Source organism: Giraffa tippelskirchi, chromosome 14, assembly GCF_054371585.1.
Source record: "Giraffa tippelskirchi isolate mGirTip1 chromosome 14, T2T-mGirTip1v1.2.pri, whole genome shotgun sequence".
Taxonomy (NCBI): domain Eukaryota; kingdom Metazoa; phylum Chordata; class Mammalia; order Artiodactyla; family Giraffidae; genus Giraffa; species Giraffa tippelskirchi.
In genome coordinates, this window is record NC_137288.1 from 39,258,329 (window position 1) to 39,330,417 (window position 72,089).

Below are 72,089 nucleotides of genomic sequence, written 5' to 3' on the forward strand. Positions count from 1 at the left end.
TTGAAATTTTTATACAACTTTAGAGTTTACTTTTAGGAAAACCTTTAAAAAGGTAAGCAATGATAACAATGAAAGGATAAAAATAGCCAACACTGGTCATCAGTTAAGCGAAGTTCCTCTTTGCAGAAACTTCAGATTAATGTTATAATGTGTTCACTGCTCAGATCTCACAGTTTATTTATTTATTTTTTTTAATTCAAATGGTCTCTGAAGTAATGACCTCTTGAGGAATACTGTTATGAGTTTACTTTGATGTTTAAATCATCCCAGAACATGATCCCATCTGATAGATACTCAGAAAGTGTTGTTAAATAACTCTCTGGATACTGTATACAAAATCTCACTGATAGGAGACTTTGATGGAATTTGAATTTTCTCAAAGACAAAGCTTTCACCAGTTTATTCACCTAAAAAACAAAATGAAGCCAAACAAGACCCATATGGTTAAATCTCCATATCAGAAATATTGGTATGGGAATTTTGTTGGCTTTTTGTATCTGTGTGTGTGTGTGTACATGTAATTCATTCTGGCTTAGTCTTATGTACTAATTTTGAGTTAGTTCACTATAATGTTAATTCAAATCAGAAAGACCAAGTTTCATGGAATCTACCAAAGACAACTCAGAAGCTTTTGGAAAGGGCAGGATCCTAAATGCTTTGGTGAGTGTGATGGGTTTCTAAAATCTGAAGTAACTTTTGGATAGATAACGTTCATATCACTTGGCAAGATTAGAAGATCTTTTTTTAGTGATATGATATTTTTATAGATTATAATGCAATTTAAAATTATTATAAAGTATTGGCCATATACCCTGTGTTGTACGATTTAGCCTTGATGCTTATTAATTTTATACTTAGTAGTTTGTACCTCTTAATCCCTTACCCCCTCTCCCCATTGGTAACCAGTAGTTGTTTTCTATATAAGTGAGTCTATTTCTTTTTTGTTATATTCCTTGGTTTGTTTTGTTTTTTAGGTTCCACATAAAAGTGACAGCATACAGTCTTTATCTCTGTCATTCTGACTTATGCAAATGAATGGCATAAACGTTTCATGTTTTGAAAGCATTTCTCTGACTTATGTGTGGACAATGAATTGGAGGGACCTCATAATAACTCTTCTAGAGAGATTAGTGTGGAAACCATTGCAACCACTCAGGTGGGAGATAATGGTGGGGTGGCTTAGACGGGACACGTTGTGGAAGTTGAAATGAGATGGACAAATTTAAGATGTACTGTAAATAAGTGTAACAAATATATCTTTAAAATTCATGCTGTTACTGTGCTATTGGACTAGGGCACAACCCTGGTTAAATTTCAACTTTTCTTCATCTTTTGCATTTGATTATTTGCTTCACTTCACTTAATAAAACTCATTATCAACATCAAATATTTCAATACAGTAGGCAGAAAATAGCAGAAACATTTTCATTTCCCTAAGTAGCATATGCAACTCTTGCATATTTTTATTGGCTAAAGAATCTAAATGAGGCAAAACATGAACATGCAAGGCAAATGAAATTACAAAAAAAAGAGACCATTCAATTCTTCGTGATAATAATACTCACAAATATTTAGGTAGTGCTTACTCTCATTGTGTTGGGTATTGCGCTGGCCCTATGAGGTAGGACTCTTTCTTATCCTCATTTTTCAAACGTGAGAAGTTGAGATCTGGGGCTACTGTTTCTCATTAAAGACAGAAACAGTATTCATAGTTGAAACCTCCCCCGCCCCCCTCCCCCCAGTTTTTATAACTTGGATATCCAGAAAATGTTGTTTTTTCTCATCTACATTGTGATAAGATTTTCAGGAAGAGCCAGTGCACTTACATTGAGCGATACCACATTTATGATTCAATTAAAAATGCATTATGGGTTAATTTTGGAGTAACTAAGGCCTCTATGAATTTCAAAAATTATGATGAATGAATTTTGCATGGAAATATCATTTTGGGAAAACAGCATCACTAAATAAAAGCAATTTCTGCTCTAATGTGCACACAGTCCATAAACCTTTTATGTAAATCTGAGGACAAAATTTGGTCCATAAATCTCTTAGAACAAAACGTGCAAATAAAACCCCATAACCATCTCATTTTTTCTTCTCTTGTAAATCACAAATGGAGATTTCTTTAATCCATTTGGACAAAAGCTACTGTATCTATTTAATCTGAACTCTTGGCAAATAGCATTAAGCATACATCCTTGAATAAGAGCTAATTTTTCACTGTTTACCATCTCATGTGTGATCAGACATCTACCGTAAGAACAATGCACTCTAATACTGAGCCATGTCACACTGACCTTGGGAAGCAGTTTTGCTAATGAGTGACAGAAGACCAATGAACTGTCAAAAGCCTTTCTTGGTAAAGTCATAAAACGAGTTTTACAAGAAGTCAATTTCTCATGCCCCTTTTTACACAAACATTGAAGGCTACATCACCTTTATCCCACTCACATAGATCCAGGACAACAGGATTCTAAATAGTCCTTGATTGGCCCGTGAACCTGGAACGTGCTCAAAATGATGCCATCTGCCAGCTTTAGTGTTTCATACTGTCAAGACCAAACGCATTGAATAAATTGGACAAGAAGGCAACCATTCTAGTTCGTGCTGATATCCTTATTTTGTGGATCTCCTTCAAAATCATTTACTTCACATTATATTGACAGGTAGCTGTGGATCACAATAATCCTGCAGTTTCATCAGCTGTCAACTTGATGAAAAATAATCTTTTCAGTGTTAAAAGAGTCAGAACTCTAGCCTGCATAAGGAAATACATGTTCACACTACTCTATAAGTATCGTAAAAAATATTGGTCAACTGCGTATTTACTGAACACTGTCATGTCTATATCAATACAAAATAATCATCACACTCTCACTTGTACAAGAATTAGTACTTGACGTTTTAAGAAACTTATTGAACTATCCATTATTCAATTTAGAGTTTTTATAGGAATTAGAATTTAGCTTGTAAATATATAGTACTCTTTTGTGGTTTTCAGCTAGCTAAGAAAGTACTGAAGGTTAAATTTTAATAATTTAGAACTTATTATAATATGTACTACAAAGTTAAAATTATTTAAAGTGAGTGAATGATCATTTGGCCGGATCCAGCATTTTGAACATTTAAGAAATGCTAAAGTTTAAAATTTGATATTCAAAGGAAAGATAATTATATATGTTAATATTAGATAATGCATCTGTCTCTCTACAAAAATATTTTCAACTTTTTTAAAAGGTAATTTTCATGACCGCTATAAATCCTCTATGCCAAATATGTAATAATAACAACTGAGAGTCACAACGAACTAATAGATTTGTATAAGTTTTCTCACTTAATCCTTTTTATGAGGTTGATATTTTTTATTATTCCCATTTTTCAAAGGAGAGAGGAAGCAGACTCTCAAATAGCTCTAAACTGTTCAAAAGTTATCAATTGATTAATAAATAAAGTTCAGAATCATTATTAAGGACATAAAGTGGTACACAGTCAAGTTCCTACAGATGTGTCTGGCTTTGTTTCTGCCACCCTTCTCCCTGAGCTCCCTGCATCAACACTTTCTCTAACAAAATGAAAGAATATCTGAATTTAAATGAAATAACTCCTCATTCTAGAACCCCAGTGTCAAGTCTACATCATGATCTCCATGCCTGCATTCATAGTGATTCCATGGCCTGAAATATATTGGACCCAATATGTGTTGAAAACGGAATTTCCAGTATTTCAAGATGCAGTTCAAAGGTCACTGCCTCTCAGAAGTATACCTGCTTCCTCTGTGAGGTGTCCCCTTTTTCTCCCTCATTTCCTTCTTTTCCTGTGTACTGTATAACACTTTAGCAGACTTATTTGTTTAAATGTTGTTTCTCTTTTCCTAGAATGTACCTTTCTTGAGGACAGGGACAAGGTCTTTGTTGTTTTTGTATCCTTAGCACTAGGCAAAGTTTAGCCCACAGTTTACAGTGCACTAAATTCAATTACATTAAAATATCAAATTCTAGGTACAAGGTACAATATTGGCTCAAAAGGGTGCTTGACAAAGAAAGAGAGGGCACCCAGCTTAAGTTTAAGAAGGTCCTTTTTTGGTAACCTATTAAGTTGTCATGACAATATTTATTAGAATGTGTGGAAAAAAGAAATTAGCTTTAAATAAAAGCAAAAATTAAAAATATGAACAAATGAAAAACAACCACACAAAGCTAGTTTTGGCAAAATTTGCTTGTTCATGTTCCTAGATGAGGTATTGCCTTCCTGGAACTTATTTTAAAGCTCAATTTTGTATTTTTTACTAGATCTTTTTAAAGGTCCTTGCTTGGAACACATTCTTTTATTGAATACAAGATTCAATCCATCCAATGCTAGCAGGATTTTTATCCAAATGGTTCTGGACCCAAGACCCTAAGCTCATATTTTAAAGTTTCTCTTTAATCCTCTAGCATTTTCATAAATTTAAATGGGTCCATTTTGTGAGCTAGTGCTTTTTTATTGCCAAAATATCTTTTGCAATTGCCTTTTCTTTCAGAAAAAAGGGTTTTTTTTTGTGTGTGTGTTTGCAAGATTAACTCCTGATACTGTCTGTATCTTTATTCTATGTAACACAAATATTCATTAATCAGGATGTCAAAGGATGCTATTTTACTAGCAAAGTAAGTGTTTTTCCACTGTCTGACTTCCAAAGTATGGTGGCTACATTGCTGAATGATCTGAGCCTTACATAATGATATGATATTAATCACTATGAGAGGTGAAACCTGCGAAGCATAAATTGAAGATAAGCCTGTTTGGGGGGCAATTTACTATTCAGAGTTTGTATGTACCTGAGAGTCATTTTTATTGCACACTGTGACAATAATCCATTCATAATATGGAACAAAGAAAGGAACTCAGGTTCAGTCTTTAGGACAGCAATTCATGACAAGTAACAGAATTAGCACCACATGCCAGGAACAATTTTAATGCAAGGCACAAGTTAGAACTGGGTTTCTCTGGTGGCTCAGATGGTAAAGAATCTGCCTGTAATGCAGGAGATCCAGGTTCAATCCCTGGGTCAGAAAGATCCCTGGAGAAGGGAATGGCTACTAAGAGACAAGGGCAAAGGGGACTTGACAAGAGCTGTCATCATGAGTGGAGAGGAGAGATGTGATATTATATATATATATATGAAACTCCTTCAAAGGACTTTAAGTAGAGGAGTGGTGAAATCATATTCAAGTTGTAAGACATCACTGGATGCATTGAACAACAGATAGAAGAGAAGAAGCTGAGCAATCAGTGTGGAGAATAAGACAGTCATCTAGGAAAAATGACACAGTGGCCTTTTCATAAAGCTCAGGGCGAAGCTTAGGATCACTGATTGGTTTCAACACTGGATCAATGTATTAAAGCTTGTCAGAGATGTCATTTTCTAAAGAACTATTATTGGTATGGGGCCAATAATTATATATATATTTTTTGCTTTATTTATTGAAATGACTGGGGACCTGAACAAAGAAGAAAGAAATATTAAAATATCCAGAGAAAATACCTTACAAAATTTATCTGGGGAAGTTTATGCTTTCATTACCTCTGGCCTTGCTCCCAGGACTTATTTATTTATGTGATGTTAAAATATGTGGATTAAAAAATTATACTATCAACTAAAAGTTTTCTTAAGTGATGCCAAACACCTACCACTAAATAGTAAATATGCAAACAGAAATACAAGACATTTCCATTAAATATATATTGATATTCATTTAATGAAATCTGAGAGTTTAGTATGAAATAGACTGCTCATTCAATGCCTTTTTAATTTTTTTAAGGAAGATTTGTGATCATTAAGAGAGAATAGAATGATTTTATTTTAAATAATATTAAATATAGTCAAAATATATCAAATCATCAAGTTTTTACTTTTCTAGACTATCGAATTTATGGTCTTTGTTTTATAAACTCCTATATCTTATTTATAGCCTATAAAATATTTTCAAAAGAACTAAGGTGAACACCCTCCTCGGGCTTATTTTTTCCCATTAAAAAAAAATCATTTTGTGATATTTTTCATTCTTCTTCCTTGGACTGACCTTGACTCGTCATTCCTGAGAATTAATGGAACTCAGTCACCTGAACTTTTCTCAATTCACATCTCACATTTCTCTACTTTGGGTTTCTTGACAAACACAGAAGTTACATGATTTATTTGAAAGGGAAAAAATGATCTCACATGTGGCATACATAACTACATGTTGAGAAACAAGAAAAGTCTAGAAAAGAATAAAATATATAATAGGTCACAGTGATCAGTGACAGTGAAGAATGACTGCAGGGATTTCTGACCCACGCAGGTCCTTGCAGAGTCCAGTGTCAAGGCTTTGATTCCGGAAGAGGTGGCTACTTTGTTGTTACTTAGTATGCCAAAGGGCTTCCCAGATGGCTCAGCAGTAAACAATCCAGCCTGACAATGCGGGAGACTCAGATTCAATCCCTGGGTCAGGAAGATCCCCTGGAGCAGGAAGTGGCAACCCGCTCCAGCACTTTTGCCTGGGAAATTCCACGGACTGAGGAGCCTGCCGGGCTACAGTCCATGGAGTTGCAAAGAGTCGGACACAACTGAGTGACTAAACAACAAGTACACAAAAACTCTCCTGACTCTGAATCCTTCTTTCCTTAGCATCATGGAGCCAGAAATAGGCTTTAGAGAACAAAACCATCTTCCATAGTTTTCCAGGTAGAAACATAAGACCCAAGGTGGTGAGCAGAGGGGTTGCCGGTGAGTTATTCTGGGAAGTGGAAATTAGCAGTTAACCTGCAGGACATGTATTGGGGGAAGGCTCTTCAAACCAACATACTGGAAGAGAGACGGAATAGGCAGAGAGGGAAGCTGAACCAGAATAAACTCACAACGAAGGTCACAGCTCCAGGGTTCTGAGTCTGGGATGGTCTTGCAGAGTTGGGCAAGGGGACCTGTGTACACCTGTATTCACCAGTCACAGGATACAGGCCATCTTTTTGAATGGGGCATGAAGGACATGATATTAGAAGATGCACCGCTCTTCAGGCAAAAACAATCTATGGAAGGGAGTGAGTGTTTTTCTTTTAATTTGGTTGGGGTGGCATCTGAGCGCTACACTATCCATCCTTCAGATCGTATCACCTGGTTCCTGCTTCTATGCTCTCAGTCTGCTGGAACATCCTAGGAGCAGAACCTAGCCCAGATCCTGCCACATAATAAGCACTCAGTCAATGAGTGTCCTCTTACCCTGCTTGCCATCCCCACCTATTACTTTGGGTTAAGGCATATCTTGGAAATATGCTTTGCTTAAATTTTGACCATGAAAGTGGGTTTTTTGCTTAAACCTTGAATACCAAAGCCCTAAGTGACTTAGACATGATGGGAATAAGTAGAACAGTCCAAATTTGTGGGAGCTGTTCACGGATCAGAAATGACATGGGCACCTCAAACAAATGAGGTACAGCTATAAGGAAACCAACTTCTTTCTTGGAATTTTGTAAAGAACAGTTCTGGTACATATCAGAGATGTCTCAGCACCATAGGAAGATCTGGAAGCAGTTAGATCAGACTGTGCTCACATATTTAAGTGTAACCAGTGCTTGGTGCCAGGGCTTCCCTGGTGGCTCAGCTGATAAAGAACCTGCCTGCCAAAGCAGGAGACACAAGAGACGCAGGTTCGATCCTTGGGTTGGGAAGATCCCCTGGAGAAGGAAATGGCCACCCATTCCAGTATTCTTGCCTGGAAAATTCCATGGATAGAGGAGTTTGGCAGGCTACAGCCCATGGGGTCACAAAGTATCAGACATGACTGAGTGCGCACGCAAACACACACACATACACAGTGCCTGGTGCCAGGTGTGAGAATGTGGACAAGTAAGGACAAGACTACTAGAGTGGGCTTTCCAGCCAGAGGAGCCAGAGGGTGAAGTTCCTAGACTCAAACCAAGGTTTATAACTTCATCCCCAAAGAAAATTCATAGGAGAAAATACAATCAAAACTTCATAGTAATCAGTTAATAAGTCAAGGAATTAGTTTTAAAAATAAATTGAATTTAACCTTTTAAAATGCTTTAACTGCTTTGTATAGTTAGGTCAAAATATCCCCTGTATACACATAGAGAGCAGCTGGAAGAAATATGTGCTGCCATAGAGAACATTCCTCATTTTTTGTTGTTGTTCAGTCACTCAGTCGTGTCTGACTCTTTGTGACCCTGTGGACTGCAGCACACCAGGTTTCCCTGTCCTTCACCATCTCCTGGAGCTTGTTCAAACTCATGTCCATTAAGCTGGTGATGCCATCTAACCGTCTCATCCTCTGTTGTCCCTTTCTCCTCCTGCCTTCAATCTTTCCCAGCATCAGGGTCTTTTCCAATAAGTCATCTCTTTGTATTCCTTTAGGATTGATCTCCTTGCAGTCCAAGGGACTCTCAAGAGTCTTTTCCAGCACCACAGTTCGAAGGCATCAATTCTTTGGTGCTCAGTCATTCCACATTATCTGGTCAACATTATTTCCAAGATGAGTAGCAGTGACCAGTATTATATCACCAGGACTGATCAAAAAAGGTAAATCTCTCAAATTGGGTGAGCTGTTGGCACAAGTTTAAAGCCCAGCATAAGTCCCCAGATGCCTTGCTCTGACCATTCTTTTTGGAGCTCACTATGGCATTTCTTCCTTCCAGCTCCTAGAAGGGAATTTTGATCAAGTACTTTCACTGATTTACCAGTCACACGGTGAGGTGTATCTCAACCCCAAATTTGAAAGTGAAAAGAAAGTGTAAGTAGCTCAGTCATGTCTGACTTTTTGTGATCCCATGGACAGTAGCCTCTGCCCATGGAATTCTCCAGGCAAGAATATCAGATTGGTTAGCCCTTCCCTTCTTCAGGGGATCTTCTTGACCCAGGTCTCCCTAATTTTAGGCAGATTCTTTACTGTCTGAGCCCAGGACGTGACAAATCTGAAGATAATATAGCTTCTTATGATATGAAACCAAATATATTAATCTATTATGAAAACAGACCAAAAGATTTTGGCTGCCTGCAACAGTGATGCAATAGTTCATCCTTCTTATCATCTCACACAGTTAATAATCTGGAGAAGGTAAGCAGTTCCAGGGCTGGTAAAATGATTGAATAATATCAGTGCCCTAGATTGGCATCTTAGTCATTCACGTGATCTTCTTTACCTTCTGATCACAAAGTAGCTGCTAGAATTCCAGGTATTGCATCCACATATTATGATATAAAATAAAGAGGAAAATATGGGCAAAATGAGGCTTTCTTTTGCCAAAGAGAAAGAAGATTCTTCTTATATGTCATTGGCCAGAACTGGATGATATGTTCATGACTTCTTGTAGGGCTGGCTGGAAACTGTCTTTCAGAAGGGGAGTTTTCTTGAAGCTTACCACAGTAGGATGTTGCCATTTTGACACACATCAGGATTTCTTTAACAAGGAAATGGGTGGGGTGGAAGGGAGTGATTCTAGGTTAGGCAGTTTACCATATTTGCCACATAACATGAGGGAACCTTAAGATGTAGTAGGAGAGGATAGTTGGATCAGGAGAATTTAATTTTCCCTACTTTTGTGTACATCTAGAAATTTCCACATGTGGAGTCTAAATATTATTTTTCATCATTCAGTAGTAGTAAACCTTAGAAAGTCTGATTTAACATATACTTAAAATCAAAATAAAGTTTTATTTTAAATAAAATAAAATAAAATAGCGTATGAGAGCAAAGGGAGAAGGAAATAAATTCAAAAAGGGTTCCTTTCCCTTTTTCTACACTTCTCACTATTTCTCTCTTCATTCCAGGTCTTCTGGTTCATTCAGCTTCAGCTGGGACTGGCAGCTTGGTAGAAATCTTAGATGCTTTCTCACTTTGCTCCATTTAGGGAAGTGTTCATAGAGAAACAAAGGGTTAAATATTATTTTCAGAAGAGCACGCTAGTGGTTCCATTACAGATATGGAGAAGGAAAATGATCATGGCTAGAGACCTATGTGCCATTGTGGCTCCAAGCTGGCTGGTCGTACTGAGATCATATGTGAGTCAGGCAGAATATTCACGAGAAAGCCTAAGATGCCCTTGAGAGATACAGTCACAGGAAACACTGAGCATCCGCCTATCCAGGGCCATCTCCCATAAGTATTCATCACACAAGTCTCCTTAATCAGGAACTCAATTAAAGGAGAAGGGGAAAGGGAGGGGACTAAGCCAACACAAACTTGATTCAGAGACAATGACTGGCCTCCGAGAAAGGTTATCACCATGTGATAGTTAATTTTTTCTGTACCAGACCTCAAGAATATGGGCTAGCGGGATGAATGAGAAGAGCTAAGTAAAGAAACCATCCGAGGAAGCTTCTGAATCATCACAGAGATGCAGTAAATCTGGCAGCAAAAGGAGAGGATCTTCCATGTGTTAAATATCTATGTATGTGTGTGTGCTTGTATAGGGTGAGTGTAAAGGATATATTTTATATTTTGATGTCTGTATATTATATAAATGGATATTATACAATATAATACATCTATGTGACACATAAAATATTTAATTTTCCTTATAGCTGTGCTAGACAAAGATATTTTTTCTTAGTGGGCAGTTGAGGAAATAATCAGAGAATTCGCTTGTCCAAGGTTTATCACCAGGCATCATATCAAGAATTATGACATGAACTGCACTTGTCATTAGGAGTAATAAAGAGCTAATTCTCAGGGATAAATACAGGATTGAGACTCTGAGGGGAAAGGTGTGGTCAGTCATGGCTCTTCATATTTGCTCAAAGGGAGCATCTGCCCTTCGCTAGAGCCATAAGGGAGGAATTTGACACAGCATACTAGAGATTGCGGGTGGTAACTGCAGCCATGAAATCAGAAGACGATTGCTTCTTGGTAGGAAAGTGATGACAAACTTAGACAGTGTGTTGAAAAGCAGAGACATTACTCTGCTGCCAAAGTCTATATATACTCAAGGCTATGGTCTTCCCAGTGGTCACATATGGTTGTGTGAGCTGGACCATAAAGATGTAGAACACCAAAGAATAGATGCCTTCTAACTGTGGCCCTGAGGAAGACTCCTGAAAGTCCCTTGGACAGCAAGGAGATCAAACTAGTCAATCTTAAGGGAGATCAATCCTGAATATTCACTGGAAGGACTGATGCTGAAGCTGAAGCTCTAGTATTTTGGTCACTTGATGTGAACAGACGACTTATTGGAAAAGTCCTGATGCTGGGAAGGATAGAGGGCAGAAGGAAAAGAGGGCATCAGAGGATGAAATGTCTGGATGGCATCACCGATGCAATGAACATGAACTTGGGCAAACTCTGGGAAACGGAGAGGGACAGGGAGGCCTGCCGTGCTGCAGTCCATGCAGTTGCACTGAGTTGGACATGACTGAGTGACTGAACATTAACAACAGCCAGAGATTCTGCTGTGGGATGATGGTGTGTCTGAGGACTAATATTTTATTAACAGCTCAGTTCAGTCGCTCAGTCATGTCCAACTCCTTGTGACCCCATGGACTGCAGCACGCCAGGCTTCCCTGTGCATCACCAACTCCCAGGGTTTGCTCAAACTCATGTCCATTGAATTGGTGATGCCATCCAACCATCTCATCCTCTGTCATCCCCTTCTCCTCCCACTTTCAATCTTTCCCAGCATCAGGGTCTTTTCAAATGAGTCCGTTCTTCACATCAGGTGGCCAAAGTATTGGAGTTTACGCTTCAGCATCACTCCTTCCAATGAATATTCAGGACTGATTTCCTTTAAGATGGACTGGTTGGATCTCCTTGCAGTCCAAGGGACTCTCAAGAGTCTTCTCCAACACCACAGTTCAAAAGCATCAATTCTTTGGTGCGCAGCTTTCTTTATTGTCCAACTCTCACATCCACACATGATTACTGGAAAAAACCATAGCTTTGGATAAATGGACCTTTGTTGGCAAAGTAACGTCTCTGGTTTTTAATATGCTGGCTAGGTTGGTCATAGCTTTTCTTCCAAGCAGCAAGCGTCTTTTAATTTCATGGCTGCAGGCACCATATGTAGTGATTTTGGAGCCGAAGAAAATAAAATCTGTCACTGTTTCCATTGTTTCTCCATCTACTTTCCATAAAGTGATGGGACTAGATTCCATGATCTTACTTTTTTGAATGTTGAGTTTTAAGCCAGCTTTTTCACTCTCTTCTTTCACTTTCAAGAGGCTCTTTAGTTCTTCACTTTCTGTCATAAGGGTGGTGTCATCTGCATATCTGAGGTTATGATATTTCTCCCAGCAATCTTGATTCCAGCTTGTGCTTTATCCAGCCTGGCATTTCTCATGATGTACTCTGCATATAAGTTGAATAAGCAGGGTGACAATAGACAGCCCTGACGGACTCCTTTGCAAATTTGGAACCAGCCTCTTGTTCCATGTTTGGTTCTAACTGTTGCTTCTTGACCTGCACAAATATTTCCCAGGAGTCAGGTCAGGTGGTCTGGTAATCCAATCTCTTGAAGAATTTTCCACAGTTTGTTGTGATGTACACAGCCAAAAGCTTTGGCATAATCAATAAATCAGAAGTAGATGTTATCATTAACAGTTATTATGACTCAATTGAACCCCCAGCTGCTATAGTCTGAGGAGTATCACATTAGATGATTGATAATCCAGAAAAGCAGATGAAAAGTTAATTTTTTGTTGTGCCAGAAAATCAGAAAGTATTAGAAGACAACTGCAGACTAATAGGACGATGTCAAAGGGTTACAGAACCTACTGGAAAAGATCACAATAGTCAAACCTACAACTATTTGAGCAATAAAAATAAAGTAGTATTGAACCATAACTCAAAGTATAAAATAAATATCATTGAGTCCACACTGATATGAATGATATCGACTATACAAATAAATGGGGGAAGAATGGACAACCCTCCCATGAGATGTATTTCAAATAATTTATGTAAATACTCTGTTCTCACAAGTGGAGCAGTCTTTTCCATTCTTTAAGTCTAGACTATACAGACTGACTTCCTTTCAAAGAGAACAGTATCAAAAGAGGGTAAAGGCCTAACTTTACACTGGAAATCCTGACACACACTATCTTATGCAGGTGATCAAGGTCAAAGTCAACAGTGATAAGTCACATTGAAACTATCTATCCTTGATATGATGTAATAACAATGGCACTTTATCTCTGAGGTCTTCCTCACATAATCCAAGTCTAATCATAAGAAAAACATTGGACACATTTAAAGGGAGGGACATCCTACGAAATATGTGATTGTGGTCTTCAAAAACTGTCAAAGTCATGAAAAACAAGGAAAGTCTGAGAAACTGTCACTTCTAAGAGAAGCTTATGGAGATATAACCACCAAATGTAATGTGGTGTCTTTGGTAGCATCCTATAACAGAAAAAGGACATTAGGAAAAACTATGGAAATCTGAATATAGTGTTGGCTTTGATTATGATACATCAACCTTATTTCATCATTAGGGAAGCTGGTTTGGGTATATGGGAAATTTCTTTACTATTTTTATAAAAACTTTTCTAAATATCTAAAACTATGCTAAAACATAAAGTGTACTTTTTTAAGGTGCAAAGAATAAACAAGTGGTTGCCAGATGGAAGGGGAGTAGGAGAAGATGAAAGAGGTGAAGGAGATTAAGAGAAACAAACTACCAGTTATAAAATAAGTAAGTCACAAGGATGTAATGTACAGGGCAGGGAGTATATTCAGTTATAATAACTTTGCATGGTGCATAATGTATAAAAATTTCAAATCATTGTGCTGTACACCTAAAACTAATATAATAAGTCAACCATGCTTCAATTATTAAAAAACTGATCCATGAAAGCATCTGTGGTATAAACAGGATAAAAAGCAGGGCATGCAATTACATGTCCAGTATGCTAAAAGTCTGAAAATGGAAAAATATAGGAGGGGAAAAAAACATATGAGAGGAAAGAAAACAACAAAAATTCTCTAATACCTGTGCTTAGGTAATATGACTATGGTGATTTCCCTTATATTTATCAGTTTGCTAATTGTCTCTAATGATATGTATTGATTTTATAATAAGAATGGAGAAGCAGGAAGATGTTTCATGGATCAAAGAACTAAGAGGTACACTTTTTCTAGATGTAAGGATGTACAGAGCAGATACCTGGCACTGTTCCTTTGATAAAAAGTATTTAAAGGAACACACAACACTGGGAAAGTCATCAAAATAAAAATCAAAGACAAACTAAAATCAAAGCACAGTCATAGTCCCAGCTAATGCCTATATTTAATAGCTACCTCACAGCATAATTTTTAGTTTTTGTGATAGTTTCAGACTTACTTAAGATTTCTATTTGAGGGTCTTTTTTATAACATGATTTATACCTGTATGGAAAGTATCTGAACTCACCTTGTGTACTACATTAAATGACAGAGATTACGAGCTTCTGAAGCAAAAACATGATCTTTCTGTATATGGTAACATTATACTGATATACAACTATAAGTACAAAACAGTTTATTTTAAAATACATGTTCACATTCCTTATTTCCACTGCCATGCAACTGCATATATGTGCATGGAAATTGTAAATGACACTCAGTAATCATAGCTAATATATTTATAGTCTTGATTGCCACACTATCCTTGATAGTAACCTATATATAAGTTATTTCTTAAAAATGATAAATAAACAGTATGGGAAAAGAAATCTTGGAAGCATAATATTCTTTACCATGGAGGTCCATTATAAGGTAGATAGATGCTCATCACAAACTGTATAAAATCATGTGGTTTATGTAAATATAAGAATGTATTCCTGAAGTACTGTACCATGAATATCAGAAAGTTAATGTAAGTAATCAGTGAACGTGATGTTTTTAAATTGCTAACATAAATTGATGACTAAGATATGTATATAGCCAAGGCATGAATTGAATCATGTTTAGACTTAATGTTGAATGAGAACTACCTAATTCATCTTTACTGGTTTTTACACCTTTTACAAGTATCTTGAATATTCAAGATATCCATTCAAAAGTTTACCCTATGCTTTAGAAGCTCATACGTGTTTTTAAATAAACGTGTGATTATCTCCACTGAAACCACTCAACATAATTATTTTAAATGTGTTTTTTTTTTTTTCCTTGCCAAATTCGTTTTATCACTCAGTGTATTGCCTTAATAATGTAATAATGGGCTCCATCCTTGCTGCAATCAACAAGACGGTGTGGTGTGCTCTTTTTCATCAAAGATGTTGCAAATGAGAAAATTAGATATCGAGTAAGAAAATGGATTGTTTTCATTATAAAGCTAGTGTTGGCCCTAATTACATTGTGTATACACAACTGCATATCAAAGAATAGAAATACACATCATAAAACTCAAAAGTAACTGGCTGACCCTTTTGTTTCTTTTTCAGCAGTCCAACTATGGCCTTTGTAGGGGATGCTTCTGAACTTGCAGCATGCCATTGATGGCCAAATCAGTGCATGTATTGAAAGCAGGTGCTGAGATGCCATGAACTGCTTCACCAGACAGAGATGACAACCTCTTAAAGGGACTGAAAGCTTTGATGGAAACAGTTCTGTTTACTTGCAGGAAGCAAGATTTCTTGCTTGAAAAGACTAATCAATCCTTTCATCTGATAGGAAATTTAATTGAAGGCAACATCCAGAGGTGAAAATATTGTTCAGCCAGCTGCTTCTCTTGCCATTCTGTCATATTAATTGGGATTGTCCTAATATTTTCATTGTTGAATTCACTTGACAGAATCACTAAATTACATTAAAGCTGTTTAAGCATGAATTCTGTGAGAGGCAATCTTTTAAAATTTGGGCAGTATGTAGAAAGCATGAAACTGATGTATTAGGATAATTGCACAATTCTTTAACAATACAATATAGCGTCTACTTCCATTTACCAGTGAGGTGTGACACTCACCTCACACTCGTATCAGTAATGTGGGTAATTTGTTTTGAAGCAAATATTTACTCAGAAGTTGACATGGAATGTTTATTAATCATTTTCTGCTATGTTTTCTTGTTTCCCATGAGAAGAGGTGTTGGTATATTTACTTCTTTTGTACATGCCCAATTGTTACATTAATAGCAGAATGTAAAGAAAAAACAATATTGAAGAAAAAAGCCTTTATGACTTGTACACTCATCTCATCACTCAGTTAGGCACTGCTTCTGGAACTGTAAGCTGGCTGAATCTTTTCCAAACCGGGCTGCCATAATATTGTGTGTGCTGTGCTGTGCTCAGCTGTGTCTGACTCTGTGCAACCCCATGGACTGTAGCCCACCAGGCTCCTCTGTCCATGGCATTCTCCAGGCAAGAATACTGGAGCAGGTTGCCATTTCTTACTCCAGGGAATCTTCCTGAGCCAGGGATCAAACCGTTGTCCCTTGCATCTCCTGCACTGGCCGGCCCCGCCATACTCTTCAACTCCATCTAAGGACAATGGGACAATATTCTTCCATTGACTAACATCCAAGTGTGTTTTGCTCTGTTGTTTACATTCTACCTACACACTCAAAAGAGAAACTTGGAGTCAGAGGAAAGTCTTTGTGCTTTTAATATAAAGTCCTACATCATTTACTTCTGAAATATTTTTCAAACATCTCTTGCTTTATTCTGTTTTATTCCAAGCCAGGTTATGTCATGTAGAGACTATGTCACCAGCCTTCCTAGCTTCTTCACACGGCCATTGTGACCTATTTAAATTTATATCTGCATTTTAGCACCGCTTTGAAATGCCATAACTAATTCCCATAGTGTCTATAGGTATCATCCAAGTTCTGCAGCATGGCTTACAACAACCTTTATCCTCTGACTCACAGGTACCTTCTGCCTTCACCCTATAGTTCTCCCTACCAAGCACTTCACTTAGTACCTGAACAAACACCAACCTCTAGTTTAATTTCATTCTTCCTCCACATTCTCCAAACTGCTGGAAATGCCCCATATCCCTATTCCAAGTTTTAGGTATTCACCCCTACCCCCAGGTACTCTCCTTGACACAATTGAACTGACCTGCTTACTTTTTCTGTGTTATAATGCATCTGTTTTCCTCTATCATTGCCCTTATTACAGGATATCAAAACTCATTAGTGTTGTTTTTTTTTTTTTAAATGAGGACTAGATATTTTCATCTTTGTAGTCCCAGTACTTAGCATGGTACCTGACTCATACCAGGTGCTCATTAAATGCTCAGGGATGGTTGAATACATTTAAGTTGGAATAATTTTTTGATCTACACCTTCTGGTTCGAATCCATTTTTTCCCCCCAGAATGACCAAGTAAACTGCTCTTAATTAACCATAAACTTTTCCCAATTTTTCAGCAACTTTAATCATAGTCAGGAATGTCCATTCTGGATGCTACTTATTTAAGAATGATGATGTCAGAGACATCTTGGGCAGGGAGAAGACACAGACACAGACATAAGGCTGCTCTCGCTGAAGCACCAGTGTTCTTGCTGCCCCAAGGCCTGAAGTCCACTGTTGAAAAACCAGGTGCCTCTGCCACAGGTTCCCCAAAGATTTGATCTCCTCATCTCACACTGCTCACAGTTCCGCGATTGGTGGAACACAAAGCGACATGGATAATTTCAGTCTGAAAAAAGCCATTTTATCTTGTCTGCCTTTACATTACATGAGGTCAAGTTAGAAGATGGAGAGTGTTGTATGAGCTCTCTGACAGCACCTGCCACCCACTCAAGTGTACAAATAAGAAAATCAACTTTTCTATAGCCTATCAGAAATTAACGTATCAACAGCTTACACCTGTGTTCTCTGGAATCTTGGGTGCTAGAAATAACAATTCTGAGAATTGTAGTGTAATGCCTTTACAAAGTTTCTGCCAGCCTATACTGTTGGCTTCCAAGAACACCTAAAAACCTCTTCTGTACCCACTTTCCCATCCCTTATTTATGATTATTCCACCACAGAATTAGCAAATGTTGAGGTAGACAGGTGGAGTACAGGAACACAACTGCACCCCAAATGAGTATAATCCCTTTTAGGGTTCCAAAGCTTTAGGAATTCTTGCCAAATGAGTGTGATTCACTCTCAGCTCCTTCCCATGCCCAAGAGAGAGATCTCAGCCCTTCTGCAAAGTTCAGAGAGAAGTCATCTTTTGGGATACCGTGATTTAGGAGAGTCATTCATTCCTCTCTCAAATCCCGTGGTTAAATGGCACAGGGCTGCCAAGGTCATGAGTGGATTCTTGGCTCCTTAGACTTCGATAGTTGGAGTAGGTGAGGATGGTAGTAACACTTAGCAAGAAACACTCGGGACATCCCTGCTAGTCCAGTGGTTAAGAATCCCCATTGCAATGTAGGGGGCACATGTTTGATCCGTGGTAGAGGAACTAAGATCCCACATGCCGCAGAGTAACTAAGCCCATGGACCTGAATGAAAGATCCTGCATGATGCAACGAAGATTCTGGATGCTGCAGCTAAGACCTGACATGGCCAAATACATAAACAGATAAATTTTCTTTTAAATAAAGAAACACTGCTTCCTTTCCAAATTTCTGATCTTCTGGAGGTTTTCCCAGCACTCATTTCCCCCTTAATATTATAAACAGACAGAGATCTTTCAACAAAAGGGAGATTACTTAGACTTCCTGTTAGCTTAGGGAAACAGAGCTATCCATAAGGCCTCGAGTGCATGTATAAGGAAAATCCCATAACAATAAAGATTGCTATTGTCAGGATTGGTCTTCTGCATAGATTTTTCTTGTAAGAGATGATTAAAACCACTGTAGGTGGTTGGACAACGATGAGACTCTTGGTGGTCAGGATTCTGCTCCTTTGACCAAAGGGTACTATTCATTGTTATTAACAAGGTTTATATACAGGCTTTCTTAGTCCAGATGCTCTTTGCAATGCAGAAAAGTGGGGAAAGTAGGACAAACTAATCAAAACAGACTAGCTTCAATTTGTTGGTGTGAATTTGAAAGTATGCCTGCACTGGTCCTTTATACATGGAGTTCTCCTAGGAAGCTTAGGGGTTATGCTAGAGTTCCTACCTAAATGTGCCTTGCCATAAGTCACACTCAAGTGCGTGTGAACTCAGATAGTAGTTATTGTCTGTGGACTTCCTTTGCTAATTAATCATATATAATCTTCTGATACCTGTTTTGTTGTTGTCTTGAATTTTTACCTAAATATTTTGGTGCTGTTTATTTTTTCACCTGTTTCTCTATCTTATCTTTCTTACCAGATTTTGATTCTCAAAGAACAGGGACAGAATCCTTTTTATTTCTTTATTTCTTTTTTTTGCATCCCCATACTGCTTGATCCAGTTTTTTGGAATCGGGTATGAATTCAATAAACATATAGCAATGAGTCTCTTATACGGTGTATATTGCTTCCATGCTATTACATTGAATCACAATGTGGCAAAAAATCTTATATTTCCCAGGGTGCCTTTAAGATTCTAGTCCTGGTTTAATTTTTCTCTTCAGTTTCTTTAATTTCCCTGCAAGACAAGTACTCTTATTTATGGGCACTGCAACACTGGAAAATTATATGCTAAACTGTTACCACTGGCTCTTTCGGTTGGACTGTTCATGGATAGCTTCAACTGCTTTATACTTTTCTATGTTTCCTCAAATAATTACACATCATTTCTGAAATTATAAAAATATTTTATATTAATTTTTAAATAAATAAATGATGATCATAACTATTCTAGTTGTTTTACAAAGGGATGAATCAACTTAACCTCTATGCTTAATGGATATTAGATTCATTGTTCTATTTAACTTTACATTTGTCTTTTCTATAGTCTTTTTGATGATGCTCCTTTTAGAATGGATACAGAATTTGGCAACATTAGGTAGTACACCACTCAGCCTCTTTTGACACTACTAATGAAACTTGACTCATTTCTCCCTCATTGAAAATATTTACAAAATTCTTTTCACTATTTGGTAAGGATTATATATAAATGCAAAGACATTATATACAATCTCATGATTGATACAGTTGCAATCTTGTTTATATTTTATACAAATATAAATATGACTGATTTAATAGTTTTTATTCATTCCAGTCCTATAAAAAGAAAACAGTTTCTGGAATAATAAAGGGAATATAATCTTACTTTTTCACCAGCCTCCTTCCCTAAGTCTTTGTACAAGTTGTACAAGTCGTTAATTGTGAATGTTTCCTGAATAAGGAACAGTGAAAGATAAGCACAGATGGCATCTCTAGCCTTGAGGAGCTTACAGACAAGATATATCCATGAAATATTTGGAAGAAAATGTCATGCTTGTATAGCATAAGGTTATATTATCAGGATAAACTATACAATATAAGAACATTTAAGAAGAGAAATCGTGAAAATATAAAAAAACCAGGAACAGAGATTTCTTTACGGAGACATAACCAATTTATTTCTGCAGTCTCTGTAGGGCTTTAATTGGTTAGAAAGGGGGCAGGCAGACAGCAATCTAGGCAGACAAAAACATTTATTTTTTTCACCAAAATCTATTGATTCTTTTTTAGTACTCTCATTTCTCTGTTCATCTTCCTCCCCGCTTTAATAATGAGTTGCCTCTGAATTTATTAAAAACAGCCTGAATTATTTCTATCAATTGATAAATATTTTCTCTCCATAAGAATATATATATATATATATCTTTAAATTTACTTAATATTTCTGTAATCTTACTGGTCTGAGAAGAAGAGCTGTTTCTCTCTCCCAGAGTTAATATCTATGAGACACTTTAAATCCTGTTTCTTAGCTGTTTCATTTGTCAGAAATGCAACCATTTCTTCCTATACGCTAGCTGTACTCTCTCGCTAAGTTTCTCCATGTGCTCTCCATGATAACACTAGTGACATTTCTCTGTATATTTACACACGCACACACACACACAAATCTTATCTCCTAGTGTTTTGGTTTCTTCAGGATCAATATATATTTAATTTATCCTTTCAATCTCAGTAATTTTGCATATGACATCCAATATGTAAATCTTTTGTTAAGTACATGAAAAGTTGCACACTTGCTTTTCTTTTTGTCAAATGCTTTTTTTTTTGGTCAAATGCTTTTTTTTAAATCTCTTGGCAATGTACACAATTTTCCATATGCAACTTTTTCTCTTACTCATGGAGAAACTGAGATGTAAAACCACTGTGCTTAAGATAAAGCAGCTAGTAAGTGACCACACCAGGATTCAAATTCATATTTGCCCCCTAAGTCTATAGTCATTTAAAATAATTATTTGGACATCCTCCTGTCTTTGACATTTAATCTCAGTCCTGACATCTGTTGAACAACAATACACTATCCCATTGGCCACTTGCCTATCCCAACCTAGTTTAATCATGTGCCTTCATAGGGTATATAAATCGAAGTTTCTCAGTCGTGTCCGACTCTTTGCAATCCCATGGACTGTAGCTTACCAGCCTCCTTCGTCCATGGAATTTTCCAAGCAAGAGTACTAGAGTGGCTTGCCATTTCCTTCTCCAGGGGATCTCCCTGACCCGGGGATTGAACCCGGATTTCCCACGTTGCAGGCAGATGCTTAACCCTCTGAGCCACCAGGGAAGCCCTCAGGGTATATAATATAGATATTATTAATATAGAAGAAGACATTGTTCCAACTGTTCTAGGGGAGGCAGCTCTCATACCTACCATATATAAGTTTTTCTTGACATTTTATTTTTTATTTTGGGGGTAACTTGGTTGTGAGTAATGATGAAATGAACATGGGAGTACAGAATATCTCTTTGAGATTTTAATTTCAGTTTTTTTAGATATATACCAAGAAGTGAGGTTGCTGGATCCTATGGTAGTTCTAATTTTAATTTTTTGAGGAATGTCCATTATGTTTTCCATAGCAGATCTACCATTTTACATCCCCACCAACAATGTGCAAGGGTTCTAATTCCTCCACAATCTCACTAACACGTATTATATTAAAAAAAGAAACACACAACAACAACAACAACAACAACAATAACAACTACAACAGCCATTCTAACACATGAGAGTTGCCTTTGTTCAGCACAATACTAGAAGTTCTAGCCAGTGCAGTTAGGGAAGATAAAGAAATGAAAGACATCCAAAAGGAAAGAAAGAATTAAAATCATCTCTGTTTACAAATAACAAGATCTCATATTAGAAAAACCTAAAGTCAGCCCCCCAAAATGGTACTAATAAACAGATTCAGTAAAGGTGAAGGATAAAGAATCAACATACAAATGCCAGTTTTGTTTCTTGATACTAAAAACAAATGATCCAAAAAGGAAATGAATAAAACAGTGTCACTAAAATAAATCACTTAAGAATAAACTTAACTAAGGAGATGAAACACTGGTACACTGAAAACTATGATACATTGATACATTGATCAGAAAAATTAAAGAAGACACAAATAAATGGAAGGACATCCTGTATTTGTGGACTGGAACACCTAATATTGTTAAAATGTTCATACTACCCAAAGCATCCTATGGATTCAATGCTCTCTTCATCAAAATCCCAAATGGCATTCTTTTATAGTAGTAGAAGAAACACTCCTAAAATCCATGCAGGACAACAAATGATCCAGAATATCCAAAGTGATTTGGAGAAAAAAGAATAATGCTGGAGACATCAAACTTCCTAGTTTCAAGATATATGACAAAGCTGCAGTAATTAAAGCAGTATGGTACTGATATAAAGACCAATAAAACAGAATAAACATCTAAGAAATAAACTCACCCATAGACAGTCAAGTGATCTTCAACAAGGGTGTAGATTGACTTAAACCACCATGATCAAAATTTCTCCTTCTTCACATCCCTGTTACAATCCTTTCTGTCTGTTCCCTAATTCTGCCTGAAAAATATTCTAACATTTAGGCACACACTAGATGTCTCTCCTAAGAGAATGGTAATGAGTAGGAAGGGGTGGGCGATTAAGCTGGAAAGGTTTCACTTTGGCTACTCAGGAGAGGAAATACTCTGTGATTACGTTTAGCATGTTGTATAACATCACCCTAGGAAAAGCAAGGATAATGATAAAACATCCAAGCAGCTCTGTATACTGTGAACAAGAAAAAAAAAGTAGTAAGAAAGAACCACATTGACATTTTTTGGGCACTGTGGATATGCTAGAGCGCTTGAGACCAAAACTCAATAACAAGGAGTGCCAGCTAGGAATCTGATTAAAGCACCAATTCATAAGAAGCACACAATGCCACTGAACAAATCAGAAATGATACTGAAGGTTACATCGATGTGTAACACCTTACTATTGAAGTGCTTTCACTTTTTTCCTGCAGTAGGTAATGCCCTTAAGAATAACTTTAAAAAACAGACAAACAAAAATATTTCTGACTGGCTATATTTTACTATATAGTTGTCAAGCCAATACTTAAAAGACAGCAGTCTGACAGAGCTCTAAATTACTTCTATGCCTGAGGTACTTATATCACTCTCTAGCCCTTTTTGAAAATCTTTTTTTAGTATCGGAAATAAATGGAGTAATTTTGGTTCAGGCAGTTGGGGAATAAGGACAGTGGCCCTGCTATTAAACAAGTAATGATGATCTCAAGACAGTAGAATTTGTGGTTAAATGGGTATAGACAAAACATATATAGAATAGATGAATAGAAGAATAAAGACATTAAACTGAGACATTAAATTTATTGTTTAAAAATAATTTAAGGATGTGATTTTAAAGAATAAGTCTTTAGCAAATTTTATTGGAATTGTGGATCTGGAAATTTTTAAATAAAAGGGAATGATAGAAATTGATTAACTCATTTGAATTTTTTTGTTTGTTTTTAAGGGAAATAAGGATAAGGAAGTTCAAGGTCGTTCAGCTCTTAATATCTTTATTAAATATCCTTTATGAAGATATCATATCATTGTTCCTTTGGCTTCTTTTTGTTTCACATGTCAGATTAAAAAAAAAATATGCACAGAATATATGCACAAAACTCAACTGTTTTTGTAAGACTTGTAATGAACTCAGAAATCTCTTTTTCATATCTGCCCATCTACCACACATTCCTTGTGATTTAAAAACATTCTTATAATAGTTATCAACTTTTTTTCAAGTCTTGACATTACTGTAGTTCTGTTTTTCCTAAAATTAATAATTGTCTAATGTGTTTGTGTACCTGGTTTTCCTGTGTGTCTATTACTAACTTATTCCTAAACTTTCACCTAGAAATATCAAAACTCCTCTCAAAATATCAGGAAATACAAAAGGGTATTATTTTACATTTTTCTTAGAGATTAGGGAAGAGAGATTAGGTTAATTACCCCAGGTTTTCACATCTCCCTGCCTCCATGCCCTTTGATATTTCTCTTCTAATGACTCTGCTGCTGCTGCTGCTGCTGCTAAGTCGCTTCAGTCGTGTCCGACCCTGTGCGACCCCATAGACGGCAGCCCACCAGGCTCTCCCCGTCCCTGGGATTCTCCAGGCAAGAATACTGGAGTGGGTTGCCATTTCCTTCTCCAATGACTCTAGGCTTAGCCATATGAATCGGTTGCCTAGAGCCGTGGCTTCTAGGAGAGTAGCACGCTGAGTACCAGAAACAGCTTGAAATGTGCTTCCTTTCAAGAGATCATCGTTTGCTACTTTGCTATTAAGATATGAGATAAATATAAAGGAGACCTGAGTTGTCCCACAAGACCAATATAGTGCCGTCTGCCCTCAGATAATCTATCAACACTAGCTGCTCACATCGTGAACAAGTCTAGCCAAGATCAGTCTGGCTCAGCGCAGATATGCAGACGTTGCTCAGTTGGTCTACAAATATGTTAGTAATAATAATAATAATTAAATAATTAAGTCTGGAAGTGGCTTTTGCTCAACAACAGTCAATCGATATACAGAAATATTATCACTAGAGCTTTTAGCTGTGCTTCAGTCTTGATCAGGATTCTTTAAGCCTGCTGCACATTTATTACCCTGGGATGTCTCCTTAAGGTGAAAATCGCTCAGTTGTGTCCGACTCTTCGCAATCCCGTGGTCTTTGGAGTCTATGGAATTCTCCAGGCCAGAATACTGAAGTGGCTAGCCTTTCCCTTCTCCAGGTGTTCTTCCCAACCGAGGGATGGAACCCAGGTCTCCCGTATTGCAGGCGGATTCTTTACCAGCTGAGCCACAAGGGAAGTTCAAGAATACTGGAGTGGGTAGCCTATCCCTTCTCCAGTGGATCTTCCTGACCCAGGAATCGAACCGGCGTCTTCTGCATGGCAGGTGGATTCTTTACCAACTGAGCTATCAGGGAAGCCTGGGATGTCTCCTTACTACCCTAGTAATTCCCTTTGCCTGTCTTCTACTTTGGAGACTTTTCCTTCTGATTCCCAGTACATTTTGTTTTTTATTTTCTCCCTTATTTCAGTAGATCACATCCCCCCAAGTAGCATTTTAAGAAAGGATGGAAGTGTTAGTTGCTCAATCATGTCCGAATCTTTGTCACCCCGTGGACTACAGCCCACTAGGCTTCTTTGTTCATGGGATTCTCCAGAGAAGAATACTGGAGTGGATAGCCTTGCCCTTCCCCAGGGGATCTTCCCAACCCAGGAATGGAACCTGGGTTTCCTGCATTGCAGGCAGATTCTTTACCAGCAGAGCTACCTGGGAAGCCCAGAGAGTATGAGTTAAGGAAGCCCAAGAAAGGATAATAGATGGATATAAATTTTTAAAGAATTATCAAATCTGAAAATATTGTTTTTTGTCCTTTAGAATCAATTCATACTTTGGTCAAACAAAAATGTAGGTTAAAAATTATTTCTCAGAATTTGGATGATAGCTTTCTCCTGCTAACTTCTAATCTTATTGTTAAGGAAAGTTTTTATGTTTTTATAAGCTTTTCATCTCATATTTTTACTACAAAATTCAGAAATTTAATGATGCTTTGGTATGAGTTTTATTTTATTGTGCAAAATACTAAGTGGGTTGCTACTATCTAAAAAATGATGATTTGCAGATACAGTATATTATAAAAATATTTATTTCTTTAATAATCTACTCTCATCTACATTCTGCCTCTAGAACCCTTTGTTCAAATGTTAGACTTCTGAATCGATCCTATATTTTTCACCAGTTTTCCATTTTTGAATTCTATTTTCTGGGAAAATTTACAATATTACGTTTTAACCTCTCTAATGGATTTGAAAATATGTTTGCCATATAATATTTTATTTCTAGGAGCTCTTCCTTGTTCTCTGAGTATTTCTTTTAAAAAGTACTCTGCTCTTAAGGGATGTATTTTTTTTTTTATCTCTCTGTAGATATTAAATTAATTTTTTTAAAATTCTTGTCTTCCATTGTCTTTTTTTCTCCTGAGTCCTTTCAATTTGGTTTATTTTCTTAGGTTTCTATGTTTTATGTTGGAGGTACTCCTCAACTGTTTGATGATCTTTGAGTATAATTTATATATTTATAGCAACATACTGAAAGCAGATAGAAAAGTGAATATTTGAGTAGATCTTGCTGATTTGAGATTCCCTAAAGGTCAGTGGGAGAGTCAGGCCCACAGATATTAGTATCTGTATGCCTCCTCTCCTGGGTTGGTTATTTTCCTCACAGAAAACTGTTAATTTTTGTGACTGGATTTTTTTTTAGTTTAGTTTATATTGGAGTATAATTGCTTTACAATGTTATGTTAGTTTCTGCTGTACAGCAATGTGAATTAGCCATAAGTATACACATATCCTCTCCATCTTGAACCTTCCTTCCACCCCACCCCTCCATCCCATTTGTGATCAGACATTAAAAAACTGCTTTGGTGCTGAGCAAGATAGTGGGGTTGGGCATCTCAGGATTTAATACCCATACTTTCACTTGATCCCTTTGTGTCTCATAGATCCCCATCCTCTCGCCAGCCTCCCTTATCACCACTGCCAGCTCTGACACTTTCACAGAAACATTTGACTTTTTGACAGATGGGAAAGGAGTAATTTTGTGATGGAAGGGACTCAAGAAGGGTACAACTGCTCCTTGCAATGATGTGCAATCAATTATCTTGTTTCCTTTTGTCCTCCTCTCTAAAGATTCCCTCCTGCCTCCATTACCCAGACTTCGTCTGGTTCCATGCAGGAAATCAACCTGCCTAGGACTGGTCTTCCTCTTCCAGGGTCCTCTGACTTACTAGTCAGTTGTCTTTTCTGTCCATTTGCTTTTCAATGTCCAAACTGTTTAAGACATATTACATCCCCAATACCTTTTCCCCTTTGTCCTTCTGGGTTTATGACATTATTTTTAATTTTCACTACCATTTTTATAGAATTGGTGGAAGGGCCACACACATTCTCTATGCTATATTTCAAATTTATTAAAACACTGAGTTTATGACTTTAAACTTCAAAATACACACAAAAATGCATCTAATTATAGGGTAACCTCTATTACTGTAGCTAAACAAAGTCAGACAAACAATGCTTTTAAATACTTCTTGAAAATAGTATTGATTATTAATATATAATAATTTTAACTGAAAGTGCAGAAAGATCCTAAGTATTGAATATTACTTTAAATGATGTGCTGTTGTGAGTCATAGGAACTGTAAAAATTAGATTAAAATTTCTCATGTCCTTAAAATATATATATATATATATACACACATATACACACACACACACACACATATATATATATATAATTAAGATGATTAATTTTAGAAACACAAATATTTTAAAAGCTTTTCTGTTAAACAAGATCAGATTTTCCTGCTATGAAATAAATTTAATTTTTCTCTTCATGTATTTTGTTTTCCTTCACAAATTTGAGAGTAGTAACTATTCTAACCTACTATTATCTCTGTAAATAATGTTTCCTCAGAACCTAAGTTAATGAGATAAGTCTTAGTGATCTACTCATTACAGTTCTAAAAATAGATCGAGTGATAAATGTGGTGTCAGAATTTCTGGCAAGAGGAAAACCTGTATCTAACAGTGATCAATGCCCAGTTCTAACATCATGACACTGCATATTCATATAATGAACTGCTTATCTGTTAATTACTGCTCTTCCCTGGATTAGGCTGATTCCACTTTCCATGAAAAACCTGTAACAATATTGGACTTTTGTATATGATTATTTGTTTTTTGCGGAATTTTGGGGGTAATGTGACATGGACTATGTTTTCCAAAGCTCTGAAGAGCTTCCATTATAATTTAAAGATAAAGGGAATAACCTTCTCAGTAAAAATTTACCGTGAAGGATTATCTTAAGAAACAATTCTTTTGAAAGAACTCAGGGCTGGAAAATTGGCTCCAGTGAATTTTGTCCTGCAGTGCCATCTGTTATGAATTCCACCCATGTATTAAAAATGCATGCTCCGCCACCTACCTCTTAATTCTGGTTAAGCTGTGCATGTGAAGCACAGTGTCTAGAGCCAGGTGTGCTGTTGGTAATCGATTCATGTTGGTTTTCTTTCCACAGTCAAAAAAATATATAAAAAATATTCAAAAGTCCAAACAGAACTTTAAAAACAAGAGATTTAACTGAACTGAATCATAAATTAACATCATTCAGTGTGTAATAAATTCAGTTCTTGATTCTGTTTTCCTACCAAGGAGTGAGCTTTTTTCCCCTGAATTTTTAGTATGTATCTGAATAATTGTTCTCATCAGTCAGTAGAGGGAATAGGGTATGTGTGAGAATCTGCTGGTAATGCTTTCAACCTTTATTCTCTACACTAGATTCTTAGTGCCAGAGACTCTGATATATCAACTTCTCCTGTCAAAAATTTACTGTTTCAGGCCTAAGAAATCCAATTCTGATAAAGACTTTATGAAATCACATGTCAGGAATGTGAATTTCTATAGAATCGTATTCGCTTTCAATTATGTTTGGATAAATGACAAAGTTCTTTCCACTAATTTCATGATTTATGACAGTATGTAGCTTCCTAGTCTAAGTATTCAGGTACTCATTGGTGTATCCGGGTGTCATAGAAACTGCAAATTCTAAGCATATGTACCAGGGAAGGAAAAAAAAAATTCTTTAAAACCTGACATGCTTAAAAAAAAAAGTGTTTCTAACGTTCAGATGGTGTTAGAATGTTAAAATAACTTCACTCCATTTTATCATTGTTTAAATCATGAAATTTCTAAGTTAAAGATAATTTACTTTTACTGCTGCTGTGTTACTACTACTGCCAACAGTAAACACTGGAAAATATTTGAGTCATTACCATGTGTTAACTACTTTACCTGTATAATTTCATCTAACCTTTCCAACAAGAAAGTTCTGCTTAAGAATAATCTAATACTGTACAGCAGTTGTTTTCAGCTTGTTGAACTATAAAGGGTAAATCTAACCCTTACTCCTTATAAAAATCTTTAAATGATTGAGAACAATTATATGTCTTGTTTTTCAGATCCATATTTTTATTCTTTCTGAAATGGTGATGTGATTCTCCTTCCCACATTGGTAATTACCCTCTAGAAATAAATAATTAAAAATTAGTGTGGTAAGTGCAATGAAAGTTATGTAGAATGCACTTTCAGACACAATACAGACAAGTACTTAATCTATCACTGGAAAACTAGGGATAATTTCTTGGGATTGATAATGCCTGTGTTGACTCTTTGTATTAACTGATAGACAAAGAAAACAGGCCAGAGATATCAATCCTGGAAAGCAACATATACCAAGGGCCCCCAAAATAAAGCAGTTCATTATATTTCAGAAACAATGTCTTATAATGTTATAGCATCATCAAATGTCAGCAAGAGAACAATGGATCACGGGACTGACAGGTAACCAATAGTCATGAAATAGAGAACTTCATAATGTATCCATAGAAATAAAAATCCCTTGGCTTTTTTTTTGGTAGCTAAGAGAATTTGACAATTTGTCACTCAAGATAGCCAAGTTTACCTGTTGTGTGGGGCATGATTTTAGAGAAAGTGGAATATAGGAATAGAAAACATGTAGGGTCCTTAACTAATAATCTAACATGAGTTTTCTTAAGACTAAATTGTACCATTTTAATCTCTCTTTAACCTAAATTTATTGAATGCTTTCTTTATAGAAAGCAATATCCTAAATCTTGGGAGTACAAAGTTAAGCAAAAATAGACACGTTCACTATTCTCAAGGCTTTCAAGATAATGAAGCAGAAGGATTTTAACAAAGCATTACATAGATCAGGAATTGACAAACAATAGCTCTCAGATCAAATCTAGATTTCGACTTTGTTATGGATTGAATTACGTCCTGCTTGAAAGATATATTGTCTTAATCCCCAGTACACCAGCATGTGACTTTATTTGAAAGTAAGATCTTTATAGAAGTAATCATGTTAAAATTCAGTAATTAGGGTACACTCTAATCCAATATGACTGGTGTCCTTATAAAAAAAAATAGAAATTTGGACATAGAGAGACTTGCAAAGTGGAAGGTGAAGTGAAAACACACAGGTAAGAAAGGCTATGTGTCCAGAGTGATGTACCCACAAGCCAAAGAATGCTGAGGATTTCCGGGAAATGAACTAGAGGAGGCAAAGGAGTTATTTCTCCTAGAGGTGCCAGAGTGAGCATGGTCTTATTTACACCTTGATTTCAAACTTCCAGTCTCCGGAAATAGGAGACAACAAATTTCTATAGCTTTGAAGACATTCAATTTTTGGCACTTTGTTAGGGCAGCCCTAGGAAACTGCTACACATCTGTTTTTGTAAATTTAGTTTTACTAGAAAACAGCCACATCTCTTTTTTAAAAAACTTAAGCAACAGGAGAGTTAAGTACTTGTACAAGTGATATATGGGTGAGAAAACTTAAAATATTCACAAAATGACCTTTTACAGAAAATGTTTGCTGATGCTGGCCTGAACAAATGTTAACTATCAACTGAAGCACTAGGGTGAGAAATATGACTATAAAAATGTGCAAAGAGGGAAGGGAGAATGAGGTGCATTGGTCTCCCCTTTTGCCTTTCATGGTTTCAGGTACCTACAGTCAGCCATGGCCCAAAAATATTATATGAAAAACTCCAGAATTAAAACAATTTGTAAGTTTTAAATTGTGCACTGTTCTGAGTGGTCTGATGAAATCTTGTATGGTCCTGCTTGGTCCACTCGGACGTGAATCCTCCCTTTGTCTGATGTGTCTGTTAGTCCCTTAGCAGCTGCTCTGGTTATCAGATTGACTCTTGTGGCATTGTAGGGCTTGTATTCAAGTCACTCTCATCTCACTTAATAATGAACCCAAAGCTCAAGAGTGGTGATGCTGGAAAAGAGTAGTGATAGGCTGAACAGAAGCCAAAAACTGCTTCCTTTAAGTGAAAGAGGGAGAGTTCTTCACTTAATAAGAAAAAAGGTCTTATGTTGAGGTTGCTAAAATTGAAGGAATGACAAATCTGCTATCTGTGAAATTCGGAAGAAGGAAAAAGGAATTTACGCTAGTTTTCCTGCCACATTCGCAAAATGCAAAATCTAGGGCCATGGCACATGATAAGTCCTTAGGGGAAATAGAAAGAGCATTGCATTTGTGGGTGGAAGACTGGAACAGAAAATGTGTTCCACTTGATGGCCAGAAAACATTGAGTCATTACAGACTTCAGCAGGGGAGGCCAAGTTCTCCAGGTAAGATCACGGGAATGGGTAGCCATTCCCTTCTCCAGGGACCTTCCTGACCCAGGGATCAAACCCAGGTCTCCTGCATTACAGGCAGATTCTTTTCCATCTGAGCCACCAGGGAAGACCCTGCAAGTAAGGGATAGTTATACAGATTCAGGAATAGGAATATATTTGGATTGAAAAATATAATAATTACTGGAGAAGTTGTCACAGATGAAGAAATTGCCTCATTTCTCCTACTGTTGAAGTTGATTAAGGATAGAGATGATAGTCACATAACTTTTATCACAGTATATTTTCATAATTGTGCTATTTTATGATTAGCTATTGTTGCTAACTTCTTACTATGCTAATTTATAAATTAGACTTTATCATCATAGGTATATATGCATAGGAGGGCTTCCCAGGTGGTGATAGTGGTAAAGAACCTGCCTGTCAATGCAGGAGATGCAGGAGACACTGGTTCGATCCCTGGGTTGGGAAGATTCCCTGGAGGAGGGTATTGATTCTCCTGGGGACAACTTCTATGAGACCTTCTGAAATGCATCTCAGAATGTTCTCTGTGGGTATCCAAATACTGACATCAGAGAAGGCCCTGGACAAGAAGTGAGAGATACCTGGCTGAGGACAGGGCCAGTGCTAGGTTTGTCAGACACACCAGTAGGAAGCTGACCAAGGCATATGCTGACCCATCACTGCAGTGGAAGGTAAGAGGTGTAAGTGGTAGAGAGGTGGTATTAGCCATGATGTGTCCAAAGCAAAGTATCCACAGGTCTACAGTTGGAGGGGATGTGGTACAACTAAGGTATGGTGAAGAGGGTTGGTAAGGTTGTTGTTGTTCAGTCACTAAGACATATTTGACTCTTTGTGACCTCATGGACTGCAGCATACCAGGCTCCTCTGTCCTCTACTATCTCCTGGAATGTTAAGTGGACCTGTTAATCACTCAGTCATGCCTGACTCTTTGCGACCCCATGGACTGTAACCTGCCAGGCTTCTCCGTCCCTGGAATTCTCCAGGCAAGATTACTGGAGTGGGCAGCCATTCCCTTCTCCAGGAGATCTTCCCAACCTAGGGATCGAACCTGGGTCTCCTGCATTGCAGGCAGATTCTTTACCATCTGAGCCACTGAGGGAAGCCCCACTATCTCCCAGAGTCTGCTTGAATTCATGTCCATTGAGTTGGTGATGCTATCTAACACCTACCAGAAAAAGCCATAGTTTTTCCAGTAGACATGTACGGATGTGAGAGTTGTTCCATAAAGAAGGCTGAGTGCCGAAGAATTGATGATTTCAAATTGTGGTGCTAGAGAAGACTCTTGAGAGTCCCTTGGACTTCAAGATCAAACAGTCAATCCTAAAGGAAATCAACCCTGAATATTCATTGGAAGGGCTGATGCTAAAGCTGAAGTGCCAATACTTTGGCTACCTGATGGGAAGAGCCAACTCATTGGAAAAGACCCTGATGCTGGGAAAGATCGTGGGCAGGAGGAGAAGGAAGTGGCAGAGGATGTGATAGTTAGATAGCATCATTCATGGACATGAATTTGAGCAAACTCCAGGAGATAGTAAAGGACAGGGAAGCCTGATGTGCTGTAGTCTGTGGGGTCACAAAGAGTTGAACACAACTTAGCAACTGAACTACAACAACAAAGCTGCAGTATAGAAGGTAAGGTGGAGAGAAGTGTCCAGTGTGACTAGAGGCAAAATGAGGCTAAAGAGTTAGGTAAGTCCTAGAGAATATGGTTTTTGTTCATCATATTAATAGCTTTGTTCTTTTTCTAAGTTCAATATCAAGCCATTGAAAGAGTAAAGAATCTGACCAGAGTTGGATTTTGGAGAGTCATCACTAGATTTTAAGACCACTGGCTCTCGGTAACCCTGGCTGTAGGCAGCCTGCTATAGGGAATGGATAGGAAAAGTGAAAGAGTGAACAAAAGGGGCTGCTTTAGGAAGTTGTCAAAGTGATGTTAGCTTGGTATACCATGGCAGGGATGGAGATGGAGAGAAATAGACATATTCAGAAGATATTTAGTAGGAAAAATAATAGTACTTGATAATAGATTAGATTTTTAGGAAGTTGTAGCAAAGGAGGTGTCAAAAATGGTAAACAAACATCCATCATGTGGAAATTGATGAATGTTGGTGCCAGGCATTGACAAAGAGACTATAGGAAGGAGCAGATTTAATATAGAATTTTGAGATACCTTGCGGACATCTAAATCACTATGTCAACTGGGCTGGCGAACATATAAATCTGATCCTCAGAAGAATATTATTGGTTGGAAAGAGAAATTGGGAAGCTATCTGCATAAGAAAATGATTAAAGCTGTGTTTGGGATTAGAATTGACTAGGGAGAGGATAGAATTAGAAAAGAAGAAGGGTTAGGGAAATTCTTGAGAAATGCTTGAGGCCAGATAAAGATAAGTTTACAAAATAAATAAAAAAGAGGCAGATAGAAAAAGAGTGGGGAGGGAACAGAAATCCAAGAAACATTTATGTGATAAAGACAGTAAATCTGGAAATTGATTAGAGCTGGGAGTGAACTCAAGAGAGAAAAGAAGAATGACTCCCACTTTCTAGTTTGTGTGAGTGTATGGATGCTGATTGAGCTGGAAAGAGGATGAGGTGAGTTTTAAACATTTGAAATTTGAAGGAGGCATTTTAGTACACACATCTAAAAGTGCTATTACTCAGATTAGCTTTTACATACATAACATTTTCAAATGTGCCAGGTGTTAGTCAAAACATTTTATTTATATTAATGCATTTAAATACCAAAACAGGTACTACTATTGCCTCCCTCCACTTTGTATATGAGGAAACAAAGGCTCAGAGATGTTCAACAATCTGCTTAGAATCACACAGCTACCAAGTAGTGGAGCCAGAATTTAAACTTAGAAAATGTGGATGAAGAACATTCTCCCTTAATATATATGTTAATTGATTTTATTATATAAATCAAAAGATAGAGTGGAAATAACACCTGGATACATAGATTTAGCAGTGGCCACTACAGGTTGGCATTAAAGCTGTAAGAGGAGAGGAGGAAGCATGAATAGAATAAAAGATAGTAAGTGATAAAAAGAACCTTGGAAGAAAAAGCAATTTATAAAGATGGCAATTTTTTAAAGACACAGAATAGGAATTACTGGAGGAGTACAAGGAAAACCAGAAGAATAGAGAATCACAGAAGCCAAAGATATAAAGAATACTTAGAATATGTTGACAAAATAGCAAATGCAATTAGCAATGTCTGGTAGAGTTAGGATAAATAGGTTATATATTCATAGGGAGAGGGAATCAGAACATCTCTGGTAATCTCAGAAGTTCTGCTTTGGGAGTATGGTAGTTGATAAAAGCTGAATTACTGGATTGAGTTGAGGAAAAGTGAGATGAAAGGGTGAAAATAGGAAAGGTGCTTACTTCTTTTAGACATTTGTATGAGGAGGCAAAAAGATTTTTCAGGAGTATAAAGAGGGCACATAGTTAAGAGAGATGTTTTTTGAAAATAAAATAGAGATTCGGATATGTTTACAGGTTTCAAAAAGAATAGCTAGAGAGGTATAGAACTGATAGAACAAAGCACTAGAAAAGAGAAAAGATGGGAGGTCTTGATGTCAAAGGCATTAGTAATGAATCATATGATTATGAATCAGATTGAATTATTCTCTTACATTTTCAAGTAAAAGCAGGAATAAGGATGGTGACAATACATTTTGTTAATTAGAAAGAAAAGAGAATTAGATTATAATTTAACCTATCTGCTAAAAGCAAAGTTTGTGGAGATTGAAATGACTTTAGAAGAGAGTGAATTTCTGGAATACCTGGAAGAAATGAAAAAGCAAAAATAATAAGAATATGTAAAATGATTGAATGGATCAGCTAAAATTGTAATTTAAACGCATTGCAATTTTACAGGTGCTATATATATATATATATAATCAGTTTAGTTCTAATCTATGTACTAGCATTCAATAACTTGGCAATAGGTAGTGAAAAAAATGAGATTGTATTTGTTGATTCAGAGGACCAAAAAGTGAAGTTTTGCTGCCTGGGTGTGAAAATAAATAAATAAGTAACTAAAAAGTAAATAATTAAGTTGTAATAGAATGCAAAGTATTGTCCAAAATAAATATGCAGAAACCTGTGACATTTCTATACATTAACAGCAAACTATCAGAAAGAGAAATTAAGAAAACAATTTCATTTACAACTGCATCAAAAAGAACAAAACACCTAGGAATAAACTTAACTGTGGAAGAAAGACCTCTACACTGAGAACTGTTTAAGACACTGATGAAAGAAACTGAAGAAGACATGCAAAATGTAAAGATATTATGTGTTCATGGATTGGAAGAATTCATATTGCTAAAATGTCCAAGGGCTCCCCTTGTGGATCAGCTGGTAAAGAATCCGCCTGCAATGCAGGAAACCTGGGTTCAATCCCTGGGTTGGGAAGATCCCCTGGAGAAGGAAAAAGTCACTTTACCCACTCCAGTATTCTGGCCTGGAGAATTGGTCACAAAGAGCAGGATATGATACGCCAGCAAATTTGAAAAATTCGAAAAATTCAGCAGTGGCCATAGAACATTAGTGTGGCTGACAGGAAAAGGTCAGTTTTCATTCTATTCCAAAGAAAGGCAATGCCAAAGAATGTTCAAACTACTGCACAACTGCACTCATCTCACATGCTAGCAAAGTAATGCTCAAAATTCTCCAAGCTAGGTTTCAACAGTACCTGAACCGTGAACTTCCAGATGTTCAAGCTGGATTTAGAAAAGGCAGAGGAATAGAAAAAGCAAGGGAGTTCCAATAAAACATCTACTTTTGCTTTATTGACTACACTAAAGCCTTTGACTGTGTGGAACACAACAAACTGTGGAAACGTCTTCAAGAGATGGAAATACCAGACCACCTTACCTGCCTCCTGCAAAATCTGTATGCAGGTAAAGAAGCAACAGTTAGAACCGAACATGGAAAAACAGACTGGTTCCAAATTGGGAAAGGAGTACGTCAAGGCTGTATATCATCATCCTGCTTATTTAACTTATATGCAGAGTACATCATGAGAAATGCCAGGCTGGATGAAGCACAAGCTGGAATCAAGATTGTCAGGAGAAATATCAATAACCTCAGATATGCAGATGACACCTCCCTTTGCAGAAAGCAAAGATGAATTAAAGAGCCTATTGATGAAAGTGATAGAGGAGAATGAAAAAGCTGACTTAAAACTTAGCATTCAAAAAACTAAGATCATGGTATCTGGTCCCTTTACTTCATGGCAAATAGATGGGAAACAATGGAAACAGTGAAAGACTTTATTTTCTTGGCTTCAAAATCACTGCAGATGGTGACTGCAGCCATGAAATTAAAAGATGCTTGCTCCTTGGCAGAGACATCATTTTACCGACAAAGATTCATCTAGTCAAAGCTATGGTTCTTCCAGTAGTCATGTGTGGGTGTGAGAGTTAGCTATAAAAAAAGCTGAGCACCAAATAATTGCTGCTTTTTAACTGTGGTGTTGGAGAAGACTCTTGAGAGTCCCTTGGACTGCAAGGAGATCCAACCAGTCCATCCTAAAGGAAATCAGTCCTGAATATTCATTGGAAGGACTGATGCTGAAGCTTAAACTCCAATACTTTGGCCACCTGATGTGAAGAACTGACTCACTGGAAAAGACCCTGATGCTGGAAAAGATTGAAAGCAGGAGGAGAAGGGGAAGACATAGGATGAGATGGTTGGATGGCATCACTGACTCGATGGACATGAATTTGAGCAAGCTCCAGGAGTTGGTGGTGGACAGGGAAGCCTGTCGTGCTGCAATCCAATGGGTCACAAAGAGTTTGACATGTCTGAGGGACTGAACTGAACTGAAAATGTCCAAAGTGCCCAAAATAATCTCTAGATTTAATACAATTCCTCTCAAAATTCCAATGACATTATTTTTTTCACAGAACTGGGACAAATAATTCTAAAATGTATATGGAACCACAAAAGATCCTGAATATCCAAACAATCTTGAGAAAAAAGAACAAAGATGGAGGTGTCAAGCTCCCTGATTTCAAACTACACTGCAAATTGATAATAATCCAAAGAGTATGGTACTGGCACAAAAAATAGACATATAAATCAATGTATTAGGCACATGGAAAGATGTTCAACATCACTGATTATCCGAAATGTAAATCAAATTCACAGTGAGATACCACCTCACACCTGTCTGAATGGCTAACAGACAAGACAAGAAATAACAAATAGAGAAATGTTGAGAAAGGGGAGCCCTTGTACACTGTGGTGGAACTATGAATTGGTACAGTCACTATGGAAGAGTATGGAGGGTCCTAAAAAAATTAAGAATAGAACTAAAATATTAGCTTTCATGTCACAAGAAATGACCATAAGACATCTATTATAATTCTGCTCAAGGAGATTGCCTCAATTCCAGTCACAGTAAGATTGTTCTGCAGATACCTTTGTACTCTTTAAAGAGCCCAAACAAGGGGTAGAGAAGGCAAATGTATGATTCTTAAACTTGGAATAAACCTGGATTATATTTATGTACTCAGTCTCTGGGGTAACCAGGAGAACTGTGGGCAGATAATAAGCAGGTTACTGAAATTGCTCAGTACTAAGAATAATATCTGATGATGATTAAAGTGTGTGAGCCATCAAAAATGATAACCTCATCTTAACTTGAGTTGATGTTTTAGGTGAAGGTGAAAAGTTAATATGACACACAAACATCTAATCTCTGTGCAAATATACATTTTACACGAGTCTTGATTTAAATCACGGCTCTGCAGCCTTATAGCTGCTTGACCGTGGGCGAGTTAATTAACCATAGGGATCTCAAGTTCTTCAGTTGATGAATAAGGAGAACAATGTCTATCTCAGCATTGCTGTCAGATTAGGAATAGTGCATGTCTATCACATACAATATGTATAACACAATGATAACTTATCCAATATATTTATTTGAGTTAGAAAGAATAGTACAAATAACACTAGAATGTTGCCTTAAACATAGTACAGTAATGTTGTGCTTGTTGCTCAGTCACGTCTGACTCTTTGTGACCCCATGCACTGTTGCCAGCCAGGCTCTCTATCCATGGGATTCTCCAAGCAAAATATTAGAGTGGATTATTACTCCCTTCTCCAGGGGATCTTCCTGACCCAGGGACTGAACCCAGGTCTCCTGCATTGTTGGAAGATTCTTTTACCATCTGAGCCACCAGGGAAGCCCAGTACACATTATAAGTGTGTTCATTTCTCTTAGTTGCTGGATTAAGATTTATTAATTGACTAAATTCTGTCCACAGATTCGAGATATTTAGGTTTCTCCCTTGAATCATTACATGCCTATTAGTCCTCTAGGTCTTGAAATATTTTGGAATATTTTTTTAAATTATGCTAAAATGCTCATAAAGGCAGAGTGCTAGCAATACATGAAGAAATGTTGATAAGCCTCCTTCCCTGGTGGGGATTAATCTGCGATGGTCCTGTAGTATGGATGAAATGGTACTCCTCACAGTGATTGTCTCCCCACTCCCCCACCTCCAGCTTGCTCTGGGTCAAGAACAAAGCCTGGCACCTTAAAATGGGTTAGGACTGCATCTGTACTCAAAATTCTTTCATTCTTCTTCCAAAAGTCTCCTTCCAGAAGCCTAGTCCTCCTCTTTTTGACTCTCAACTCCAAAAGAGATTTGTTTCATCCTTTAATGATTTATTCACAGGCAACTGCCCACTACAAAGGGTTCTCCCTTAGAAATTCACAGACATTTATTTTCCTTCCTTGAATATAGCTCTGTCAAATCCCAGACATTAAAAACAAAGATGCCTGCTCAACTTCTCTGAGCAGAGAGGGATAATATTTTCTACTTTCATTTTTTCCCTGATGGGTCTCCACATTTTAAGAATGAAAGGAATTATTTACTTGTAATGTCTTGCTGAAGGGAGACAACAATGACAAAGTCTAGTCTTCAGTGCAATACCATCGTTAACTGTGGTGGTCTTGGATTTAAGTTCCAAAATCCTAATTGAAGTTTCTTAAGTTTTCTCTCAAGTAAAAGATTTTGTTCTAAGATAGCTGAATGACAAATACAGATAGGCAAGAATGTATTGCTTTTTTAGTGTTCGTTTTCTTTTATTTTCTGTTTCCATCTCCCTTATAATTTACCAGAGAATGAAAAAATACAGGAAGGAGGGTAGTTATCTTAGAAGACTTCCCATAACTTTGGTTAACTTAATATTAGGAAAAGAAAACTGTTCCAACAGAAGAGGGGGTAAATCCAATCAGCTTTGTGCAATGGTGGGCTTCCTCAGTGGCTCAGCTGGTAAAGAGCCCGCCTGCAATGCTGAAGCCACCGGAGATGTGGATTCATTTCCTGGGTTGGGAAGATCCCCTGGAGGAGGAAATAGTAACTCACTCCAGTTTTCTTGCATGAAAAATCTGATGGACAGAGGAGCCTGGCGGGCTACAGTCCAAAGGGTCACAAAGAGTCAGACACGACTGAGTATGTAGGTCCACACAGGCTTTGAGTAGACAATGAAGCTACTTCATGGAGTCTGGAAGTGGAAATGATTCCCAAACCTGTTCTATCTTGGAGTAGAATGTTCCATGTTCTACCCATTCACTGAATTTGTGTATGTTTTGAAGAAGGGAAGACAGTGCAAGTGCTGATTCTAATTTAGAAAGGAAACTAAAAAGCAAGACTTGATTAAATAACAATGTCTAGTCATTTAAAACAGAAGATTTTAACCAGAAGCCAATGAAAATACTTTAAGTAGTCTGTGGACCTACTAAAATTGGAATTGGAATTTAATGCTTGTACAAATATTCAGTTTTCTAGTGGAAGAGTCATAAAGTTTCCACAGCTTAAATTTTAAGAATGAATGATGAGTGAAGGAGGGTCGAGGGAAGAGCAGGGCATAGGGGATGGTAGAGAAAAATCCTTGTGTGGGCCAAATAATCTGTGACCATGACCCTGATTTCAGGAACTCATAGCTCCTGAAATCACAGAGAGCTTGACAAGTAACAGCGGATCACCAGGGAGAACTAGTAATGGTTCTGAAGAAGTAGTTTCTGGGTCTTTGAAGAGGATGGCTTGACTTGTCTGAGGTTTTTCAAAACTTGGAAAGGCGTGCACAAAGGAAAAAGGGACAAAAGCTCCATGGTACAATGTGTTTACAGATTCCAATGTATAAGAGGATGCAGGATAAATTAAGAAAAAGATGCAAATAAACAACTGGTACATTTTACAAAGTAATAGGTCTTATTATTCTTTGAGAATGATTTTTTAAAACAAAGCCAAATACATTTCTGCTCTATCTTCAGATGGAGTTAAACTTTTAAATAATAGAAAAATACTAAAAGCCCAAAACTTAACCCCAAATAACTCAGATGCTGGAACGCAGAGCAGAATACTTTCAATAAATCTATTTTTATAATTGTCTAAAATGGGTAATCACAATTAAAATTTTATCTTGTTTTACAAGACAGACTACCCCTTCAGCAACCAATACACTGATCTGGAACAAAGCTTGCTAAGAATTGCCCTGTAATAATGGACTATGGCTCAAAAGATGAAGAATCTGCCTGCAATGTGGGAGACATGGGTTCGATCCCTGGGTCGGGAAGATCCCCTGGAGAAGGAACTGGCTACCTACTCCAGTATTCTTGCCTGGAGAATTTAATCCCGTGTACAGAGGAGCCTGGTGGGCTACAGTCCATAGGGTTGCAAAGAGTTGGACAGGACTGAGTGACTAACACTTTCATTCAGTTCACTTCAACTGAATAAGAATATTTCCTGTAATCTCCAGGTGAAATTATACAAATACCCTATTTGCTATTATTCATTATTAGTGATTTCGTAATGAAGAAAGTCAAGGCATCACAGAATTAAAATCTCAGCACAAGGATTAAAATGTTATTAAAAATTCAAAGAAAAGAACTGAGCAACCTATGTAGTATTAAAAATATTTTCCCTCAATATTTTCCTATTTTTATTAGTCCTAAATTAATTTAGTTTAAATAGCATATGCAAATCATTTACATTAATTATGACTACTAATCAATACTAATTTTTATGTTTCAGTTTATGAATATTTTGTAAGTAAAACAAGATAAACTAGCATTGAGTTTACTCTTCAAAACTTTTCTTTAAAAAATCTTTTTTTCTTTTCCTTGTAAGGTCTCATTTCCCTTCTTTGCAATGTCTTCAAATCTGTAAAAAACGATGTCAGTACTATTGAACGGGCGACAAATGACTTGAGCTGTGTAGTACATAATCAGATACTGCCCATTTCACGGTTTTATTCTGCAGAGAAATATTTTAAAAAATGTATGTAATGATTCTCCATTTTAGATCATTTTCTTCACATAAATGCAGAGATCTATTCAAAATAGAAACTGTGTTTGTATCTATATCTGAAAGTGCGGTGTGTTTGCAGAGACCAGTCATAACAAGAAATCAGAGAGCCAATTATAAATCATTTATTAAAACTCCAAAGTCAGAAGAGGTAATTTTTCTGCCAGTGAGGCTGTCTAATTTTTCCACAAGTGGCTCACTTATAATAAAGACTAAATAAACAAACATTCTGAAGAGATACATAAATTATTAAACATATTCTCAGAAAGAAAATGAATAAGGGATGCTAATATGCTTATAAATCGCCATAGTTTCCCTGGTGCCATGCATAAGTAATAACGTAGATCGGGGGCACTTAGCATCTACCAAATTGGGATCATAACTAGTAATTTCTCTCTAAATTTTCCCTGACTTTGAAAATGAGAATAATTAAGCAATGTAGAGAATTCTAGAGGCTAAGAAGCCATGAATAATAGATTTTAAGGAGAGATGAATAAAGAAGTTATGAGGGAAGGGAAATGACATAAAATGAGTCCAAGGGAGTTGAGGCTGCGCTCATGCAGCTAAAGGGATGAAACTAGCCCAATACTATTCACCTTCCGATTCTTCTAACTATACCACAATTCAAGACACTATTTTTAAAGCTTAACATTTACCTCTAAAAAATGTTTAAAATGTTACCTCTGATAGGCAAACTTTGAAACTCCATGGCTAAACACAACAGCATTTGCACTCCCTCATGCAAAGCAGGGGACTTAGGGATGCAAGTGGTTTAAACCTCTGTGAGCTTTTGCACAGCAAAGGAAACCAAAAACAAAAGAAAAAAAGAGAACCCTCAGGATGGGAGAAAATATTTGCAAACCAAGCAACTGTCAAAAGATAAATTTCCAAAATATACAAACAGTTTATGCAACTCAATACTAAAACAAACAAACAAACAACTCATTCCAAAAAATGGGTGGAAGATCTGAACAGACATTTCTCTAAAGATATACAGATGACCAAAAAGCACGTGAAAAGATGCTCAACATCACTAACTATTAGGGAAATGCAAATCAAAAGTCTAATGAGGTATCACCTCACATTGGTCAGAATGGCCATCATCAAAAAACTTCAAACAATAAATGCTGGAGAGGGTATGGAGAAAAGGGAACCTCCCTACCCTATTGGTGGGAATGAAAATTGGCACAGCTACTACTGTGGAGGATCCTTAAGACACTAAAACTAGAACTACCATATGACCCAGCAATCCCACTCATAGGCATATACTTGGAGAAAACCATAATTTGAAAAGGATATGCACCTCAATGTTCATTGTAGCACTATTTACAATAGCCAGGATAGGGAAGCAACTTAAACTCTCATCCACAGAAAAATAGATACCGATGTGGTTCATACACATAATGTAATATTACTCAGCCATAAAAAGAACAAAAGTAATGCCATTTGCAGCAACATGGATGGATATAGAGATTGTCATACTGAATGAAGTTAAGTCAGACACAGAAAAGACAGATATCATGATATTGCTTGTATGTAGAATCTTAAAAAGAGTACAGATGAACTTATTTACAAAACAGAAGTAGAGTCACAGATATAGATAACAAACTTATGGTTACCAGTGGATAAGGTGGTGAGGGATAAATTGGGAGGTTGGGATTGACATATACACACTACTATATATAGAATTACCACTAGAGCCACTTGGGAAGACCCATATGTAAAATATATAACTAATAAGAATTCTAATGTGTACCACAGGGAACTCTACTCACCACTCACTAATGATGTATATGGGAGAAGAATCTAAAAAAAGAGTGATATATATATATATATATATATATATGTATATATATACACACACACACACATATATATAATATATATAACTTATTCACTTTGCTGTACACTTGAAACTAACACAACATTGTAAACCAGCTATACTCTGATAAAAATTGAAAACAAACAAACAGATAAAACCTCTGTTAACTTCAGTGCATTCACTACATTCCTGATCACTCTCTACAATGAGATAAGAACAAGAGAGAGAAAGAGCATTGGGTCATGTGGGCTAAGACTAAAAAGAGTGCTTATCATGTCCACCCATATGGAATTGGCCAAAGCTCAGCTATGTGGTCACTCCTAACTGCAAGAGAAAGTGGGAAATGCAATCTGAAGGTGTTTTCTCGGAAGGAAACAGAAATGAAACTGGTGAGTAGCTACCCAGTATCGGCTATCTACATATGTGCAGGGAGAACTTTAAAAAGCATGAAAGTTGTTAGGTCTTTTTAATGCCACAGTCTCTTAGTCTTACTTCTCACACTTCAGTGAACAGACAAGTCATTTAGGTACCTTAGTAAATGCAAGTGATGGCTCAGTGGGTCTGAAATGCGGTCTGAGAGTCTAATTTCTAATAGGTTCCCAGAGGATGCTGTCACTGCTCATCCATGGATCTCAGGAACGAAACAACCATCATTACATGAAAACAAATCTCTAAGTAACAACAAAACACGGACTCGATGGGATGAAGTTTACGCCCTATAACCATCTAGTTGTTTTCCTTGGAATACATATTCCCTCTCTGTGCCCTGATTCAGCTAAATAAAGTGACCTTAATAATACATAGTTCCTCCAATGCGCACAGAAATCTGGAGATTTATGAGATAATATCTGCAAAATGCTGTGACCTCCTTGGGGAAGAGGTATTAGAAATACACGACGTGTTGTATTGTTATTAGCTTGTCATTGGCTAGAAGAAAAAAAATGTCCTATTGGGGAAGAATGTTGCATGTTCCTCTAAGTTGCTGAAAACCTGTGCAAAGACGAGGAGCCCTTTTCCCCGCATGGATTATTTTTTGCCGTTATTGTTTCCATTATTTCTTTTTGACATTTTCTACTGAGGCATACAATAATCCAACCATAGCATGCATATAACCATACTAATAATCACAGAAATGCGGTGATTCATTCAGCATCATACACACCTTCTAATAGCAGAGTACTTAGGGATTAAAATACACACACACACACACACACACACACACACACACACACTCTTATTACTCGCTGTGAAAGCACAGGTGTTATGTGAGCAATAGGATGTAAACATTCACAGAACCCCGGAAGACTATAGATCCTGCAAGTTTCGTGAAGATTTCCCCTGATAATTACATTTATTCTTTGTCTTTTTCTATCTTGAAACAAATAAATATTCCTTTTCATCTTTTCTCTGTAACTGAAGACATGAAGCCAACATCAGAACTGGCTGATTCTTTGCATTATCTATTCATTTATATGGACTTTTACTCCTCCTCATCCTCCCCAAACTCCCAGGAAGGCTCAGAATTCACTGGAGCAAAAATTTGAGGAAGAAGTAAAAGAAAAAATGGGATACTGCAACCTTCACTTATCTCTCCAGTTTACAGATTATTTTTCCTTTTCAGCTGGGAAGGTGTTTTGTAGCACTTTCAAAAATACAAATCAAGAATTGTAATTAATGTACCCTATGGAAGGAGAAAAAGTAAAACATAGGTAAAAGTCAAAGACCTAAAGTATATTTTTATCATCAATCTTGGTTAGTCTTTTATAATGATTAAAAGGAATGCTAAATGAAAGAAATATCAAATATGGGATTTTGAATAATAATATTAATTATCCAGTATTTTCTGTCTTGAAAACTTATGAAATAACTATTTTAAGGTACAAATATTCTGCAATGTTGTCAGCATATAGCATTCATTTAAAATATAATTTTTATATTTTGAATGAAGAGCTGGTTTTCTTAGTGGCATTATTTGAATTATTCAAGTAAATGGAAATTTTCTGAATATATACAAAATTACCTCCATCTCTTGGTAGTTAGACACTGGACCACACTTTATTACCACAATAATACTAATAATACCATATGTTACAGTAAATCTGGTTTTACATGTAATATAGCTCCGAAAGGTGGGCTAGATCTAACTTTACTTTTCCAGTTTCACTGATGAGAAACAAAGATCATTTAGATGAAGTCCCTCAACATTAATTGCAGTACTGTTAGTAAAAGAGAAAAACTAACTTGATTTCCTGATTCCAAGTGCAAAATTACTCTTTAAAATTAGACTGATTAGATCAAATTAGATTTAATTTCCAGTTCCCTGTTTTAATTAGATGAGTGTTTATAAAGTAATATAGGTTCAGGATTTCAAAACAATCAGAAGATAATTGATGAAAAGTTAAAGATGCTCCTTTCCAAACTTCCCTGCCAACTAAAATTGTGTTATGTGGTATGTGTTACTAACAATTTTTTTTTTTTGCATGTACCTCCAGGAATTTCCTGTGTGTATACAGGCATATGTATGTGGTTAAATATCTTGTTTTCTAACCATAAACCCAGTGTAGACATAATAGGAATTATATCAGTTGTACAATTTAATGTGCCATGTTATTGACTAAAGTCCTGCTATTTTGAATTGGAGAGTTTATTTGGATTATTTTTTAAAGTTTAATTTTCCCTTAAATATAAAAACAAGCCTAATTTTATAATTTTCATTACCCTGAGAAAGCTGTATTATTATAGTTATTAGATCATATATACACAAGCACACGTACATATTCCTTTTCTTATGTAGAAGCATCTCTCAGTTCAGCTTTTTAAAATTATGAAAACCACTGAGGTAAGTGAATTCCCTTAATTATTCTTCTTTCTTGTTATGCCTTGTTGCTGAAAGGTAGCAGATGTTGGGCTCATTGTCCAAATTACACCAGTAGCTGTATGTAGTGCTGTTTAGAGCACAGTCACAATGAATTCAAGTTCCATCCAAATACATCCTAAAAATGTTGGTTTGACCCCTAATTAGTTGGTGCATGTCCATGAGCCACCTAGCAAGGCTGTAGGGGCTGAAGAGTAGCATTATTCTTTCATAGTGAGCCTTTTTCCTACCTCCTTAGCAGACAGATGAGTCTCTTATCAGAAGGAGCAGATGGCAGCGTGAGTCTGAAATTGCAGACATGCACTTGGAGAACAGTTCCTAGAATTTTTTTTGTTGTTGTTGTTAGAATGTATTACGTAGGAGGACAATTGGTGTTACAAGCCTAGGGAAAAACTTCTGAATTTTGGCTCAGAAATGTTTCCAGGGTTTATCTTTAATAGTTTTGCAATGTTGGAATTGAAAATGAGACAGCTCATTGGCCCTTGGTATTCTGAGATGTGGAACAGTGGTCACCAGATTATCAGATAACTGATAATTCAGATTTAAGAATTCCTGATCTTTAAGCTAGTGGCCCCAGAATAACATAATGAATTATCTCAACGGTTTACAAGTGCTTTCATTCTCTGTATCATTTAATTTTCAGGGCAAATTGATTTTTTTTTAAGTCCTCCTTCATAGATAAAGCAACTATGGATCAAAGAGGTAAAATGGTTTATTCCAGGATGCATGCCTTATAAATAGCAAATCTGCAATTTAGTTTACTGGTCAAGATGTTCATAATAAGTAAAGTTCAAGAGGTGAGTGGCTCATCATTATGTGTCAATCACTGTGGCAGATGCTTTATATGCATGATGGCTTCTTTGTCAGAAAATTGCTGTAAGGAAGAAATTATCTCCATTACACATATGAAATTACTGTGCATAACTGGCCCAAAGCTGCCCTTCTTGAAATAAGTAAACATGCTTTGAGCCTACATTTAGTTAACTCCAACTTTTGTGCACCCCAAGAACTTCCCAAAGGACCAAAACTCTGACAATATCATGATTTAAACCCAGTGAGGCCTGAGTCAGACTGCTATAGAACTGTAGATAATAGACACTGTTGTTTAAGCCACTGATTTTTTATGGTCATTTGTTACAGTGAAAAAGCTGCCTTAAAACTCAACATTCAAAAAAACGAAGATCATGGCATCCGGTCCCATCACTTCATGGCAGATGGGGAAACAATGGAAACAGTGACAGACTTTTTTATCTTTGGCTCCAAAATCTCTGCAGATGGTGACTGCAGCCATGAAATTAAAAAGACATTGCTCCTTGGAAGAAAATCTATGACCAACCTAGATAGCCTATTAAAAAGCAGAGACATTACATTGCTGACAAACGTCCATCTGGTCAAAGCTATGGCTTTTCCAGTAGTCATGTTTGGATGTGAGAGTTGGACCATAAAGAAAGCTGAGCACCAAAGAATTGATGCTTTTGAACTGTGGTGTTGGAGAAGACTCTTGAGAGTCCCTTGGACTGCAAGGAGATCCAACCAGTCGCTCCTAAAGGAAATCAGTCCTGAATATTCATTGGAAGGATTGATGATGAAGCTGAAGCTCCAATACTTTGGCCACCTGATGCGAAGAACCGACTCATTGGAAAAGTCCCTGATGCTGGGAAAGATTAAAGATGGGAGGAGAAGTGGACCACAGAGGATGAGATGGTTGGATGGCATCACCAACTCAATGAACATGAGTTTGAGCAAGCTTTAGGAGTTGGTGATGCACAGGAAGCCTGGTGTGCTGCAGTCCATGGGGTTGCAAAGAGTTGGATATGACTTAGCAACTGAACTGAATTGTCACAGCAAAAATAGAAAACAAATACAGTAGTTTGTGCATAGTAACTGAGATTAGATAGATAAGATAGGTATATAAATACACAGCTAGGCATTTAATAAGGATTCCATAAATGATAGTTATTATTTTAACAATACTTTATTTTCTTTGACTACTACAGTGTTTTGTAGGGCTTCTCAGGTGGCACTAGTGGTAAAGAACACATCTGCCAGTGCAGAAGACATAAGAGACGTGGTTTTTATCCCTGGGTCGTGAAGATCCTTTGGAGGAAGGCATGGCAACGCACTCCAGTATTTCTGCCTGGAGAATCCCCATGGACAGAGGAGCTTGGGCTACAGTTCATGAGGTTACAAAGAGTTGGACATGACTGAAGCAACTTAGCACACCTGTACTGCTATGTTTTGTATTTTGGGAATTATCCTGTACCTTATTTCATGTGTCTTAGAAAGCAGTCCAGAAACGCACATGTGTTTTGCATAAAGAGACATATATATAGTTCAAAGGTTTGAAAGAAGATATTTTTTTTGTTTTATTTAACTTTACATTAGGAAAATGTAGTTGTCTTTTAAATGTTAAAGGGTCATATGGCAGCTCTATTCCCAGTTTTTTAAGGAATCTCCACACTGTTCTCCAAGTGGCTGTACTAGTTTGCATTCCCACCAACAGTGTAAGAGGGTTCCCTTTTCTCCACACCCTCTCCAGCATTTATTGCTTGTAGACTTTTGGATAGCAGCCATTCTGACTGGTGTGAAATGGTACCTCATTGTGGTTTTGATTTGCATTTCTCTAATAATGAGTGATGTTGAGCATCTTTTCATGTGTTTGTTAGCCATCTGTATGTCTTCTTTGGAGAAATGTCTGTTTAGTTCTTTGGCCCATTTTTTGATTGGGTCGTTTATTTTCCTGGAATTCAGCTGCAGGAGTTGCTTGTGTATTTTTGAGATTAATTGTTTGTCTGTTGCTTCGTCTGCCATATGACCCAGCAATCCCACTTCTGGGCATACACACTGAGGAAACCAGAATTGAAAGAGACGCGTGTACCCCAATGTTCATTGCAGCATGTTTACGATAGCCAGGACATGGAAGCAACCTAGATGTCCATCAGCAGACGAATGGATAAGGAAGCTGTGGTACATATATACAATGGAATATTACTCAGCCATTAAAAAGAATACATTTGAATCAGTTCTAACGAGGTGGATGAAACTGGAGCCTATTATACAGAGTGAAGTAAGCCAGAAAAAAAAACACCAATACTGTATACTAACCCATATATATGGTATTTAGTCAATCGGTAAAGATAACCCTGTATGTGAGACAGAATAAGAGACACAGATGCATAGAACAGTCTTGTGGACTCTGAAGGAGAAGGTGAGGGTGGGACGTTCTGGGAGAATAGCACTGAAACATGTATATTATCATATGTGAAACAGAACACCATTCCAGGTTCCATGCATGAGACAAATGCTCAGGGCTGGGGCAATGGAATGACCCAGAGGGATGGGATGGGGAGGGAGGAGGGAGGGGGGTTCAGGTTGGGGAACACATGTAAACCCATGGCTGATTCATGTCAATGTATGGCAAAAACCACTACAATATTGTAAAGTAATTAGCCCCCAACTAAATAAATAAATTTATTTAAAAAAATAAATAAATGTTAAAGGGAAGAAAGGCAAAACAAAACAAAGACAGACCCAAAATAAAGTAAAAAAGTTCTCCAGGGATAGAAATGTGCAGAGAAAGAACTGTTTGTATTTAACATGCTAGAGATCACACTAGGAATAGTTCTATTACTCCTTTTTTCTATTAACATTAGTTGTCATTTTATTTACTTACATTTTATTAACTTTGTTAGAAGTGGATTTTTGATTGAAGAGGTTTGCCCCCAGGGATTAAAAATGGACGTTTAAATAACAAAAGTGCTGTGGGTTAATATCAGTTTTGCAGATTGGTATCGCAAAATCTGCTTTCAGTATTCCTTTATTCCTTATGAATTATAAATCAAATATAAAAATTAAGGCTATGGTTTTTCCAGTAGTCATGTATGGATGTGAGAGTTGGACGGTGAAGAAAGCTGAGCACTGAAGAATTGATGTTTTTGAACTGTGGTGTTGGAGAAGACTCTTGAGAGTCCCTTGGACTGCAAGAAGATTCAACCAGTCCATCCTAAAGGAGATCAGCCCTGGGTATTCATTGGAAGGACTGATGTTGAAGCTGAAACTCCAATACTTTGGCCACCTCATGTGAAGAGTTGACTCATTGGAAAAGACCCTGATGCTGAGAAGGATTGGGGGCAGGAGGAAAAGGGGACGACAGAAGATGAGATGGCTGGATGGCATCACCGACTCGAAGGACATGAGTTTGGGTAAACTCTGGGAGTTGGTGATGGACAGGGAGGCCTGGCGTGCTGCGATTCATGGGGTTGCAATTAGTCGGACACGACTGAGTGACTGAATTGAACTGACACAAATAGTATGTGGTGGCATGTGCTATGGATTTACCAATAAACAGAGACAAAAATTTCCCTCTAGTGGGTAAGACAGAAAATAAGAAACATAAGGCAAATGTGTACTTGTCTTAAGGCAATATGGACTTAAATGCATTTAAAAGCCTAATGGTTAATGTTATAGTATCAAAGAGTTGATATTCAATTAGCTCTAGAGTGAAACAATGGCTTACTTCTCTGGCATTATATGGAAATAAAGCATTTCACATGAATGAAACATCTTCCTGTAAAAGTCATTATTTGTGTGTTCAACATGTAAAATTTTTTGAGTTAAAGTTTTTAAATTGACACCAATTTTTTGGACTTTGGAGTACAGTATACAAAGCATAATTTTAACATTTGGTGATTATTCTGGTCTACTTTCATTACAAAATGAACTTGGAAGCTATTTAGCTATACTTGGCTGATTAGCTTTACAAAAATGGCCTCCAACTGTTAAGCCTTTTTTACTGTATATTTATCAAAAATCTTTTCTCCCCCTCCTTTTTGGTTGTTTTATGGCACCTAATCAGTATGCCTGATTTTTGTAGTTCCTTTGCTGCTATACTTTAGTGAACTTATTTCTATCCTTGGATTCAAGATAACCATTTGCTGTTGTTCAGTCACTCAGTTGTGTTGGACTCTTTGCAACCCCATGGACTGCAGCACATCATGCTTCCCTGTCCTCCACTATCTCCCAGAGTTTGCTCAAAGTCATGCTCATTGAGTTGGTGATGCCATCCAACCATCTCATCCTGTGTTGCCCCCTTCTACTCTTGCCCTCTTTCCCAGCATCAAGGTCTTTTCCAATGAGTCAGCTACCTGGTTAATTTTGATTTAAAATAAAGAGACATAGGCCTTAAGCAAAAACTTTCCAAAAAGTATTTCCCGAAAAGTAAAAGTTAGTGATCCATACATTTTGGTTCATAGATGTTTGTGTTATCAGAGAATTTAATGGCTTACTTCTGGGATCTGGATTTCATTTTCTACTGCTTACATGATCATGGAAATGCGGTAGTCATGCATGGATGCACTCTGATGACCCCTAACTCTGCTTAACCATAGTTGCAGTAAGAAAGCCTGCTTTAATCTTATTCAGTTTTTACTAGATACGTGAACTTCAGTATCTCTAGATCCAAAATCTGAAATATAATATTACTAAAGAAGCTCCTTAGCCAGTTTCCAGGATCTCCATGCTTTCCTCAATTTTTGTGGCTGAAAGGTTTTATAGTCAGAATCTACTCTAGGCCCTTAAAATAATAAATTTTTATTCAAAAACATCCTGGTGTGAACATCCAAGAAAAGCTAGCCTTATCTAATTCTTGTCTTTGCTCTTCTAAAAGTGAGAGTCCCCATTATAATTTTCACTTTTTGGAGGTTAAGATCTTTATAAAGTTCTAGAAATAATATAAACGATTGTAGTAAACAACAGAAAGAAATGAGTTGAGACCAACAAATAATGATGATTTTAAGGAAATTCCAAAGAATTGATGTCTTAGATTTTAGTGAATATGATTTTAGCTTGTAACTGTATAATATAGCTAAAGGCATTTTATATATGATGCACAAGGAAATTAAGTGAATTTCCTAAAGTGATGTATTCAATATTAGGAAGGGGGAGAATTAGGATATTAGGATAAGAACTTAAGACTGGCTCCTAGCCCAGACTGAAAAAAAGATACCATGGTATATTGCTCTATTCCTGAGTAATTTTAGTAATATCAATAGCTTCAATATTTTTAGATTCTTTGAATCTTAAATATATTTAATCCAATTCAAGAGTTCAGGAGGCTGAAGCTGAGTGAGTTTCACAGAAGAGCAACAGCTCAGCTGGGCATACCATCTAGTTTTTCATATTTCAAAAATTTTGTGTAAGATGCTAAAACTAACAACCACCCTATTTATGCTATGTAAGTATTTGAGGATAGGCTGTGTGATCAGATTTTTGAAATAGTGAAAATATCCCTGTGAGATTTTATTATTTATTCTGTTTTAAGAGAAGAGGCTGAACTATAGATGGCTGCAGGGGTAAAGGTGGGGTCTTCTATCTGAACCTGAGCTAGCCCTGCTAAACTTCAGTTATTTTGCATGAAATTACTAACTCTGCTCATCCAGCCACCTCATCAAGTGTGTTCCTAATTAACCAGAGACATGCTTTTGGCAGTGCGAACAATCTGACATACATAATTTAACTACAGGATTCATACAGTATACTTTTGCTCTCTAGCCATCCACAACGCCTCTGATTAGTTTCTTTTCCACATAGGTTCTGTTCCAGAGGATTGACTTTTGGGACTTAATGGATCTGGATAGGTAAGAATATCTTTTCTTCTGAGCTTTATTCTTGTTTGTTGAATAGTTTTAGTCTAGAAACGTAGAGTAATGCCTCATTGTATATACAGAAATGATAAGAATCCTAAGTTTAGTATTTATCAGGCCCTCCTCCAGGGGATTTTCCCATCCCAGCGATTGAACCATCTTTTAAGTTTCCTGCATTGGCAAGCAGGGTTCTTTACCACTGGAGCCATCTGGGAAGCCCATAAGACACTCAAGTGTCCTAAATTCTATGTTCACTTGTAGGTATGGGGTGAATCTCCTTTCTCTTTTACTTCATTGGTTTTTGGAATGACTTCCATTGGCCTTGGGTACCATCTCTGCCTTCTGTCCTTGCTTCTCATATCTTTCTGTAGTTTCTTTGAAAAAAATGTCTGTATATGTTCAGTTTAACTCTTTCCTCCTTCCTTTTGAGAATAATTGCAGAGATGGTGTGTCCTGGCCTGATCCCACGTTGTGAGAGTCAGAAGGACGGGATATGCTCACATGCCATACTCTGCTGGGTAAATCTGTATAATTCAAGTGGTAAGCTATTTGACCAAAGGTTCAGAGCTTTGTCTCCAATCAGGTATAACAGTAATAAAAATGGTACCATGATCTTCAACTTTTGAGGAGATATGTCCTATCTTTCCCCGTTTCTCTCTGTCTGCTCTCTCTCTCCACATTCTTTCTTTTCCTGCCTCTCTCTCTCTCCCTCTCCATCTGTCTCCCATCACCCCCTTCTTTCTCTCAGCCTTTTTCTTTCTATCCCTGCCTCTCTCCTTCCCTTTCTGTCTCTCTCTTTTCTTCTTTCTCAATTATGAACTTGGAAAGAGAATAAGAGTGATATTTGTGGGTTGACCAAAAAAGTTCATTCAAAAACTCAAACATTTTTCCAACCCAATATTAACTTTCCATAACAATTATAATACCCAGAATATTGAGTAACCAGTCAGTACCTTTATTAGAAAAGAAGCCAGAGGAGGGTTGAGTATATGCCTGAACAGTATATCTTGGCTGAATATAGATACCCTAAAATGACAAGACAAACTTGCAAGTTTCCTGTAAACAGAAAAGAATCTATTTGTGCATTTAAACATAAGAAGCCTTCATTTTATAGAATTATTAACATCTAATTTTAATCAATATCTTTGAGTGATGGTAGACATTTTTCCTAATCATACTGTGTTGTTTATAAATGGTATCCACCCATCTGTGGACTTCATCATGTCCACCCATTCAGTAAGCACTTATTGAGCACCTACTCTATGCCAGGTAGTGCTAAGCTAGACCTTAGGGACGTAGAGATGCACAAATATAGTTCTTGTCTTCAGGAAACACATGATAAAATGAGTTAAGTGGATCAATTCTTATTTTTGCTAACAAAGACATTCAAATTTTCATTAGTTGTCTTAAAACAATCCAAATATATTACTAATTTAACCAGAACACATGAACAAATTCAGAAGTCTCGTTTTAAAATTGATGTTACTTTAAAGAATAATGCTTGTTGTGTCAGAGCTTAAATTTTTCATTATTATGGAAACTGTGATGTATTACTTCTATTGGTACAAGGCAAGTCTATTTTCTCCAAAATGTATTCTTATCCTATAGTTCAAAAATTTCTTGACATAGAGATGCTTGTAATAAGTATTTTGTAACTCTTATCTCTGTTTCATCTATAATTTCTGTCCCTCCTCCCTATGATTTTTATTTATTTACTGCTTTTTGGTGATAAGTCTTTTTTTTCATTCTCTTGCCTAGATTATGCATCTTTCCAAAGATCAGTGTTGTTGATAAACTGTTTTTATTGGCCTTTTTACTCATTTCTGGCCTTTTAAAATTAATTTTTCTACATGGTTTATTTTTGTACATGTTCCATGTAGGCTCAAAATATTTATGCACTCTATGATTTTTTTGTGTAAGGAGTAGTTATATATGTGCATGTGTATGCACATATACATATATTCATAGATATGATAGATATACATACATAAATTTAAACTTATGAACTGTGATTTTTGCACCTTTCCAATAATTTGCTTAGTTTTAATTTTTGATGTGTTCACTTCTTAAATAGTACATTGAAATATCTAATTACAGTACTTGATTTTTCTCCTTCTCCCATTTCAGCTTTTCTTTTCAAAAATTTTTTTTTAAATAAATTTATTTATTTTAGTTGGGGGCTAATTACTTTACAATATTGTAATAGTTTTTGCCATACATTGACATGAATCAGCCATGGGTTTACATGTGTTCCCCTTCCTGGACCCCTCACCCACCTCCCTCCCCATCCCTTCCCTCTCTTTTCTTTTAAATAGTTCTCTTTGGGGGTTACATATTGCTAAATCTTTTTTCTTACCTAGTTTATGTGTCACTTTTTTCATTGTGTTTAATTTATTTACATTTGTAGTTACTTCAATTAATGAACTTTATATTACTAACAAATAATTTCTATATTATTTATATGCTTATTATATAAATATATACTGTAATTATATTGTCTCTGCTCCTTTGTCAACATTCAGTTGACTATATTTTGAGGTTCTCTATTTGGTTCCAGTTGTCTGTTACTTATTCTTTCACCAGTATCACAATGTTTTGATTACTGTTGGTTTATGATGTGGCTTGAATTGGGTAATTCCAGTACAATGAGTTTTTCTCTTCTTCAGTATGAGTTGCCTACACTGGGTCTTCTGTCTCTCCATGTAAGAGAATTAACTTGTCGATATCCACAAAATAATATACTTGGATTTTTATTTTGATTGCACTGAATCTATTACTCAGCTTAGGAAGAACTGACATCATGCCCCTAGTGAAGCTTCTATCCATGAACATGGAATATCTCTCCATTTATCTTGTTCTTATTTGATATCTTTCATCAGAATTTTAGTTTTCTTCATACAGATCTTATACATATTTTGTTAGAATTATACTTAAGTATCTTGTTTTGAGAGTGCTAAGGTAAAGGGCTAAGGCAATCTATATGTATTCATTGAATGAAGGAAAGTCTAATCAAGGCCCTTTCCAGTACAAGGTAATGAAGTGAAATATTTAATATCTAATATATTATTGCTGCTTAACAGGTGGCTCAGATGGTAAAGTGTCTGTCTGCAATGCAGGAGACCTGGGTTTGATCTCTGGGTCGGGAAGATCCCCTGGAGAAGGAAATGGCAACCCACTCCAGTACTCTTGCCTGGAAAATTCCATGGACAGAGGAGCCTGGTAGGTTACAGTCCATGGGGTCCATGGGGTCCATGGGGGCTGTATATTGTCACCCTGCTTATTTAACTTATATGAAGAGTACATCATAAGAAATGCTGGGCTGGATGAAGCACAAGCTGGAATCAAGATCGCTGAATATCAATGATCTCAGATATGCAGATGACACCACCCTTATGGAAGAAAGCAAAAAAGAACTAAAGAGCCTCTTGATAAAAGTGAAAGAGGAGAGTGAAAAAGTTGGCTAAAAACTCAACATTCAGAAAACTAAGATCATGGCATCCGGTCCCATCACTTCATGGCAAATAGATGGGGAAACAGTGGAAACAGTGACAGACTTTATTTTTGGGGGCTCCAAAATCACTGCAGATGGTGACTGCAGCCATGAAATTAAAAGATGTTTACTCCTTGGGAGAAAAGTTATGACCAACCTAGAGAGCATATTACAAAGCAGAGACATTAATTTGCCAACAAAGGTCCATTTAGTCAAGGCTATGGTTTTACAGTAGTCATGTATGGATGTGAGAGTTGGACTATAAAGAAAGCTTAGCACCAAAGAATTGATGCTTTTGAACTGTGGTGTTGGAGAAGACTCTTGAGAGTCCCTTGGACTGCAAGGAGATCCAACCAGTTCATCCTAAAGGAAATCAGTCCTGAATATTCATTGGAAGGACTGATGTGGAAGCTGAAACTCCAATACTTTGGCCATCTGATGCAAAGAACCAACTCATTTGAAAAGACCCTGATGCTGGGAAAGATTGAAGGTGGGGAGAAGTGGATGACAGAGGATGAGATGGTTGGATAGCATAACCAACTCAATGGACATGAGTTTGGGTAAACTCCTGGAGTTGGTGATGAACAGGGAGGCCTGGCGTGCTACAGTCCATGGGGTCACAAAGAGTCAGACATGACTGAGTGACTGAACTGAACTGAATATATTTTTTTTCCTAGAGGCCAAACATTTATTTTCCTATTTTATACTTTAAACAAGGGCCTTATTTAAAGGATATTTCTTTTTGCCTTTACATCACAAATGGAAAATTGAATTTGTCAAGATCCATAACTTCACAGCAAATATGGGCTAGGCCTTATATTTAAATTATTTTGTGTAATATCAAAATCTGTGTTATTTTTATTTTATCATAAGATATACATACCTTACAGATAAAAGGCAAACTTGAGGAATATCTTAAATTGATAATTGCATGTTTTCACACTAATGTTAAACAGATGTTGAAAGACACAAAAGAATCGTTCTATATTCAGATGAACTATGAACTGGTCACTTTAAATCATTGAAAAAATCTAAACATTTTAACTTATTAATGTTAGCAACACTATCATAATTAGCATATAATTGGTAGAATTTCTTGAAAATTTAGAGTGATTTGAGAATACTGCTATGCTTTGTGTAGTTTAGATGTACTGTTAATTATTTAATAGAACAGAAATCAATAATCTAGAAAAATGGATTCTCAATTAAGTGCAAATGTGAGTTGCTTTTTATTTACTCTATTTTTGCTATTATATATATTATAATATATATAATGTTGGATAGAAATTCTACTTCTATAAGTAAAATCATCAATGTTTAATGAGTAGGAATGGATCAATATATAAGTACTTTTTTTGCTATTCTATTTATCTTTTAATTTAAAATGCATCCTCATCACTAAGTGTAAGAGATTTGTTAAAAATAAAAAGTAAAAAATACTGTGATTTCTCTGTGGCTCAGGAATTTACATACTACATATGTTTGTATTAGATATAATACACATTTATGTGTATTAGCTATGATTATTTTCATTTACTCCTCAATTTGAAGGAGTTTTGTTGGTTTCTTGCTTGCCTAGTCTAACTTAATGATGCCTTGTCATCTTTCTCTGTTATAAAAGAGAAAAAAGAGAAATAAAAAATTTTTTTCTCCTGCAGTTTTATTATGGGAAAAGATGATATGGGGAGGATGTATAGCTCTGATAAAGTAGAAATATATATTTTAAAAGATATTTCCAACTGAAGCATTTTGGATGAACACCCCACACAGACTTTAAGGTGAGATTTATAGATAATGGCAAAGTTGAGTCTGTAATACTTATTTTCAGAATATAGGAAGACTTCAATTAGAGCAAGTTACAGAGTGTCACTTGTGTTGGAAGCTGCCTCAGGTCAGCTATAAATACACGGCAATCAATACTAGTTAGATGGAATTCTTACTTGTAACTAGTTTAGGATGTGCAGCAGCAACTTGCTATCTGATGTGGAGCAGGAATAATAGTGCAGACTGAATTCTCAGAGTAGATCACATTATCCCACCGACTCAGGACAATGCTCTTTCTAGGGCTGGAGGAGCTGTGATCACAAATCACTGAAGAAGCCATATCACTAAAATAGCATCAATATAATACAAAAGTAGCCTGAAAAACCAGTGTACAACATTACTCTATGGAGAAAACAGTTGTTAAAATTTACATCAAAGCCATCTGATACTGTACGATCAATAATAGATTTCCTCCCAAATTTTGTTTATCAGGGTCAGCCTCAGAAATCTAATAGAGTAGCTTGCCAGTGATTTAAGCTGGAAGGCTCTGTTTTCCATGGGCTTTTACACAGAGAATTGAATTTATGGACTCTTCACGCAGCAGTGGCTGTTACATGCAAGGTACCAATGACTACTTGATTATCTTGGAAGGACCTCAAAGCTAGTTGGGCATGAAATAGAGGACCTCTTCAAATGAAAAGGATCAGAATATTCAACACAGTTTATAAAGTGTGACAATTCTATTATGTAAGTTTGAATAGCAGCCACTGTTGGAAAAAAAAATCCATGAGAATATCCAAGAGAAAAATAGCTTGGCAAAGCTAGTCACCATGAAAAAACATAGGCTTCATTACTAGGGGGAGAACAATGTGTGGAGATTTTCTATCTTGGAAACTTGAACTATTCCCCATAGAATATGAAAGTCCCCAGTAATGTGAAACTATTATAGCATAGATAATATTGGTAATAACTGGCTCTAGATTTAACATAAAAAATGTCTTGAAGATTGTCTTTTGGAATTATTGATAATATCTAGGCAACTTTACTTTTTCTGATAAACAGGAATCGTGTATAGCTGTGTGCAAGAACAAAGAACAGGTTGGTAATCCATCTTTCCTAAGGGAAGAGGAGCTGTTTGTTTTAAAATATGCATGTAATCTTAGAACAGTATTAAACTTGCAGAATTATTGTGAAAACTGTGAAAGAGCTCCCGCTTGACCTGCACTCAGTTTCTCTTATTATGAACATACTACATTTGTAATACATTTGTCACCATTAATGAACAATGAATTATTACATTATTATTAGTTAACATTTGTACTTTATTCATATTTCTTTAATTATTACTTAAAGACCTTTTTCGCTTCTAGGATCCTATTCAAGATACCTAATTATCTCAATTTGTCATGTCTCTCTTGGTTGTAACAGTTTCTCAGACTTTTCTTGTTTTTGGTGACCTTGAGAATTTTGCAGAGTGCTGGTCAGATATTTTCTAAAATACCCTTCAACTGAGATTTTTCTGGTATTTTCTCATAGTTAGACTGATGTGATATATTTTAAGGAGGAAAACCATAGAGGCAAAGTGCCATCTTCCTTACATCATATCAAGGGTACATACTATCGATATGACTTATTGCTGATCTTTACCATCACCCAACTTTAGGTAGTGTTGTCAGTTTTACTCACTATAAACTTACCTTTTTTCTCCCTATCTGATGTGGGTTTGACCCCTGAATTGGGAAGTTCCCCTGGAGAAGGAAGTGGCAACCCACTCCAGTATTCTTGCCTGGGAATCCCATGAACAGAGGAGGCTGGCGGCCTACAGTCCATGGAGTCGCAGAGTTGGACGTGACTTAGCAACCAAACAACAACAACAAATTTGTATTGTATTCTCTGAAGAAAGTCATTGTTAATAGCTTACATTTAAGGAGTGAGGTTATGCCCTAATTCCTTAAAAGCAGAGCACTTACATCAATTTTATTTGGAATTCCTTTGCATTGGACATTTGTCTCTTTTTCTCCTTTTAATTTACTTGATCCATCATATATTTGTAACTAATGGATTCATGAATATCTATGCTGCATTTTGGATTATAATTCAACATGATTTTACTTATTTTGTTGCTGAAATCATTCCAGCTTTGGCCATAGAGAGCTCTTTCAGATGGTTTTTGTATTCCTTTGATATATTTCCACCTTTGTTTTATTTTGAATTTATTTGCTTGCTTTTAGTACTTACTTTCTGGCACTACAAAATTTTGGTGTTAGTTGAGCTCTTTGAAACTGGGATATCACTGTGTCCATGACCTCGCAGATGACAGAGGGAAATATATATCATGTATATGTATATTCACTTACCTACAAATATTTCTTTATGTAACCACATGTATCTATTTTAAGTTAAATACCAATTCCTATTGAAATAGGACTTTTTTTGTTTAGCATCCAGGACTGTATGATGATGCTCAAAAACTGCATGTCTTTTTTGACACTTTAGTAAATTTGTTTTGCATAATCTTGCATTGGTCTGTAATTTTGTTAAAAATAAAACTATCTTCTCACTGGACTGTAACCACACTTATTTTAAGTTAAATTTTCAGTTTTTATTTGATAGAATTCTGGGTTTGAGGATATAATCTTGAAACTCTGATGGTCTGAGATTTCTGAAGCCTCTTCTTTCAGGAATGACAGATTGTTAGAGAACTAATTTATACTTTTCCAGCCCAAAGAATACTGAGTTTTCTCCTAGAAAATGACTGTTTATTTTTTCCCCTCTCAATTTGGCAGAGTTCCCATAAATATGTGTCTTTCAAACCTGCCTAAATATTAAATCACCTGAGAACTTTAACCAAAAGTATTAATATGATCTCTCTACTCTAGACTAAATTCAGTTTGAGTGGAATGAGGCTGTGGAAATATTTATTTTTAAATCTCCCAGATGATTATATTATAGGGCCAATAATGGCAGTAGCATTGATATAGATGACTTCTAAGATCCTTTGGTCCTGAGATGCTGCAAATCTATTATTTTCAATAATATGATTATCTGGATCAGTTGGTGTTTCATTCCCTGTACAATGTAATACATGCAAAATAGCTGCAGCTTTAAAAGTTATTTGGTGCTTGAGCAGTCAGATTAAAGAGAGTTTGCTTTATGTTTGCTATAGACCTTTTATCCTGGTACCATATAAACCCAATTTTATACAATGGGGCTTGTGGCCATTTGAGAAAATAAAATTGAACTAGGCCAATGTGAAACAGTTATTCCAGAATTCAAAGTTCAAGTCCACTGTGGGTGATTTGAACTGCTTCCCCATATTGGCGAATTACACACTCTTTGTTGACCTACTTTGAGATAGAAAGATTCAGCTCTTAAAAAGCAGAAAAATACTATTCCTTCACCTTCTAAGTAGGATTGTACCCAAAGCAAAATAACAGTGTGGGCTGTTCTCAGAGATCTTCAGGGAAGACTTCACAGAACACTAATAATACATTCAGGTATTGAGTGAGGTCCAAGGTCAGGAAACAGTGAAATCTAACGACTGAAAGTATTAAACTAGAAACTTAGATACTTGGATTTTAGTTCTGAGACTCTGTAAAAGAATTTTTGATATGAGGGGAGTCATAACATTTCTGTGTGCTTTGGTTTCTGCATCTGTAAAACAAGAACAATTCATCTTCTTCATTAGAATGCCAAACAGATGCATGAAGAAATCTGTATGAAAACACTTCAGATGCTATACTCTACCAAGTACCAAGTTGTTCTTGCTCTTTTATCAGATTCAAATACCTTTTGTAATCTAAATAAATTGTCTCCTTAACAGTGTTCAGGAAAATTAGAAACATAGTTTATGCCTGCTTGCTAAACTGCTTCAGACGTGTCCGAATCTGTGCGAACCTATGGACTGCAGCCTGCCAGGCTCCTCTGTCCATGGGATTTTCCATGCAAGAATACTGGAGTGGGTTGCCCAGGTCCTCCTCCAGGGGATATTCCTAACCCAGGGATCGAAGCCATGTCTCTTATGTCTAACCTGCAATGCCAGGAGGATTCTTTACCACTAGCACCATTTGGAGACACTTAGGTTACCACAGCTCATTTGCAGAGAGGTCCTTCCCAGTGTTTTGGCCTAATGTTTTTCTTCCTAATGCCAATCATCTTTGTGTAGTCATATATATATATATGTATATTATATATATTTATATAATAAATATATAAATGATATATATTTATTTATATAATGTTTATATGTATATTATATATAGTATACATAATATTATACATTTACAAATATATATACATATATATGTGTATATACTACTGAAAGTTGCTCAGTCGTGTCCAACTTTTTGCAACCCCATGGACTGTATAGTCCATGGGATTCTCCAAGCCAGAATACTGGAGTGGGTAGCCTTTCCCTTCCCCAGGGGATCTTCCCAACCCAGGGATTGAACCCAGGTCTCTTGCATTGCAGGCGGATTCTTTACCAGCTGAGCCACAAGGGAAGCCCAAGAATACTGTAGTGGGAAACCTATCCCTTCTCTAGCGGATCTTCCCAACCCAGGAATTGAACTGGGATCTCCTGAATTGCAGGCAGATTCTTTACCAACTGAGCTATCAGGGAAGCCCCTGAAGCCCATATATATACTATTTATACATATATTAGATATATATAATAGTACACATTTAAAATGTATATACATATAAATTTTTTTCTGCATGTTGAGTCAAGTTATGAGTCCCTCAAGGTGACTCTATAAAAATGTTTACAGCTCTTTATTTCCCGGGAGTAGACAGAACCTGCTACTGTTGATTTACCCAGGTTGAAAGAGTGACTTAATTTTAACTGTTTTATCAGCTTTTGCCATTCCAGCTCTGAAATTCTGTGATTCTAATGGTGTATATGAAAATTCTAAGTGGATTTAGCTTCCACATTATAAAGATCTCTGACTCAATCAATCACACACTAAATAAGGTAGCTTGGAGAAAATTATATTAAGAACCTTTATTTTGAGTTTTGATGACTAGCTATTTAGTTGGATGGGTTTCTCTATTAGCTCCTCTGAAGAGCTTCATTTAGTGTAGAATGAGGTAAGGTGACAGTTTATGCACAGTGCTGCTGAGCTCCAAAAATAAACACCTTAATTATTTTTTTAGCTATACATTTTTACAGCTTCTCTAAAGGTGGTTCTTGACTCAGAACATTTGAATGCTATTTCTCTGTAGGTGAAGATGGTGACATGCAGATGGAACTCATTACCTGCAGTGCCATGCACAACTCAAGAGAGTTCAGTGAAGGGCAGGAAAAGCAGTTGTCTTTTTGCATGAGTCACCTTGTACCCAGACAGCCTACGGGTGGTTTTGTGTGCAAAAGTGGGTTCAACAGACGTGAACCCAAAGGAAGGTTGGACTGTAGTTATTACATCAAAAAATAATAAAAAGGTGTTGGGAAGATAAGGATATCTGAACACTAATACAATATAGAGAAAAAATCTCAGTGTCCCATATCTGAAAAGAAACTGAAGATTTTTCTTTGACAGTGAACAATAGATTTATTTTTAGAGAGAAACTGTAAAACAAACTATAACTTGGGCTTTCATTTAGTACTTTCGAAAGTGTTAAACTAGTGTCAGGCACTTTTCTGTATGACACCTGATACTTTCTACAAGTCCTATCTTCCTACCCAAAATGCACCCAGCTTTTTCAACCATAATTATCTCAAATCCATCTTCCATCACCATATAGAGCTTTTGATACTAGATGAAAATGGACTCCACTCATTTTCTCTGAGACACATCAGAATGTGAAACTTGAATCAAAAGGGAAGGAAGAGGATTTTTGAAAACATCACCCTGGTGTATAGCTAGACTTGGGTCACAATTGAGACTTCAGTTCTAAGTCACAAAGGAAGCAGTGGAGGGAATGGAGATACCTCTCTCAGCACTTTCCCTTCGTGCCTGGATGCGCTGCAGAGCGACCTAGGACCAGCCTGAGGAGCGACACATACTTCGGTCATACCTTACCTTCACCACTTACCACCCTTCTAACGTTGGAAGGGCCACTTGATCATACAGAGTATTAACTCAGAGGTCTAGCATACGGATTGACAAAATCAGGTTATATGTATACTCTGTAGAAAGTGGACACTCAATATAGTAATTATCATGTTATTATAGTGTTGATAAATAATATCCATTATCCAAAGTATCAGTAACAAAGAGTTCTAAATCAATTGCTCCATACCTGAAGCCACACTTTCAAATAAGTAAACCCCTGGTTTTGATCTTTGACCCTTTTGCCACTTAATAGCTTGGTCCTCCCAATAACTTCCTCACACTGTCAAACTAGACCTGCCCTCAGTTTTCCAATCCTAGGTGACAGAGACGCACCATGGAAGGAAATATTTCAAATCCCTGAAACATATCCTGAAATAGAAATATTTTTAAACTCTATAAAATATAATCATTTAAAATGTATCCATTATATCCCTGTGGAGTAAACAAACACAGCTTTTCTGGAATATTGAAGCTGTATCATTGGAGCGCTCCATCCAGTTGAGTGGCATTCATTCATCACTTTTACTCCTATAGCTAATTCAGCCATGATATCCAGCAGATTTCTCCTACCAAATTTCTCTTATACCCGTTACTTTTTCCTTCCCATCTGCCACCAAGCCAATCCATGCTGCCATCATCTCTCATGGTCTTCGAATACTGCAGTCCCTCCTAGCAGGTCTCCAGGCTTTCACTCCAGCTACTTCCCTTCACTCTCCCCAGATCTCTCAGAGACGATTTCCCTTGCTCTCAGGATGAATAACAAAGTTCCAGGGCAGCTTGAATGTGCTACGTGATGGGGTTTCTGCCTTCTAGCCTCATCTCACGCCACGCTTCCTTCTTGGCACTCCAGTCGCCCTGTGTTTATCTCAGTCCTTTCTGCAATGTTGTCAGAAGAAATTTTTTTTTTTTTCCTGAAATGACCTTCCTTCTCCTTCCCCATCATCGCAGTTAATGTCAGCTCACTGGAATTTAGTTTAAATAACATTTCCTTAAGAAAGCTCTCCCTGATTTTCCAGACTTGCCGGATTAGTCAGGCCTACAGTGATATATTCCCAGTGTTTCTGACCTTGTCATAGCACTTACCGCTATGATTGTTTAATGATTAATTTTCTAATTAGTTATTTCATCATGATCTCTGCTGCTAGAATTTAGCTTCAAGAGGACAGGGACAAGTTAACTTTCCTTTGGTATCTATGCTTGTAAAACGTTGTAACAGTAGCCTCTACCCAGGGAATAAGTAGATGATGCAGGAAAAGCAGTGAGTAAGGGTGACTTGTACACAGTGTGTTCTCAATAAAACAACATTAGCCTAACTATCGTGTTGTGTGCTGGAGGTGAGAGAGAGAGGAGGAACCCTAAGACTGAGACATTAGTGCCTAGATTTTTACTGACTAGTTGATGCCTTAAGAAGAGGTGGTCTCAGAAGGAAAGGCTGCCTTGCCAGACCTGAGGTGGGCTTAATTTTAACGTAAGTTAGCAGTCCGTGTGTAGCACTGAAGTAGAGCATCAGAAAAGAACAAATAAGGTGGGTGATTGTCATATTTATACATCCAGACTATCGAAGCAGAGCAATTTTAAGTCCTCAAGCTGAGGGCAGAATATCAGACCCATGGAACTATCAGCAGACCTGAGCATGCACTGGTCTTTTCTATGGAAAATGATCATCACCAATAGTGTTAGTCGCACAGTCGTGTCTGACTCTTTGCGACCCCACAGACTGTAGCCCTCTAGTTCCCTCTGTCCACGGAATTCTCCAGGCCAGAATACTGGAGTGGGGGGCGGGGATTGGTTAAATATGCCAACATCCTATGCTAAAACATTTATTCTAAAGTTAGCTCAGGTGCTGAAGAGTTTTACTCTTTTCCTGAAAAAAACTTCATAGTTGACACTTTCTCTGTTGATGGTAAACTGCCTATAGAGAAAACTTTTTCCTTTCTATCAAATATTGGTCAAGAAGAATGCAGTGAGTGAAATGCAAAGGGAACAATCACTATATAGACATTAACCTCACTGTTTGCCCTTAAGGAAAGGCAAATTTTGTGTGATTAAGAAGAGGCAGCTAACTGTAGTTTTTCTACTCAAGTTTCTCCTTTGTCTAGGCCATTAAAAATTTTAAAACAGTCAGCAGAAGCAGAGAAAAATACCATAAATACTTTTGATTCTTTAAAAATGTTTCTAAACACCCCGTTTATGAATTTTCAGTGTCGACAAAGGTAGAAGAAAGCTAGCATGTCTTGAATACTAGTTATGTGCCTGATCCTGTAAAAGGTGCTTTCTTTATATTTTTCTTCTTTGTCCTATTTTAATCTTTAAACTACTCTGAAAGAAATATATTATTGTTTCCAATTTACAGTGTTTTTTAAAAAAGTAATTTGCTAAGTCTAATAATAGATGTATCTGGCATTTGGAAACAAGTTCACTCAGCTTCAAAAACTGTGTTCTGAAATGTATTTTCTCCCAAAGGTAATCACAAAACTCTTAAAGTTTCTTGCAATTCTAAAATTCTAAAAATATATTTAAATCATGGCATTAACAATCTTCCTTCTAGCAAAATCTTAACATGGTTAAATGCAACTCTGCACATATTCCTTGCTTGCACCTGAAAAACTAAAAGTGGATTGAGAAAAGCCATAAAAGTGCTGACTGGACTCACTTTAAATTCATGATTACAAACCTCAAAGGGACTTCGGTCCTGCCAGGCAATCCTCTCTGTTTCCTGGGTAGATTCACTCTGTCACTCAACTCTTTCTCATCTGCTCCTCCTTCCTCCAGCCTCTACAACCTTTTGTCCTTCCTCACTCTCAGTTACTAACCATGCTTTTTTTTTTTAATAGAGAAATTGGAAAATCTCCCGATATTTCTATTTACATGTCTACCAACTTATCTGTACATATATATTTTGTCTTTCTTCATGTTACAATAGATGGGCTGACTGCCACAATCTAACGATAGCACCTCCATTTATGTACCAGATATCAACATTGCATTAATTTAAAGAATTTTCTCCTGAAATAGTTCCTTCTCTCCATCATTATCAGTTTTTTTTTTCCATATCTATTGGAAAATTCCAAAAAGTATATGTTTGTGTGTGTATGTATATGGATTGAACCACCTGTGAAGCCCCAGAGTGCCTTCAGCTTAAAATAATTCTCTTGCAAATGTGGCACAAATAGGGGAGGCCTATTCTGAACTCCTACAGTATCAAATACATATCTCAAAACTGAACATATCCCCCAAAGAAGTCTTGATTTTTGCTCCCTGCCCACCTAATACTGTCTTCTGTGTTACTTCCATTTCTATAAATGCTAAAAAATAGAAAATGGGAGAAAAGTGTGACTTGAAGTTATCATGAAGTGAAGTGAGGTGCAGTCGCTTAGTTGTGTCAGACTCTTTGCAACCCTATGGACTGTAGCCTGTCAGGCTCCTCCGTCCACGGGATTTTCCAGGCAAGAGTACTGGAATGGGTTGCCATTTCCTTCTCCAGGGGATCTTCTCAATCCAGGGATTGAACTCGGGTCTCCCACATTGCAGGCAGACTCTTTACTGTCTGAGCCACCAAGTTATCATGTGTATGTGTGTGTTAGATGCTCAATTGTGTCCAACTCTTTGTGACCCCATAGACTGTAGCCCGCCAGGCTCCTCTGTCCATGGAATTCTCCAGGCAAGAACACTGGAGTGGGTTGCCATGCCCTTCTCCCCCAAGTTATCACAGACCCACCTATTTTTCTCTTTCTATGAAATCTCCGGGCTCTATCTTGGAAATAAATCTGGAATCCGACCAGGACTCATCAACGTCACCTTCAAAATCAAAGGAAGTCACAAACATTTGCTCCCCTTCCCCATTTCTCCCCATGTTGATCATCACAAAGGAATCCTAGTTCCTCTTCTTGTTCATAATAGTCTCTAGAAAGTAGGAACAAGTCTTTATATTTAAGTGAAATTTTTAATTTCTCTGTTTAAACCCACCAGTTTCTTCCCCTTTACATCAAGGTACTAGTAGATCTAGGCCCCCAATTCTTTTATCTTATTTCCCACTTCTCTTTCTAAAGTCTGCAGTGCCAATCACACTGGCCTCCTTTGTCATTTACCTTTCCTTTGGCCTGGAATGCAATTTCCCCAGCTATCCACAGGATGTCAGCCTCTTCAGGCCTTCAGGCCATCTCATCTCTGTCTCCTCTCTGTATTAATACCCTTGTGTAGCATTCCTGTTCTGCACTGTTCCTTACCATGCTGTATTGTTCTTTCACAATACTTATCACTTTCTGAACTATAAATATGTGTTTACTAATTTTCTTCTTATTTTCATTCACCTCTCACCAGAATATAAGCTTCTTGAGACCAGGATAAAATTCAGTTTTACTACTAAAATCTCAGAATTTCAACCTCTGCATAGCATAGAATAGGTACTGGATAAATATTTGATTAGTATATAAATCAATCTCTTTTGGGGAAAAAAAACCAAACAATCAAGCATGTAAGGGAATTGACTTCATTCAGCCTATTGCATTAGGGAGGCCAGAAAGTCAGTGTCTCAGCTATGTGGGTTTGCCTTAGACTTCTATAGGGAGGACTAGACACGATGGGTGGGGTGATTTACTGGTGGGGTTGTTTTGCAATCAGAAGATTTCTCAGTCAGTTAGCTGAACAGAAAATGTATATCCCTGTGTCTAGCTAGTTTCAGAAGGATAAACAGTTGTAATGTCAGCTAATCACTCAAGAGACAGAATCTAGGAGTTGGAAATTCTACATCTGGCTTTTCAGGAGATTCAGGCAAAATGGAAAAGGTTTGTATTTTGCCTCTTTACAGGTAAACAAGGGAGTCAACTGAAAGTTTGACAGGAGTCAAGAGAAAGGGTGGACAGTGAGTCTTATTAAGAAGTCTTATGGCATAGGGAGTTTCTTTGTGGGAAGCATTTTCTGAAATGCAAGAGAGTGAGGTATTTCACCCCTGTCTTTCTGGGATCAGATGAAGTTCAATATTTTAATATTTTAGCTTTTCTTTAAAATGTTTCTGATAAGGTACTCTAATATTGGGACATGTCAGGTATTTTGTTTTGTTGTTTTCTTAGCTGGTATTTTTTTATATATATATATATTGAGCATGGGACATGCAAAATTTTAAACTTCTTTGAGTTTTATTTATATTTATTTACATTTTTTATTTTTTATAGTTTTATTTATATTTTTAGAATACTTCTATGTGCCAGAAACAACTCTGCTTACTGCTAACAATTTGTATAACCTAAAGAACACTGTGAAAGATGGAGAGTAGGCAGAAATTGAGGCTCAAGGGGATTACATAAGTCCTCTAAGGCCAAAGAACACATAAATGAAATCACGTTCCTTGTGATTATATATCTTATTATTTCTATCTGTAGAACAGTTATCATTGGGAAGATGAAAAATAATATGTGTCTGACTCTTGATTTTATGGTATATTATTAGATTGCTCTTTTGTGTGTTAAAAATAGCTTATCACATATATGTACTATAGCCTATTTGACAAAATAATATCAGTATTTTGAGACTACCACACTTTTTAATATTTCCTCCCTCCTATTTTCCCCAACATTCTATTCCTATCACTAAGGCAGGAATAGTATTTGCGGTTTTGTAATAGTGACTTCAAATATTTATGGTGCTCAGTGTCATCCCACACAGGAAATAAACAGTAGCTAAATATATCACTGCAGACACCTACAAGTATTTGGTCCTTGCTTAATTAAAGAGCATATGATTAACATGAGAACTACTAAGATGAGAACTCTGTTGAACAACTTGTTGTACTGTGCATAATCTGAAGCATTTCTTATACTGACATTCATTCAAAATTCACCAACTTATTGAAAAGTTAGTACCATATACCAGTCAGAGTGGGGGAATAAACCCTGCATATCCTAAATTATAATAGAGGGAAAAGGAAGTTAAGTTAGTGACTGCTTGGAGATCATTCTTGAGCCTCTGATAATGAAGGAAAGGGAGGAAGAAGGAAGGGAGGAAAGAAGGAAGAAAGGAAGGAATGAACAAGGAAGGAAGAGAGGAAATTGTTTTTCCTCCCTTGTGTGTCTGGTATTCTTTTATTAGGGATCAGGTAGCCATCACCTTAAATTCTCTTCTTCAGGGACTTATGATGTTTTGGAACAATTATTTCCTTTTAAGTCTGTCTAAAGAGTCGGACACGACTGAGCGACTGAACTGAACTGATACTAGGTCTAAGTCTATCTAACCTCTGTGATCATTGAGTATAGGCAGCACTTATCATGTTTTTGCTTTATTTCTGAAGGACAAAAAAAAACAAATTTAAATTGGATTGGTTTCCTTTTGAATTTTTAAGTTATTTATTAATTTTTAACAATATTGTTAAGGTTTTGAAAAATTTATTTGTTCATTCATTTATTTAAAAGTGTTTGATGAACAATTATTATGCGTCAAGCGCTGTGAGCATTCAGTCACTCAGTCATGTCTGACTCTTTGCAACCCCATGGACTGTAGCCCGCCAGGCTCCTCTGTCCATAGGATTTCCCTGGCAAGAATACTGGAGTGGGTTGCCATTTCCTCCTCCAGAGGATCTTCCCAACCTAGGGATCAAACCCACGTTTGCTGGGTCTCTTGCATTGGCAGGTGGGTTCCTTACCACCTGGGAAGGCTGTGCTATGTGCTAAATATAAGTAGTCAATAAAATGGGTTGATCCATGTTTTTATGTATTTACAACACAGAAGAGGATATAGATAAAGAATTAAAGTAATAATCAGGAAAAATGAAACTAAATAAAAATATGTAAATATAGTTTCATGAGGACAGGTTAAGTTTCTGTCTTAATCATGAGCTCTCTTACAAGAGCTTTTGGTACCTAGTAAGCCTTTGATTAATTTTATATAATTAATTTAAGCAAAATAGTAAGAAAATTATATAATGACTATAATTAACTTGTGAATATAATTTAAAATTCTAGACAAGGAAAGGATGATATGAATAGAATAAACTAAATTAGAAGTGGACTCTAACACTATTATACCAATTCTGTATAAAGCAACAGACAGCTGTACTTGTAGAAGAGGAAAAATGGTTTTCCCTCTACCTTTCTAAGTTCTTGGTTGAAACAATCCTGTAATAAAAACCAGATTAATAGGAGAAAAACAAACAGAAGTTTAATAACATGTATACCTGCCCTATACATAGGAAATATCCAGGAAAACTGAATAACTCCTGGAAATGACCCAAACCATCACATTAAATATCATCTCCAACTAAAAAAGAAAAAAGATGTTGCAGATGGGAGAAGCCAGTGATGGGAGTTTATCAGACAAAGCCCACCAAACAATGGTGTGGCTGTTATGCAGATTTAAACTCCTGCATTCTCCACTGATACATTTCTAGAGCATTAGTCATCCTCCTCTTTCTGGTACAGAGAGGGAGACACACTTACAATGGAGATTTCCCTCATAAATGTAAATTTCTCTTAAAAAAGGATCCTGGTTTTCACATTTTCTCCTGCATTTGCAACTCTTTAAAAATAACCAGCTCAAGATAATCCTTGTGCTGAAGAGGCATATTT

General features: G+C 36.7%; 2 long non-coding RNA genes across 2 annotated transcripts; both read left to right on the plus strand.

The window, feature by feature from the left end:
• The first annotated feature begins 32,438 nt into the window (after positions 1–32,438).
• Positions 32,439–53,845, plus strand: LOC145534220 (uncharacterized). The gene is made up of 4 exons (XR_014074355.1): positions 32,439–33,243; positions 47,726–49,652; positions 53,174–53,220; positions 53,657–53,845. It is a non-coding gene; the product is annotated as an uncharacterized LOC145534220 (long non-coding RNA).
• LOC145534217 (uncharacterized) lies at positions 33,342–37,557 on the plus strand. The gene is made up of 2 exons (XR_014074352.1): positions 33,342–34,146; positions 35,691–37,557. It is a non-coding gene; the product is annotated as an uncharacterized LOC145534217 (long non-coding RNA).
• Positions 53,846–72,089: the final 18,244 nt, after the last annotated feature.